We start from the raw sequence: 62,350 nt of genomic DNA, 5'->3' as shown, positions 1-62,350 counted from the left end.
TCTCTGATATATAGCTTGCTGGGTGCCGGTGGGATGGAGGACCTATCAGTAGCGGAACAGATGAGAAGTGTTGGGTTTGCCTCTGGTTGGGAGAACGATCTGACATTTTCCCTGTCTGCTGAGCAATGGAGTCGCTCCCTCTTATTTACTCATAAGTCATCCCTGTCTTGTCGCTTGCAGGAACTGAACTATAAGATTCTCACACGTTGGTATAGGACTCCGGTTAAGTTGCACCAATTTTACCCATCTGTTCCCAACACCTGCTGGCGCTGCCATACAGAGGTTGGTTCCATGCTCCACATTTGGTGGGATTGCCCTGGGGTTGCCCCATTGTGGCAGGATATTTTTGCTCTGTATAATGCTCTTTACCGGTCTTCTATACCTCCGTCCCCTTTGATCGCTTTGCTCTCGATATTCCCAGGCAGGATCCAACATGTCAAAAGAGGTGTGCTTAGAACATTTGTTTTATCAATGAGGCAGATTATTCCACGCCAGTGGAGGTCTTCAGAAAATTTACAGAGAATCACGTGGTTGCGGGCCCTAGATGCCCTGCTCAGAATGGAGGAGATGGAAGCTGAGTCTTGTAATCGTACGCAATCATTTGCGCTGACCTGGGAACCCTGGCGACAGTTCAGAAGTTCAGCCCGCCTCCAAACGTGGTTGGATTCAGGTGATTGCACCTGGCACGCATGATATGTTGCCTAGCTATTCTTTCCTCTCCCTTCCCATCCCCCTCCCCCCTTTCCTTCCTTGTCTTTGTTCGTCGATGTCTTGTCTTTGTCTGTCCCCCTGTTATTGCTTGTTTACGGTTTTGGTTTGCCATGCCATGAGCTGCACCTAGTAGCTCCTTGTTCAACGGGCTAATACTGAAGAATTGGTTATATGTCCTTGTCCTCATCTCTGCCATTGCCCACGGCTTGCTATGCCAAGCTTTATTTCTCCCCAACTACTGAGACATTTGATGGGAACATGCTTTTGGTGTTTGACACCTCTGGACCATATTGCACGTGATCAGGGGGAATGTAATGCTTTATATGTCCATTTATATGCTGGCACGGTATGTTTTTATTGCCCGGAAATAAGTAATGTCTTGGTCTTTCACTGTTATAGCTGTTATGTCTAATTTATTGCTATATTTCTCTATGCAATAAAAAGAGATTCAACACTAAATATGGGGTAAGTCAGTCTAATAGTAACTGATTCTGGAATATCATATTATTAGTAACTACATATATGAAAATTGAAATTAGGGTCTAAGTGTGACAGTTATCCTTTAATGCATCCAACCAGAATTGCCTCCTTTTAAAGGGGGAGTTCAGTCCCTTCACATTGAGAGAGTATGTTAAACACCATGATAAAGTGAGAAAGCAGAGTCTCCTGAGGCATTCCCAAGATTTCTGCTGGTGTTATCTCAAGGTCCCATTTGTAGATCTCCACATGTCTGTGGAGAAACAAAACCAGAACCTTTCCAGGTAAAACAGGTTCCAGAGAGTCCAGAACACTTCGTCAAGGCAAAGTACCAAGCAGGGGTGTGCAACCAAAAAGAACACATTCACATGAGAACAAGTCATGCCGTTACCTCACAGCACCAGGGAGTGGCCAAACCATGTTTGCGAATGCAAATAGGGAGGACATGGTGTCATGAGCCCCCTATTTACATGCGGAATTAACACATTAATTATTATTACTCACCGGATTCAGATGGAACAGGCAGAGGAATTTGATTGGTGGATCATCTTCAAATGTTGGTCTCATGCAGGAACCTATAAAGGAAGAAGAGAGATCGTTATTGCGCACTAACGTAAGTGGCAAGAGAAGAAACCAGTCCTGCACCTGAAAAGAAAATGGAAGAATTATTTAAAAATTTATACAGAAAGCAGAAAGTCATGGAGGAGAAGAATGGCTACTCACCTGTCTTCAAGATAAGCGATCCAGCGACGATCCTGATCTGCCATCAGCTAATCCGGTCTGCGCTGCTGCCTTAAACAGGAGCGCAGAGCCGGACACTGGAAATTACATCATTGCATGTGCGTCTCAGCACTGCAATGCTCCGCGATCTCCTCCTCCTTCAAAGAGGCCCAGAAAGGAGAAGAGGACCTTCTCTTCCCCCTCAAGGATCCTCCAAAAGCAAAATGAGAAATTGTCCTGCGCGAGGAACAACAGTAAGAAGACATCAGCAAGCCACCAACGGTCAGAAATAGCCGTCAATAAAAAATTGACAGGGCTACAAGCAACAGTAAAGAGGGTGAGAGTATATTCAATACACCAAAAACACGCAAGGTTTTCAATTTACAGAACAATGAAACACATTTTAATGAATTTCCTTTTAATTCAGACACCTTTTCAGCTGAAAAAGTCCAATTATTTAAGGAATTCATTTCATTTACGGTATGTCAAACAAAGACACGATCCATAATCCAATTCCTGTCTGCTCTTCACCAGACAATCGGATACGGAGAGTCAAAAAGATAACCATTATTATTTTTCTACCCCATATCCCAATTTGAACATTAATTCCAATAAAGACAGAGGTTTAGTACCTTCATTATAAACTAGCAGCGGTGTAAAAGAAACTTCTGTAAAAGAAATAATGCCCTGCTAAGTTTCGCCATTAGGCTTTCATTTGACCCTTCAGATAAAAGAAAAAATATGGAATAAAGATTTCTTGACATTTTTTCTCTCCTCCCATCGGCTAAAGAAATTCTAAAATCCAATAAAAAAAGATGAAGACGATTTAAAAATAATTCAACAAAAAACTTTCTTAAATTGGCTACAGGGCTTCTGTATATTCAGCAGTATTGAGTGAAAAACATCCAAACCTATGTAGTGGATTATTACATCATCTACTGTAGATAGTATATTGGAAGCTTATAAAAAGTTTGGAGGTACTGCATGGTACAACTACGATGAATCATTCCGTCAGAAACTAGCGGTATATCCAGAACTTAATTGGAGGTCAAAGGATGTCGGCCTCTGGATTAACTTAAAGGGATTCTGTCACCTCCCCTAAGCCAAAAAACGATTTTAAAGCAGCCATGAAGCACAGCTTACCTGGATTAGGCTGTGCTCTTTTATCTTGAAATCCGTCCAGCAGTTACTGCAAAAAACGACTTTGATCGATATGTAAATGTGTCCTGAAGGTGCCCAGAGGGGCGTTTTGTTCCTCTTAGAGAGCCCAGTACCGCCCCTCTTTCAGTGCCCAGCCCGCCTTCCTTGTACTGTCTAACCGCCGCCTCCAGCCTGCCACAGCCTCTCCTCCCTCTCCTCCCCCTCCCTCACGCCGAACGAACTCTCGCACAGGCGCAGTACCCACTGAGGGCTGCGCCTGTGCGATCAGCAGGAGACTGAGGGCAGGAGCTTCATCCTCGTCACTGGGCATGCGCCGAGCCCAGTGACGTCCGATGCTCGCTCTTCCCTCAGTCAGCAGGGAAGAGCGAGCATCGGACGTCACTGGGCTCGGCGCATGCCCAGTGACGAAGATGAAGCTGCTGCCCTCAGTCTCCTGCTGATCGCACAGGCGCAGCCCTCAGTGGGTACTGCGCCTGTGCGAGAGTTCGTTCGGCGTGAGGGAGGGGGAGGAGAGGGAGGAGAGGCTGTGGCAGGCTGGAGGCGGCGGTTAGACAGTACAAGGAAGGCAGGCTGGGCACTGAAAGAGGGGCGGTACTGGGCTCTCTAAGAGGAACAAAACGCCCCTCTAGGCACCTTCAGGACACATTTCCTTATCAATCAAAGTCGTTTTTTGCAGTAACTGCTGGACGGATTGCAAGATAAAAGAGCACAGCCTAATCCAGGTAAGCTGTGCTTCATGGCTGCTTTAAAATCGTTTTTTGGCTTAGGGGAGGTGACAGAATCCCTTTAATGTTACCACAGAGGTCGAGTCTTTTTCTTCAGCAAATTCCAAAAAAAGGTACCGTATCTGTTTCACCTACAATGAGTCAGTTTGCAGGTGGCAAAATAATTGTAAATACAAACACGAGTGCAGTAACTGCACAGGAAGCCACCCAGCAAATAAATGTTATAAAAATAAAGAAATTCTTGAAAATAGAGTAGCGGGTCCTTTTAAAACCTCTGTTTAATTTTTTTTAGATTATCTCCCCTTGGCTTAGTCCCCAAAAAAGAGCCTAATAGTTACAGGCTCATACACCATTTATCATATCCATCTTTAAACAATTTAATTGATAATAAATTCTTCTTCAGTTCAATACGCATCATTTGACCAGCCACTGCAATTGCTAAAAAAGGCCTGCAAAAATGCAATCTTAGCAAAAATAGATATCAAATCGGCATTTAGGTTATTACCAGTCATCCCAGAGGGTTATAACTCACTAGGGTTCCAATTTGAAGGCAATTATTATTACAATAAAGCCCTCCCTATGGGCTTCTCATTATCTTGCTTTTACTTCGAGGCATTCTCAACTTTTTTGCAATGGATGGTGGAAATACATACTAATGGTGGGTATGTGATCCATTACCTGGACGATTTCTTGTTTATAGTTAAATATGGTACTGACGAGTGCGAGAATTTATTAAAAACTTTCAAAAATATTACAGATTACTTCAATATACCACTAGCCGAAGAGAACACTGTTCATCCTACAAAGAAATCTCCTTTTTAGGTATTTCCATAGATACGGAAAAAAAATGGAATTCAAAATAAGTTCTTCTAGTATTTTATAATTTTTTTTTACTATTGACAAAGAAATACACATTAAAACCCATCGGCTTTGGGCTCATTAAGTTTCATAGCCAGAGTCATCCCAATGGGAAGAGTCTTTTCAAAACTCATGTATGCAGTTACAAAAGGAAAAAATAGTCTCCAGCTGACCACATTAGATTGTCTAAACAAATAAAAGACAATATAAAAATATCGCTCAATTTTTTTAGACAATTTTAATGGCAGAACAATTTGACAACAAGAATTTATGGATTCAAAGTCTATGCATTTATTTACAGACGCAGCAGCATCAGTGGGATACGGAGCGTTTTACAAGAACCAATGGTCAGCAGAAAAATGGCCGAAATACTGGCTAGACCAATCATTTACAAAAAACATAGTATTACTAGAACTTTTTTACTGTTCTGGTAGCATTAACTATATGGAAAAAACGAATTAAAAAACAAACGTATTTTATTATTTTCGGACAACAAAGGAGTGGTTTATATCAAACACATCTACAAACCAAATAAAGTACAAAGGTATATTGTATTGCCAATGCTATGCTAATAAATTAGAGATGCTTAGCAAATACATTTTGTACAAAATTATTTGAGCCCGTCTGCCGCACGCCAAGGCGATCTCTATAAGACGGTAACAGCGACCATGAAATTCAGGAAGTGTAGGTCCCACATGCATGCTGGGCCCCTTTTGGTTTGGTGTATGCCATAAACTGTTTAACAGCAAAATCTCAAGTAGTCATAAATGTGTTAAGACAAATTATGCTATTTTGTCTCAATAATAACATGGTTAAAAGCCAAATGCATTGAAGGTAATAATAATATAATAGTGGATTCTTTGTCCCGGCAGAACTTTACTCAATTCAGACAACTAGTACCAGACGTAGAGACAACGGGAATTCCTTGCCCGCAACAGCTTTGGAAGGTAATCTGGACTTAATCAATGAACTAGTCAGTAAATCCTTGGCTCCTAATAAATGGGCTGCTTATGTAGCTGCATGGAACAATTGGAGGACTTTTTGTTCTGCCAACAATATAAAGGCATTAGACAGCAACATAGTACACAACATTCAATTTGTGCTTAATTTATTTAACAAGGGTAGAAAGGCAGTATACATACAAAGAATACTAGCCGGTATTTCATTTAAAAAAAATATATATATACAACTCAATACCAATTACAGCTAGTTTTCTACTCAAATAATTAAAGGGATGAAAAGAAGTAATATTAATAACAATAAAACTAGGCCTATTTCTCTAGAGCGATTAAAGAAATTCCTAGAATATATACCCGCCATATGTTTCTCTCAATATGAAGTTCATCTGTTCAAAGCTGCCTTTTTACTTTCTTCTGAACAGAAATTCAGAAGCTAATTAATGATCTGACAATCCATACTCATTACATCAAACTGTTCATAAAAAAGTCAAAAACTGATCAATACGAAAATGGAAACTGGTTAAGGCTAAATGAGTTTACTTCCTCTACGCTTTGTCCAGTTCATGCTTTAAAAGAATGGCTAAAAGCGAGGTCCAGTAAACCAGCCCCTCTATTCTTACATGCCAATAACTCACCATTAACTAAGTTTCAATTTAATTTTATTCTACGGGAATGTAGCAGCATCCAAGTTGGGTCTAAAAGAAAAAACGATAAAGAAAATTAGGAGATGGACCTCTAAGCCCTCTTTCACACAGGCGTTGCAGGAAAAGGTGCGGGTGCGTTGCGGGAACATGCGCCATTTTTCCGCGCAAGTGCAAAACATTGTAATGCGTTTTGCATGCGCGTGAGAAAAATCGGCAGGTTTGGTACCCAAACCCGAACGTCTTCACAGACGTTTGGGCTTGGGATCGGTGTTCTGTAGATTGTATTTTTTTCCCTTATAACAAGGTTATAAGGGAAAATAATAGCATTCTGAATACAGAATGCATAGTACAATAGCGCTGAAGGGGTTAAACATTTTTTTTAACTCGCCTTAATACACTTGATCCGCCAGCCCGGCTTCTCTTGTGTCTTCTTTTTTGCTGTGTGCAGGAAAAGGACCTGTGGTGACGTCACTCCGGTCATCACATGGTCCGTCACATGATCTTTTACCATGGTAATGGACCATGTGATGACCGGAGTGACGTCACCACAGGTCCTTTTCCTGCACACAGCAAAGAAGAAGACAGAAGAGATGCCGGGCTGCGCGATCAAGTGGATTAAGGTGAGTTAAGTTATTTTTAATTTTTTTTTAACCCCTCCAGCGCTATTGTACTATGCATTCTGTATTCAGAATGCTATTATTTTCCCTTATAACCATGTTATAAGGGAAAATAATAATGATCGGGTCCCCATCCCAATCGTCACCTAGCAACCGTGCGTGAAAATCGCACCGCATCCGCACTTGCTTGCGGATGCTTGCGGTTTTCACGCAACCCCACTCATTTCTATGGGGCCTGCGTTACGTGAAAACGCACAAGGAGGAGCATGCTGCGATTTTCATGCAACGCTCGTGTGCACAGCCCCATAGAAATGAATGGGTCAGTATTCAGTGCGGGTGCAATGCATTCAACTCACCCATTGCACCCGCGCGGAATACTCGCCCGTGTGAAAGGGGCCTAACAGATATAAATTGTACCGGTATGTTAGACCTGAGCTACCAATATAATCTCTTTTTCAGATTCTGAGAGGATCATCTGAATTATAGGAAACTAACTCATTTCGGCAGCTAAAAAACGATCTTCAAAATAATTTTAATCAGAAAATTTAGGCCTCAAAACCAAGATTAACATTTTTTGGAAAACTACATCCAGACTACAAATAAAAAACATTTACGCAGATTTCATATCGGTAGGAAAAAATTGGCCTTGACCTAATATGTTGATTATACATGCTGGGTCTTTTGACATGGGTAGACAAAAAACTCATGAATTGTTAAAAGAGTTAAAATACACAATGGAAAAATTCATTTTCAATTCCCACAAACCAAGACTATTTTTTCAGAAATAATGCCCCGTTGGGCTTGGGGAGTTGAAAAGATAAGAATACGGATTAACAAGAGTATGGAAAAATGTATGGAAACGATAAATGGAAAATCTTCTAGGCATATGGAGCTGGAAGGATTTATCAGTGGGTTATACGATGAATCTAAAGAGAGACTGTCGGATATTGGTTTGGATATTCCTTATGTTGGATTCCAAAATGTGATTGAAGGTGGTTGCGGTGCTTTTTAGCCATTCAGCTTCGCTATATGGGGTAAAGTCACCTAGGGGCGGACTAGTTGTGTTGGTTTATTCATATATAATTTGTTATTGGTTTAATTATTGAGTTATTATATAATACTTCAGGTAACATTAGGCACCGTGGCCATCTATAATCCAGTAATAAAAGCTTATTAATTCTTAAATTGTGTAATTAGTTATTTGTTAATATAATTGTTCTGATTAATTGGGATCTATGACACCATGGCCAAACCATGTTTGGTAATGCCAATAGGGAGGACATGGTGTCATGAACCCCCTATTTACATGGGCAATTAACACCTTAATTATTATTACTCACCGGATTCAGATGGAACAGGCGGAGGAATCTGATTGGTGGATCATCTTCATCAGTTGGTCTCGTTCAGGAACCTATAAAGGAAGAAAAGAGATCGTTATTGCGCACTCACGTAAGTGGCAAGAGAAGGAAGTCCATTTCAGGAGCATCAGGGAGTAAAGTCTGGAGCAGGAGTTCCGGCTCTGCTGTGCCTATGGATTCAGAGACCAACCTCAGACACATTATTGCGTCTGCTGCGGTCTTCTAGATCATGCATTTTTGCCGCCATTCTGCTCACCTCTTCTTCCAGAGCGCCATTAGCATCAATAAGGGCGCTATGTGGGCAGTGAGCTCCACCATTTTCTTTTTTGAGGTGCGCCATCTGTGAAAGCTCACGTTGGATTTCTCTCACCATGCAGCGGGCTGTCGGAATATGTGTCCCCTAAGCTAATTGCGCTTTAGGGGGCCCCTGCATTATCACCTGTCCTGTAGACAGATGATAGAGGGAAAACCCACAAAACATGAGGTACTGTCACTTTGTGCTGACCTGTTCAAAATATGTCTCTCCCCCATATACAGAACAATACGGAGGGGGTATGGCGCCTGTTGGTAAAGCTATGTCATTGTAGGACATGGGATCTATCTGTGCAGCATCTACAGAGGAATGTGTATAAGAAATCACGTGTGCAGCAGCTAAAATCCAGGTGTGGCCTCACCTCAGGGAGCTGTGAATGGACTGGGAGGGACAGACCTGTACGCGTACAGCGCTGGGAGAAAAGTGGGACTTTGCTCTTCTTCAGTGGAATGAACATGACTGCTGTGCGGCTGGCAGCTGCGCTCCTCTGTCTGCTGTATGCCTCCGAGGGTAAGACGTCTATGTTATACTCCTAGCTAAGGAAAAGCTGAGTGTGAACTGGACCAGAGGAAAGGCATTATCTATCTGGCCACAGTATCTCACAAAAGCGAGTACACCCCTCACATTTCTGTAAATATTTTATTACGCTTGATACCATCGGAACCAAATAAGTTTATCTTGGTCTCATCAGACCTCAGGACATGGTTCCAGTAAGCCATGTCCTTAGTCTGCTTGTCTTCAGCAAACTCTCTGCAGGGTTTCTTGTGCACCATCTTTAGAAAAGATTTCCTTCTGGGACAGAGGCAGTGTATAACGTATGGTCTGACCACTGACAGGCTGACCCCCACCCCTCTATCCTCTGCATCAATGCTGGCAGTACTCATACATCTATTTTGAAAAGACAACCTCTGGATATGACACTGAGGACATGCACTCAACTTCTTTGGTCGACCATGGTGGGGGCTGTTCTGGGTGGAACATGTCTTGTTAAACCACTGTATGGTCTTGGCCACCGTGCTACAGCTCAGTTTTTTTAGGGTGCTGGCAATCTTCTTATAGCCCAGGCCATCTTTATGTAGAGCAACAATTCTTTTCTCGAGATCCGCAGAGAGATCTTTGCCATGAGGTGCCACGTTGAACTTCCAGTGACCAGTATGAGAGAGTGTGAGAGCGATAACATTAAATTTAACGCACCTGTTCCCCATTCACACCTGAGATCTTGTAGCACTAACGAGTCACATGACACCGGGGAGGGAAAAAGGCTAATTGGGCACAATTTGGGCACATTTTCACTTAGGGGTGTACTCACTTTTTTTTGCCAGCGGTTCAGACATTAATGTGTTGAGTTATTTTGAGGGCACAGCGAACTTACACTGTTATATGAGCCGTACACTGACTACTTTACATTGTATCAAAGTGTCAGATCTACAGTGTTGTCCCATGAAAAGATAGAATACAATATTTACAGAAATGTGAGGGGTGCACTCAGTTTTGTGAGATATATCTAATTATTAGATAGATTTCACTAGAATATGCAGGTAAAGTTCACACCGTGTCTGTCTGGAACCTCTAGAAATATTTAGATGTTTATTGTAATTTATGGTTAGGTTTCCATGAGGCACATTTATTTTAGAAGCCTGTCCCTGTGGCATGTGTTGGCAGGTTTACGTCTGTAAACTTTTTCTTTTTTACATTTTTGTTGCTATCATTGAGCTGTTCTTTCATCACCTATAGCTACTAGTGTTGACCCTATGGCCCCTTTCACATGAGCGATACGGATTTTGTCAGGATCTGTTCAGGAAAAAACTTGTGGTTTTGCATGCAAATTCAATCACTCTTTTTCTGCGATTGTGTTCTGTGTGTGCGTTTTTTTCTGTCCAGGTTGCATGCGTTTTTTTTCCCACACGTGAAGAAAAACCTACAACCCCTACCAACCATTATATAGACACATTACATCCGGATGTCTTCTGTTTTTCACACAAGTCCCATTCATTTCAATAGGGCAGAGCTGCGTGAAAAATGCACACTATAGAAGATTCTGCATTTTCCTGAAGGCTCAGATGATAAATGACGCTCGTGTGCACAGACCCATTGAGATGAATGGTCAGGATTCAGTCCGGATGCTAAGCGTTCACTACACACATCACATCCGGACGGAAATAGCTGCAGATCTATATATCTATGTATATATGGGTACATTTAATGCCAACCATGGATGGGATGTCACATTTCTGCTGCACAGTGGAAGCAATCATTAGTACAGGAGGAACGGGAAGCGGTGAGTGCAGCGCTCCCCGTGCTGTGTACTCGCCGCATCCTGGTCTTTGGCCGCTCGTTGTGTTGCGACTGCGCACCGTGAGGACGTTGGTGCGCTGTGAGCACACGCTGTGTGCATTGGGTCACAGCACAGTACGAAGCAGGAATAAGAAGAGCGCTGGATATGAGGAGCGGCAGGTCTGATTTGGGGATTTATTAACATTGGGGGTTTGTTCTGAGGTCTGAATAATATTGGGAGTCTGATTGGGGGTCTGATGAAAAATATCTTTTCTTATTTTCCTCTCAAACCTAGTTGCCGTCTTATGGGCAGGTGCATCTAATAAGGTGAAGAATACGGTAGATTTTTTTTTTTTACATTTCTGTTCTTTAGTTTCTCGTGCCATAACTATTTAAAGGGTCTGGTACTGGTGAGCAGAGAGAAGGATGCTGTGCTACTGCCTGCGCAGGTGCCTCTCAAAGAGCTGATTGGCGGGGCTCCCGGATGTCAGACCCCCACGATCAGATACTGATGACCTATCCTCAGGAAAGTTCATCAGTATAAAGGCTCATGCACGCAAATGTATTTTTGCTCTGCATCCAATTCACATTTTTTGCGGGTCGGATGTGGACCTATTCCCTTCAATGAGGCCATGAAAGATACGTGTGCTGTCCGTATCTGTATGTCCGTTCTGCAGCCCCGCAAAAAAAAAAAATAGGGCGTGTCATATTCTCTGTTTTGCAGACAAGGATAGGATAGTTCGATAGAGGCCAGGACGTTCCTTTCCGCAAAATGTGGAAAACACACGGGAGGTATTGCGAACCGCAAAAATGGAAATGGTCGTGTGCATGAGGCCTAAAACTCCTGGAACACCCTTTGAATGCTTCTGTCAGTGTGGCTGAATGGGGGCTTGTCTTTTGCAGGATGAGTTGTAGATATTATTACTACTATTTCAGAATACATTTCATTTATATTCATTTTTACAATTTATACTTTAGGGAATTGTGAATCTTTGATTGCTTCTGTAATTCTATGAAGTATGTGGTATATTATTATTGCCTGTCATGGTACTCAATCTGGAATGCCCTAATAGAAAAGTGTGGCAGATCTCATAGTAAAGCATTGGCCCCCACAATCAGCTACGGGGGGCAATGAGCTGGCAGAGGAAGCCCCTCTCTCCTTCAAATACCTTAGAAATGAAAGTTTGACACAGGAACATAGAGACAAGACGTGATTACCAGCAGACATGACGGCCAGGGCAATCTGACCAGCTTTACAAGCCTTACCTATTTCAGAGAGGAGACACAATGTGCGTACACTAGCCCGGAACAAGACATTAGACCAGGGGTGTCAAACTCAAATTCATCGGGGGCCGCATCAGCAGTTAGGTCACCCTCAAAGGGACGGTTGTATCTGTAGGACTATGTGTCCACTCTTTATTATCATAAATTATTGTCACTGCAGAGGTTAATTTGCATATTATAAGTCTTTATTTTAAGAGAACGGCGGCAGCGGCCGGCAGGGAGTTATAAAACACACTGTTATGTACTGCTGACATTAGCCCATCGCTAACCTCAGTCTGCTACATAACATAACGTTTTTTCTGATGATTGACAGATTCAGAAACCTGTTTTTTTTTGGGCTACTTATAATCCCTATACTGCAATATATCAATACATAATGTTATTAATCATTTTGGTTCAGTAGATAATGCAAAAAATGTACTTTTATCATATGCAAATTACCTGTCTACCAGCGAGTAGGGCGGTTACTTGCTGGTAGCAGCCGCATCCTCCTGTCATATAGACACCCCCTCCTCATGTTGATTGACAGGGCAGCGAACGCGCTTGTTCTCTGGCTCGCCCTGTCTGCATTCAAAATCTGGCGCCTGCGCCGTACCTGTCTTCAGTCGGCGCAGGCGCACTGAGAGGAGGACGCTCGCTCGGCCGCTCCATCCTCAATGCGCCTGCGCCGATGACGTCACATCTACACCCGGCGCCTGCGCCGACTGAAGACAGGTACGGCGCAGGCACCAGATTTTCAATGCAGACAGGGCGAGCCAGAGAACAAGCGCGCTCGCTGCCCTGTCAATCAACATGAGGAGGGGGCGTCTATATGACAGGAGGATGCGGCTGCTACCAGCAAGTAACCGCCCTGCTCGCTGGTAGACAGGTAATTTGCATATGATAAAAGTACGTTTTTAGGAGAATCTACTGAACCAAAATGATATATAACATTATGTATTGATAAATCGCAGTATAGGGATTATAAGTAGCCAAAAAAATAAATAAAAGACTTTAGTGGGGTGACAGAAGCCCTTTAAACACTCTTACATTACACTTCAAATGTTTTATATTTATACCTTTTTAGAAGTGATTATCTGGTGTCAGGACTGTCTTGGTCAGGTTGCAGGCAGGGCACAGTGGGCACTGGGCTGGGCACTACTTTGGCGCTGGAGCTGGACTGGAGAGGAGAAGAAGAATGATTTCAATTCTCCCTCCCTGCCTCTCTCTCTGATGTCACTTCCTGTGTGGACCTGACTTCCTTATCAGAGAGAAGGAGGGAGGGACTAGTCTGGGAGGCAGGGGAGGAGCGAGGAGGAGCAAGGAGGAGCGAGGACTGGAGACCGGAGACTGATTGAACACAGTGAGTGAGCAGCTGCGCTGCCTGGCATCATTCACTGTTACACTGTAGTGATTGTGTAGACTAGAGGAGGGAGGGACTCGGGGAGGCTCGGGAGGAGCGCTGGCTGCGCTCAGCTGATCACCCGGCCCCGGCTGCCGCAGTAAGTGAGAGCAGCTAAGCTTATGCGATCGGAGTCTGTCTCACAGCACTCTCGGTCGGACATCCACACTGTCTGCAGTTTGAATGAATAATCCTGTGCCCGGGTCTAAGAGAGTCTTGTACCCGGGCACAGGATTACAAACCCGGACTGTCCGGGTCAATCCCGGACGGGTGGCAACCCTAGGCTACGCGGGCCACATGACGAGGTCTGGCGGGCCGGATTCGGCCCGCGGGCCTTGTGTTTGACACCCGTGCATTAGACAATCACGTCACATCCCAGTAGGCAAAGAAGGTCTGAACTCCTAACAAGTAGTGAGCTGTTAGTTTTGGGTGGAATTTTCTTTTAAAGGAAGTCATGCGCCTAAGGCCGGGTTCACCATGCTGTTTAGTTTTTCATTCTTCTCAGGGCCGTCTTTAATATTGATTGGACCCTGGGCAAAAATTTACTTGGGCCCCCTGGATCCCGCCTTCCCACACCTTAGCAGGCAATCACGCCCTCCACCACAACACACACACAAAAAGCACCTCACCGTATACAGCACCCCAAACTATACACGATACAGCCCCCCACACTATACAGTACAGCAGTATAGCACTCCACACTATACAGCACCCACAGTATACAGACCCCCACAGTATACAGTACAGCAGTATAGCACTTCACAATATACAGCCCCCCACACTATACAGGCCCCCCACAGTATACAGGCCCCCCCACACTATACAGGCCCCCTCCACACTATACAGGCCCCCACACAGTATACAGCCCCCCACACAGTATACAGCCCCCCACACAGTATATAGGCCCCCCACAGTATACAGGCCCCCCCCCACAGTATACAGGCCCCCCCCCCACAGTATACAGGCCCCACCACAGTATACAGCCCACCACACAGTATACAGCCCCCCACAGTATACAGGCCCCCCACAGTATACAGGCCCCACACAGTATAAAGCCCCCACAGTATACAGGCCCCCACACAGTATACAGCACCCCACTATACAGTAGTTTACAGTATATTAACATAACAGCCCCAGTCACCTTTTTCTGATGTAGTCTTCACACAAAAAAGCTCCACAGTTAACTTCTGCAACACTCCTGGTAGGACCTGTGATGACCTCATAGCCATGTGACCAGTAATATTGCTAGGTTACTGGTCACATGGTGATGATGTCATCTAAGGTCCTAGATCACATTCACAGCTCTAACACAGTACGGTGCCTGGATTGCCGGCAGGCATGGCATGGCAGCACCCCCTGTGTAGCTGACAGCCTGACACCCGGGGCAGTGGCTAGCAGGGCTTAAGAGGCAGCTGCCTTGGGCCCCCCAGGAGCAACTGGGCCCGGGGCAGCTGCCCCTTTTGCCCCTTGGTAAAGACGGCCCTGATTCTTCTGATCTGTCAGAAGAGTAGAAAAAAAAGCAAAAAAAAAGCAAAAAAAAAACGGATCCTGTTATGCTCAGTTATGCACATTTTGCATCTGTTTTAGCTATTTCCATCTGAGATCCGTTATTTTAGACTAAAAAAATAATAATTTGTGTAGAACTTTTTTTTTTCTGTCTAAAATAACAGATCTCAGATGGAAATGGCCAAAACAGATGCAAATTGTGCATAACTGATGCCTAAAAAACAGGATCCGTTTTTTGTTTATTTTTCTACTCTTCTTACAGATTAGAAGAATGAAAAACTAAACTGTGATTTTTAAGCTGCTGCCCTGTCTGAGGCAGTAACTGTCCCAGTTACAGTGGAAAACAGCCCCCCTGGGGGCATAGCACACTACTAGTGCTGATCAGGGTCTGCCAAGACCCTGCTGCTCTGTTGTAGCCCCGAGACGGGTTCTATAGAGAAAGCTGCTCAGCCGCTTCCTGTATTTAGTACATAGCACTCATTGAGGGCTATGCACCCTGCATAGGAGAGGGCAGAAGGTGTAATAAACACCTCTGGGTCCCCGCTGTCACTGACAGATTGCAGGAGCAGGAGTTTTAATCCAAGCACATTACAATGCTAGGATTAAAGACCGGCATGTACATATATACATGCTAACTGCATGGGGCATAGGCAGTCAGCATGTACAGGTCCTTCTAAAAAAATTAGCATATTGTGATAAAGTTCATTATTTTCTGTAATGTACTGATAAACATTAGACTTTCATATATTTTAGATTCATTACACACAACTGAAGTAGTTCAAGCCTTTTATTGTTTTAATATTGATGATTTTGGCATACAGCTCATGAAAACCCCAAATTCCTATCTCAAAAAAATAGCATATTTCATCCGACCAATAAAAGAAAAGTGTTTTTAATACAAAAAAAGTCAACCTTCAAATAATTATGTTCAGTTATGCCCTCAATACTTGGTCGGGAATCCTTTTGACTGCTTCAATGCGGCGTGGCATGGAGGCAATCAGCCTGTGGCACTGCTGAGGTGTTATGGAGGCCCAGGATGCTTCGATAGCGGCCTTAAGCTCATCCAGAGTGTTGGGTCTTGCGTCTCTCAACTTTCTCTTCCCAATATCTCACAGATTCTCTATGGGGTTCAGGTCAGGAGAGTTGGCAGGCCAATTGAGCACAGTAATACCATGGTCAGTAAACCATTTACCAGTGGTTTTGGCACTGTGAGCAGGTGCCAGGTCGTGCTGAAAAATGACATCTTCATCTCCATAAAGCTTTTCAGCAGATGGAGGCATGAAGTGCTCCAAAATCTCCTGATAGCTAGCTGCATTGACCCTTCCCTTGATAAAACACAGTGGACCAACACCAGCAGCTGACATGGCACCCCAGACCATCACTGACTGTGGGTACTTGACACTGGACTTCAGGCATTTTGGCATTTCCCTCTCCCCAGTCTTCCTCCAGACTCTGGCACCTTGATTTCCGAATGACATGCAAAATTTGCTTTCATCCGAAAAAAGTACTTTGGACCACTGAGCAACAGTCCAGTGCTGCTTCTCTGTAGCCCAGGTCAGACGCTTCTGCCGCTGTTTCTGGGGAATGCGGCACCTGTAGCCCATTTCCTGCACACGCCTGTACACGGGGGCTCTGGATGTTTCTACTCCAGACTCAGTCCACTGCTTCCGCAGGTCCCCCAAGGTCTGGAATCGGTCCTTCTCCACAATCTTCCTCAGGGTCCGGTCACCTCTTCTCGTTGTGCAGCGTTTTCTGCCACACTTTTTCCTTCCCACAGACTTCCCACTGAGGTGCCTTGATACAGCGCTCTGGGAACAGCCTATTCCTTCAGAAATTTCTTTCTGTGTCTTACCCTCTTGCTTGAGGGTGTCAATGATGGCCTTCTGGACAGCAGTCAGGGCGGCAGTCTTACCCATGATTGCGGTTTGGAGTAATGAACCAGGCTGGGAGTTTTTAAAAGCCTCAGGAATCTTTTGCAGGTGTTTAGAGTTAATTAGTTGATTCAGATGATTAGGTTAATAGCTCGTTTAGAGAACCTTTTCATGATATGCTAATTTTTTTAGATAGGAATTTTGGGTTTTCATGAGCTGTATGCCAAAATCATCCATATTAAAACAATAAAAGGCTTGAACTACTTCAGTTGTGTGTAATGAATCTAAAATATATGAAAGTCTAATGTTTATCAGTACATTACAGAAAATAATGAACTTTATCACAATATGCTAATTTTTAGAGAAGGACCTGTATATATACAGATGTCGTGAAGGGTTTAAGATACTTTTGCATATGCAATGGTTGAGGTAGACATTTTAGGCACTGACTCTTTTAACTTTATATACAGTATCTCACAAAACTGAGTACACACCTCACATTTTTGTAAATATTTTATTATATATTTTTATGGGACAACACAGAAGATCTGACACTTTGATACAATGTAAAGTAGTCAGTGTACAGCTTGTATAACAGTGTAAATTTGGTGTGCCCTCAAAACAACTCAACACACAGCCATTAATGTCTAAACCGCTGGCAACAAAAGTGAGTACACTCCTAAGCGAAAATGGCCAAATTATGGCCAAAGTGTCAATATGTTGTGTGGCCACCATTATTGTACATCATGGCCTTAACTCTCTTGGGCATGGAGTTCGCTAGAGCTTCACAGGGTGCCACTGGAATCCACTTCCACTCGTCCATGGTGACATCATAAAGCTGATGGATGTTAGAGACCTTGCACTCCTCCAGCTTCTGTTTGAGGATGCCCCAGAGATACTCAATAGTGTTTAGGTCTGGAGACATGCTTGGCCAGTCCAGCACCTTTACCTTCAGTTTCTTTAGCAAGGCAATCACCCTCTAGGAGGTGTGTTTGGGGTCGTTATCACTTTGGAATATGGCCCTGCAGCCCAGTTTCTAAAGGGAGGGGATCATGCTCTGCTTCAGTATCTCACAGTACATGTTGGCATTCATGGTTCCCTCAATGAACTGTAGCTCCGCACAGCTGGCAGCACTCATGCAGCCCCAAACCATGACACTCCCACCACCATGCTTGACTGTAAGCAAGACACTTGTCTTTGTACTCCTCACCTGGTTGCCTCCACACACGCTTGTCACCATCTGAACCAAATAAGTTTATCTTGGTCTCATCAGACCTCAGGATATGGTTCCAGTAAGCCATGTCCTTAGTCTGCTTGTCTTCAGCAAACTCTCTGCAGGGTTTCTTGTGCATTATCTTTAGAAGAGATTTCCTTCTGGGACGACAACCATACAGACCAATTTGATGCAATGTGCGGTATATGGTCTGACCACTGACAGGCTGACCCCCATCCCCTCTAACCTCTGCACCAATGCTGGCAGCACTCATACATCTATATTGAAGAGACGACCTCTGGATATGACACTGAGGACGTTCACTCAACTTCTTTGGTCGACCATGGTGGGGGCTGTTCTGAGTGGAACCTCTCTTGTTAAATCACTTTCAGTTTCAGTTTCTTATAGCATAGGCCATCTTAATGTAGAGCAACAATTGCTTTTTTCAGATCCTCAGAGAGTTCTTTGCCATGAGGTGCCATGTTGAACTTCCAATGACCAGTATGAGAGAGTATGAAAGCGATAACACCAAACTTAACACACCTGCTCCCCATTCACACCTGAGACCTTGTAACACTAACGAGTCACATGACACCGGGGAGGAAAAGCGGCTAATTGGGCACAATTTGGTCATTTTCACTTAGGGGTGTACTCACTTTTGTTGCCAGCGGTTTAAACATTAATGGCTGTGTGTTGAGTTGTTTTGAGGGCACAGCGAACTTACACTGTTATACAAGCCGTACACTGACTGCTTTACATTGTATCAAAGTGTCAGATCTTCAGTGTTGTCCCATGAAAAGATATAATAAAGTATTTCCAAAAATGTGAGGGGTGTACTCAGTTTTGTGACATACCGTATGTGAAGGCCTTACTGTGCTTTTATGCATTTTTATTTTTTATTTTATTTGACTTTTACTGTTTTTACTTCATCAGCATTTTCTTTTTCAAGTACAAGATGTTGCACCCAACTGGGAGAAAACATTTCGAAAACTTTTCTGAAGAAAGTGAAGAGTTATGAAATTCAGAAACGGGACGGTACTTGTCACCTCCAAGCTGTGCTGTAAGTATTGTGTGTAATAACTGAACTATGCGGATACAAAAAGCTTGAATGGGGGAGCAAGTCCCTTGTCCCTATTTGCCCCCAGTCCCGACTAACACTAGAACATTTAAAAGGGGTTGTCTCACTTCAGCAAAAGGCATTTATCATGTAGATAAAGTTAATACAAGGCACCTACTATTGTATTGTGATTGTCCATATTGTCTTCTTCGTTGGCTGGAATAATTTTTCCATCATATTATATACTGCTTGCTTCCAGGGGTTACGACCACCGCTGCAGTGCAGATCCAAGGGGGCTGGGATGGGAGCTGCTGTGCATGCGTGCTTATGTGTGCTCCCATGGTCCTGGCATTTTTTCCTATAATGTGTAAGCGTGACCACCTCTACTTGATTGCAGCTGGTCATAACCAGGGCCAGCGTCAGCACCCGGCATACCCGGGTAAGTTCCGGGGCCCACTGCGCTGCTATGAGCGCTTCCATCAATACAGATGGAAGCGCTCATTGCTGGAGCGCAAGGAACTTAGTCACATGAAAGCCTATTTCAGCAGCATGCAGAATCCGGCTGCCGCTTTCCCCTTTACAAGCTTCCATGCTGTGGATAGGGTGGCCAGACGTCCGGTTTTAGGCCGGACAGTCCGGTTTTCTGGCTCCCTGTCCTCCGTCCGGCGCAGGGCCTGGACGATCTCAGGGATGTCCACCTTTGTAGCTCTTCTTCAGACAGCAGCACTGCGCTGTCTGAGCGTGAGCTGCAGCAACTGACCGAGGCTTCTCTCTCCCCCAGTCAGTCACTAGAGCCGCAGACATGGCTCCCTGTGGCTGACTGAGGGGGAGAGAAGCACCCCGGCTGCCCCCAGCTCACCTTCCCCTCACCTCCCTGCTTCCCTCTACTCCCTCCGTTTTTTTCGTGGCCGGCAATAGGGGGTGTGTGGCTTCCCTGAGGCAGGGGCCTGGCTTCACCGAGGTGGGCATGGTTTGGGACATGGCCGGTTAGGCTTTCTTGGGTGAAGCCAGTGGCCACCCTAGCTGTGGAGATTCAGACACGCCCCCTCTTCACTCCAGCAGAGCAGCACCTTACCTTACAAGCTTCAGACAAGCCCCCACTACACAGGACGTGCTGCCTGCTACTGCCTCATTAAGCAGTTTGCCTCCAGGACACCTGCCCCTGCCCCCCATATCCAGTCACTATATGGCGGTGTTATCCAGTTACTGTATGGCGGTTTTATCTGGTCACTGTATGAAAGTATCCAGTCACTGAATGGTTTTGTTATCCAATAACTGTATGGCCATAACTGTATCCCCCTTCCCTGCCCACGCCACCTTTTTTAGACCTGGGAAAAAGTTGCAGATTGCTGACCACCAGGACCAGGCTGTGCCCTGTCAGTACATGGCGGCCTCCCCTCTCTGCTTCGCTTTGTACTATTGCTTATTCTGGCACTAAGGCCTCATGCACACGACCGTCGTGTGCATCCGTGGCCGTTGTGCCGTTTTCCGTTTTTTTTCGCGGACCCATTGACTTTCAATGGGTCCGTGGAAAAATCGGAAAATGCACCGTTTTGCAGCCGAGGCCGTGATCCGTGTATCCTGTCCGTCAAAAAAATAAGACCTGTCCTATTTTTTTGACGGACAACGGTTCACGGACCCATTCAAGTCAATGGGTCCGTGAAAGAACACGGATGCACACAAGATTGGCATCCGTGTCCGTGATCCGTGGCCGTAGGTTGCTTTCATACAGACGGATCCGAAGATCCGTCTGCATAAAAGCTTTTTCTGATCTAAGTTTTCACTTCGTGAAAACTCATTTCCGACAGTATATTCTAACACAGAAGCGTTCCCATGGTGATGGGGACGCTTCTAGTTAAAATACACTGCAAACTTTGTACAAGACTGCCCCCTGCTGCCTGGCAGCACCCGATCTCTTACAGGGGGATATGATAGCACAATTAACCCCTTCAGGTGCGGCACCTAAAGGGGTTAATTGTACTATCATATTCCCCTGTAAGAGATCAGGGCTGCCAGGCAGCAGGGGGCAGACCCCCCCCCCCCTCCCCAGTTTGAATATCGTTGGTGGCACAGTGTGCGCCCACCATCGCCCCCCCTCCCTCCCTCTATTGTAATAAATCGTTGGTGGCACAGTGTGCCCCCACCATCGCCCCCCCCTCCCTCCCTCTATTGTAATAAATCGTTGGTGGCACAGTGTGCCCCCACCATCGCCCCCCCCTCCCTCCCTCTATTGTAATAAATCGTTGGTGGCACAGTGTGCCAACCACCATCGCCCCCCCTCCCTCTATAGCAGTAACAACATTGGTGGCAGTGTGCGGCCTCCCATTCCCCCCCCCCCCATCATTGGTGGCAGCGGAGTTCCGATCGGAGTCCCAGTTTAATCGCTGGGGCTCCGATCGGTAACCATGGCAACCAGGAAGCTACTGCAGCCCTGGTTGCCATGGTTACTTAGCAATAGTACAACAGTAGAAGATTCATACTTACCTGCTTGCTGCTGCGATGTCTGTGAACGGCCGGGAGCTCCTCCTACTGGTAAGTGACAGTTCTTTAGCAATGCGCCGCACAGACCTTTCACTTACCAGTAGGAGGAGCTCCCGGCCGTTCACAGACATCGCAGCAGCAAGCAGGTAAGTATGAATCTTCTACTGTTGTACTATTGCTAAGTAACCATGGCAACCAGGACTGCAGTAGCGTCCTGGTTGCCATGGTTACCGATCGGAGCCCCAGCGATTAAACTGGGACTCCGATCGGAACTCCGCTGCCACCAATGATGGGGGGGGGGGGGGAGAATGGGAGACCGCACACTGCCACCAATGTTGTTACTGCTATAGAGGGAGGGGGGGGGGCCGATGGTGGTTGGCACACTGTGCCACCAACGATTTAATACAATAGAGGGAGGGAGGGGGGGGCGATGGTGGGCGCACACTGTGCCACCAACGATATTCAAACTGGGGAGGGGGGGGGTCTGCCCCCTGCTGCCTGGCAGCCCTGATCTCTTACAGGGGAATATGATAGTACAATTAACCCCTTTAGGTGCCGCACCTGAAGGGGTTAATTGTGCTATCATATCCCCCTGTAAGAGATCGGGTGCTGCCAGGCAGCAGGGGGCAGTCTTGTACAAAGTTTGTAGTGTATTCTAACCTGAAGCGTCCCCATCACCATGGGAACTCCTCTGTGTTAGAATATACTGTCGGATCTGAGGTTCACGAAGTAGCTCATATCCGACAGTATATTCTAACATAGAGGCGTTCCCATGGTGATGGGGACGCTTCAAGTTAAAATATACCATCGGATTGGAGAAAACTCCAATCCGATGGTATAAAAGAACTCCAGACTTTACATTGAAAGTCAATGGGGTCGGATCCGTTTGAAATGGCACCATATTGTGTCAACATCAAACGGATCCGTCCCCATTGACTTGCATTGTAATTCAGGACGGATCCGTTTGGCTCCGCACGGCCAGGCGGACACCAAAACGACTTTTTTTTCATGTCCGTGGATCCTCCAAAAATCAAGGAAGACCCACGGACGAAAAAACGGTCACGGATCACGGACCCACGGACCCCGTTTTTGCGGACCGTGAAAAAAAACTGTCGTGTGCATGAGGCCTAAGGCACATCACATTTTTGCCATTTAATGTATACCAAAAACATGCAGAAAGTAGGCAGCGCTCACCTGTACCCGGCAGTCAAGAATCACGGACACAGCCTGGACTCGGCTGTACAACTTGCAAAATGAAGGTAGGCGAAAGGTCCAGCTTCAAAAAATAATACTTTATTCCAGCGGTAAAATTTCCATACACAGGACAATGGTACACGATCCAAAAATTATGGTCCTTACTCATGACCATGGTCAACAGATGCCTCAGACTGATGCCATACAGTGGCGGCCGTTCACCATACAGGTCCATAGTAAAATAAACCATATATGTTAACGTATGTATTTTTTTGCTGGACTCTGCAGGATTTGTATACATCAAACGGATAGAAAAACTTGATGAGAACCCACTGGGGGGGTGGGGGAAGGGTTCGTACAAAAATTTGCTGTGAGGGCCAGTCAGTTCTAGCTAGTGAGGGCCCCTTACACATTTTAATGACCCCCATACAGTATAATGACCCCCAGTGCCCCCTTTATACAGTATAAGCCCCAGTGTGGGGGCCACTGGGGGGTCATTATTCTGAATGGAGGGCCACTGTGGGTTCATTATACTGTGTGGGGGGCCCACTGAGATTTATCACCCCAAGGGCCCACATGAACCTGGAGCCGATCCTGGTTATCTATGGAAACGAGCAGTGTGTAATTCTGGTTTGGAGTCCAAGACAAAGTTCAGTGAACCTACTATCTCTTAAGAGCAATTAGAAGTTACAGCAAAGCAAGAATGTGCAGTAAATGAAATACAATTAATTAACAACATACAAAATACCTAGTTGCAGTATTTACCTATAGCCACAGTAGGCCTGTGCCTATAGGCAGACCCTGGGGAAAGGCATCCGCTAAATGGCTGTTCCAAGTGGTCCCATTCAGTACCATAGCCGCCGAGTTAAAGTGGATATGGGTCAAACACCCACTATTTTACTTTCTGACCTATAGGCCCCTTTCACACGAGCGAGTTTTCCCGCGCAGGTGCAATGCGTGATGTGAACGGATAGCACCCGCACTGAATCCTGACCCATTCATTTCGATGGGTCTGTGTACATGAGCATTTTTTTTCACGCATCAGTTCTGCGTTGCGTGAAAATCGCAGCATGTTCTATATTCTGCGTTTTTCACGCAGCCCTGGCTCCATAGAAGTGAATGGGGCTTCAGTGAAAAACGCATTGCATCCGGAAGCAAGTGCGGATTCAATGCGTTTTTCAGTAATGGTTGCTAGGAGATGTTGTTTGTAAAACTTCAGTTTTTTATCACGCGTGTAAAAAAAGGCATCAAAACGCATTGTACCCGCACGAATAAAACTGAACAACCAAACGCAATCAAAACTGACTGAACTTGCTTGCAAAATGGTGCGAGTTTCACTGAATGCACCCTAAACGCATCCGGAGCCTAATCCGTCACGCTCGTGTGAAAGGGGCCATAGTTGCAAGAAAAGGTGAACTCTGAAATTACCTGGAACGACCCTCCTATTCTGAGTAGGTGCAATGTCTGAATGACTTCTTGCAATGTGTTTTTCTATTTTTCAGCCTGCACTTGAAACATAGGACGCTATGCATTAGTCCTAAGAATAAGCGGGTACAGCAGTGGATCGTAACTCAGCATAAGAAAAGTTCTGTCACTCAGGAACCCACCAAGAAGTACACTCAGGAACCCACCAAGAAGTACACTCAGGAACCCACCAAGAAGTACACAGGCAGAAAAAAAAAAAGACGAGGCAATTCAAAGAACAAGAAGAAAAAGATGAAGGACAGAAAGAAAAAACGGATTTAATTGTTATCAATGCTCCATCTGGACTGTGTATAAAAATGCGCATAAAAATTTACATTTTTCTACAAGCTTTATTAGCCAATTTATTCACATTTCAGCTGGAAAATCTGCTCAACGAAATTCTCCATTTACAACAATAGAAAACAATCAGATTTAAATAAAATAGAACATGTTCCGCACCACAGCTCCGGATTGCAGACCCATTCAAGTGAATTGGTCCGCATCCGTGATGCGGGGAGCACACGGCCGATGCACACATATTGCGGACCCGCTGTTTGCGGGCCTCAATACGGCCACGGCCGGGCAACGGCCTAGTTCATGGGGCCTCAGGGTGCTGCAATATGAAGAAGCTTTAAAGGGGTTATCTAGACTAAAAAATGTACCGCGTATGCCCAGGTTCTCACACTGAATATACTTACCTGGGACAGGGACAAGCCTCCAAAATTGTGCCAATAAAAACTACAGCTTGTCCCGAAAAAAATGTAGTTCTCACACAGCTCATTCAACAAAATATAAATAAATTAAAAGGTTATGGCTCTTAAAAACCATTTCAGCAAATTCTACATTAGAAAATCCAGATGCTGCTCCTTCCCTTCTGAGCCCTGGTATGTGCCTAAAAAAGTGCAATGGCCCACAAATGGTTTCTTTACTGTAGTAAGGAGAAAATGGGCATGAAATTGTGGTGAGATATTCTTTTTTTATCCCTTGTGAAAATGAAAGTTTGGGCCTAAAACATCCATTTTCTTGTAAAAAATTTTTTTATTTTTTTCATTTCACAGTGTTTATAAATTCTACGAAACTCTTGTTGGGTCAAAGTGCTCACTACACTTGTTAAAAATTCCTTGGGTGATGTCGTTTCCAAAATGTGGTCACTTTTTGGGGGGGTTTTCACTGTAGGGGTACCTCAGGGTGTCTTCAAATGCTACATGGTGCCCAAAGACCATTTCAGCAAAATCTGCCCTCCAAAAACCTTATAAGTTAAATCCACGGCACTCCAAAAGTTTTTGCAAGATAAATAATCTCATTTAATTCTTAGTAAACAGAATGCTGTTAATATACATCCAGTGCAAATTCATTTACATATAGTAAGTATTAATGCCATATCAGATAGAAAAATCCTGAACGTTTCGGTCTGTGCGACCTTCTTCAGCGGGGTCTGAAGGCAGTAGAAATAGGCGTGCGCTCCAAAAACCTTATGGCGCTCCTTCCCTTCTGAGAGCTGCCATGTGCCCAGCAGTTTACGACCACATATGGGGTATTTCTGTAAACTGCAGAATCAGGGTAAAAATATATAGGATTGTTTTGCTGTTAACCCTTGCTTTGTTAAAGGAAAAATGGATTAAAATGGAAAATCTGCAAAAAATTTCAGCTCCATTTTACTTTAATTTTTGTGTAACACCTAAAGGGTTAACTACATTTCTAAAATCTGTTTTGAATAAATTGGGGGGTGTAGTTTCTATAATGTGGTCATTTATGAGTGGTTTCTTATTATGTAAGCTCCTCAAAATGACTTTAAATCTGAATTGGTCCTTAAAAAGTAGATTTTGGAAATAGATCTATTTGGGGGTCATTTATCAAACTGGTGTACAGTAGAACGGTTTTAGTTTCCCATAGCAACCAATCAGATTCTACGTTTCATTTTCTAAAGGAGCTATGAAAGGTGGAATCTGATTGGTTGCTATGGACAACTAAGCCAGTTCTACTACATGCCAGTTTGATAAATGACCCCAATTGTGAATGCAATGTTGTAGAAAACTGTGGCACTCCAATGATGTAGAAATACTTCACATTTTATTCACACCAAATATTGCGACGTTTCGACCGTGTAGGTCTTTATCAAGCTCCCAATTGTGAATGTTGATTAATAACTATTTTATGAGATATCACTATCTCTCTGCGCTACTTTCACATTAGCGTTTTACTGGATCCGGCAGGGTTCAGCAAAAACGCTTCCGTTACTGATAATACAACCGTCTGCATCCGTTATGAACGGATCTGGTTGTATTATCTTTAACATGGCCAAGACGGATCCGTCATGATCTCCACTGGAAGTCAATGGGTGATGGATCCGTTTTCTATTGTGTCCGTTTTTTTGCTCCACATCCCAGGACGGAAAGAAAACTGCAGCTTGCTGCGGTTTGCTCTCAGGTATGGGAACGCAACCAAACGGAACGGAATGCATGTTGGAGCACTCCATTCTGTTCAGTTACATTTTGTCCCCATTGACAATGAATGGGGACAAAACGGAATTTAGCCCTCCTTTTTTTCTCCCTTTTTGTGTAACAATGCTCCTTGGGGATCTTTTTTTCATTTTGTTTACTATCTGTCTTGATGAAAATTTTCCACTAACTTGAAGTACAATGTGTCACGAAAAAACTATCTCAGAATGGCTTGGATACGTAAAAGCGTTTCAAAGGTATTACCACATAAAGTGACACATGTCAGATTCGCAAAATTCGGCTTGGTCAGGCAGGAAGGGGGATAAATGGGTTGGTCTGGAAGTGGTTAAAGGGGTTGTCCGGGTTCAGAGCTGAACCCGGACATCCCTCCATTTTCACCCAGGCAGCCCCCCTGACTTGAGCATCGGAGCAGTTCATGCTCCGATGCTCTCCTTTGCCCTGCGCTAAATCGCGCAGGGCAAAGGCATTTTCAAGAGTTCCAGTGACGTACCGGGCTCTCCATGGGGCTGACAGGAACCCCGGTGACATCACCGGCACTGATGGGCGGGCTTTAGCGCTGCCCTAGCCATTAAAACGGCTAGGGCAGCGCTAAAGCACGCCCATCTGAGCCGGTGATGTCACCGAACACACCGCCGGGCGGAGGCTTCTGCCCAGTAGTGTGTTATTGTAAATAAAAGAGCCCTTGTCCTGCGTGGTCTAGCGCAGGGCAAGGGAGCGCATCGGAGCATAAGATGCTTCGATGCCAACATCAGGGGGGCTGCCGGGGTGAAAATAAGGGTATGTCCTGGTTCAGCTCTGAACCCGGACAACCCCTTTAAGCACTGTGGGGGAAATTTATTAAACTGGTGTAAAGGGAAACTGGCCTAGTTTCCCATAGTAACCAATCAGGTTCTACCTTTCATTTTTCAATGGTGGAATCTGATCGGTTGCTATGGGCAACTAAGCCAGTTTGATAAATCTCCCCCTGTATTTCTATATAATTATTTAGGGATGCTGATTTTTGGTAAAACAATTGCAGAATTACTTTCCATCTGACCTCTGAAAAATACTTATGCATGTGTAGTTTTTTAATTTTTTTTTATCAGGGTAGTATAACAGCAGCAATTTAAAAAATGACCCTTAAAAATATTTCATATCTTTAATATCTTTTCTCATATTGTATAGTTAATTGTATTTGTAAATATTTGGCATGATTTTCTGATTTTGAGACTGTTGTTCGCTTTTGTTGTAACAGTTAAATCTGTAACATCTATTATGTACAGGAAGCAGGTGATTACCGTTCGCAGAGCGCTGGCGCCCTCTAGTGGACACTGTTTATTACACTCATTCATAATTCATGTCTACTTGCTATGTTAAATGAAAGTGTTTCAAATGTAAAAGATAATCATTTCCTAAACTGACCACTGTATAAAATATTTTTTAAGAAACGGCAGGGGCAGATTTTGTACATACTTCCTTATATGCCCCCCCCCCCCCCCAAACACACACACAGTGCGTAAACATGTGGCTTCAATTTTTATGTTTATGTGTTTTTATACGAGGGTACTTATAATCTGTGCACATCTCAGACAATAAATATTCAACAGAAAATAAATAAATACATAACAATATAAAGCAATGAGGCCCCATTTGGTGGTCGGGACTGCGAGAGTACACACAGGTCAGCGTTTTTTCCTTTAGTGTGCAAACACGGCCACTGGATTACAGGGTGATCGTAACCCCCTGAATATGAGCAGTGTATAATGTAAGGGAAAAATGAATCAAGCCAGCAAAAAAAGCAATATGGGCAATCACAATACATTAGTAAGTGCCTTGTATTAACTTTCACTACATGATAAATGTCATTTACTGAAGTGAGATGACCACTTTAAGAGTGCCATGTATGATGCATACCTCCCAACCATCCCGGATCCGGCTGGACAGTCCCAGATTTCAGTGGCTTTCCCGCGGTCCCGCAACGGGGAGATATGTCCCGCTCTCAGGCAGCTGTTCCTACTTCCATAGGATGCAGAGGCAGCTGCCTGTAATGATGAAGCAGAGCCGTCCACTCTCATATTACTGTGATGGGCATAGTAACTGGGCAAATTACTGTTAAGGGGGCACATATCTGGCATAACTATTGTGAGGGGGCACATACAGCCAGGTTCATAAATATTGGGACATTGACACAATTCTAACATTTTTGGCTCTATACACCACCACAATGGATTTGAAATGAAACTAACAAGATGTGCTTTAACTGCAGATTGTCAGCTTTAATTTAAGGGTATTTACATCCAAATCAGGTGAACAGTGTAGGAATTACAACAGTTTGCATATGTGCCTCCCACTTGGTAAGGGACCAAAAGTAATAGGACAGAATAATAATCATATATCAAACTTTCACTTTTTAATACTTGGTTGTAAATCCTTGTAAATTACAGCCTGAAGTCTGGAACACATAGACATCTCCAGACGCTGGGTTTCATCCCTGGTGATGCTCTGCCAGGCCTCTACTGCAACTGTCTTCAGTTCCTGGTTGTTCTTGGGGCATTTTCCCTTCAGTTTTGTCTTCAGCAAGTGAAATGCATGGTGTATTTTGCGGCCCCATTAACTTCGATGGGGCCGCAAAAAATGCGGACAGCACTCTGTGTGCTGTCCGCATCCGTTGCTCCGTTCCGTGGTCCGCAAAAAAAAATATAACCTGTCCTATTCTTGTCCGTTTTGTGGACAAGAATAGGCAGTTATTTGAATGGCTGTCCGTGCCGTTCCACAAATTGTCGAACACACATAGACACCATCCGTGTTTTGTGGATCCGCAATTTGCGGACCGCAAAACACACAGTGGTTGTGTGCATGTAACCTCAGAGGCATGGCCAAGTGCAGAAAAAATTTCCCGCGACGCAATTCGCACATCGCGTATAGTGTCCCTCTTCCTTTCTTTTCGAAAGTTAGGAGGTATGCTGTTGCACTAGTGTGGGTGGAACGCCCTGTATATTGAGGCCGTGTGTATAGCTGTACACTGATATGTTGACATCACAAGTAGCCTGTGATTTGGAAATAAAGCCCCAGTGAGTGACATCACTTCAGGCAGGATGTCAATGCTGCATAAACAGGAGTTGAACCGCACTGTTTATTAAACCTACTTTTTTCATTTAAAAAGGGCTATTGATATGATTATCTGTATCATATACTGCACCAACAATGCTTGTGTGCTTACAACCTTAAAGGGGTTGTCCGGGTTCAGAGCTGAACCCGGACATACCTCAATTTTTTCACCCTGGCAGCCCCCCCTGACTTGAGCATCAGAGCAGTTCATGCTCTGATGCTCTCCTTTGCCCTGCGCTAAATCGCGCAGGGCAAGGACTCTTTTGGCTCTGATGGGCATGCTTTAGCGCTGCTCTACCCGTTTTACTGGCTAGGGCAGTGCTAAAGCACGCCCATCAGAGCCGGTGATGTCACTGGGCTTCCTGGCAGCCCCATGAAGAGCCCGGTTCGTCTCCGGAACTCCTGAAAATGCCTTTGCCCTGTGCGATTTAGCGCAGGGCAAAGGAGAGCATCAGAGCATGAACTGCTCCAATGGTCAAGTCAGGAGGGCTGCCGGGGTGAAAATGGAGGTATGTCCGGGTTCAGCTCTGAACCCAGACATCCCCTTTAACCTCTTCAGGACACAGGGCGTACCAGTCCTGGTACTTAGTGACACAGGGCGTACGGGTATGTCCTGTGTATTTCCGATCACCGCCGCCCGGCGGGCGGTGATGAGAGCCCGGTGCCTGCTCAAATCATTGAGCAGGCACCTTGGCTAAATACACGGGGGAGTCCAGTGACGCCCCCAATTCAGACCTGCGGTTTGCGGCTTTTCAATGTTGCAGCGGAGGTGATCGGCGGTGCCATCGGGTCCCCATGCGGCTGTAGGGGGGACCCGATGCCTAAGGAAGGCATCGCGCTGCCTTCCATTGACGAGCCTGTGAGATCCAGCCCCCTGGATCTCACAGGCCGGAAGCTGTATGAGTAATACTCACTGTATTACTCATACAGCCAATGGATTCCAATACAGAAGTATTGGAATGCATTGTAAAAGGGATTAGACGGCCAAAAGTTCAAGTCCCAAAGTGGGACAAAAAATAAAGTGAAAAAAAGTTTAAAAATTAAAGTTTCCCCCCAAAAAATTAAAAGTTTCAAGTAAAAATTTGTTAAAAAAAGTATACATATTAGGTATCGCCGCGTCTGTACAAACCGGCTCTATAAACATATCACATGACCTAACCCCTCAGATGAACACTGTAAAAAAATACAAATAAAAACTGTGCTAAATAAACAATTTTTTTTGTCACCTTACATCACAAAAAGTACAACAGCAAGCGATCAAAAAGGCGTTTGCCCTCCAAAATAGTACAAATCTAACCGTCACCTCATCCTTCAAAAAATGAGCCCCTACCTGAGACAATAGCCCAAAAAATAAAAATAGTGCTACATAATCAGATATTGAGTTTTGTTTGGCTGTTAACCCTTGCTTTGTTGCTGGGAAAAATGGATTAAAATGGAAAATGTGCAAAAAAAAAATGAAATTCTGAAATTTCATCTCTATTTGCCAATAACTCTTGTGGAACACCTAAAGGGTTAATGACATTTGTAAAATCTGTTTTGAATACCTTGAGGGGTGTAGTTTCTTAGATGGGGTCACTTTTATGGAGTTTCTACTCTAGGGTTGCATCAGGGGGGCTTCAAATAGGACATGGTGTCAAAAAAACCAGTCCAGCAAAATCTGCCTTCCAAAAACCGTATGGCATTCCTTTCCTTCTGCGCCCTGCCGTGTGCCCGTACAGCGGTTTACGACCACATATGGGGTGTTTCTGTAAACTACAGAATCAGGGCCATAAATATTGAGTTTTGTTTGGCTGTTAACCCTTGCTTTGTAACTGGAAAAAAATTATTAAAATGGAAAATCTGCCAAAAAAGTGAAATTTTTTAATTGTATCTCTATTTTCCATTAATTCTTGTGGAACAGCTAAAGGGTTAACGACGTTTGTAAAATCAGTTTTGAATACCTTGAGGGGTGTAGTTTCTAGAATGGGGTGGTTTCTATTATGTAAGCCTCGCAAAGTGACTTCAGACCTGAACTGGTCCCTAAAAATTTGGTTTTTGAAAATTTCTGTAAAATTTCAAGATTTGCTTCTAAACTTCTAAGCCTTGTAACATCCCCAAAAAATAAGAATATCATTCCCAAAATGATCCAAACGTGAAGTAGACATATGGGGAATGTAAAGTAATAACTATTTTTGGAGGTATTACTATGTATTATAGAAGTAGAGAAATTGAAACTTGGAAATTTGCAATAAAAAAAAATTGGTAAATTTGGTATTTTTTTATAAATAAAAATGTTTTTTTTTTTTTTTTTACTTCATTTTTAGTCATGAAGTACTATATGTGATGAAAAACTATCTCAGAATGGCCTGGATAAGTCAAAGCGTTTTAAAGTTATCATCACTCAAAGTGACACTGGTCAGATTTGCAAAAAATTGCCTGGTCCTTAAGGTGAAATATGGCCGTGGCCTTAAGGGGTTAAACACAATTGCGACAGACAATTGCGAAAAAGGCCATGGGTCCCTTAAAGTAAATGTTTGCCGTGACGCCTGTTGCAGTGAAGCAACAAGGGCACAGGGCCCCTTTTAGTGATATGGTAGTTGGATGGTACCCAGGTGTAGGAATGCCAGAGTGGTGTAGGGCAGCCTATAATGTCCCTTAATAATGGTGCACATGTCACGGTGCTCCTACCTGGATACGCTGGAACCCATGCGTTGTCATCCGAAGCAGAAAAAGGGGTAGTAGTAGTAGGGGATGAAGAAATAAATGGAGTCCAGACCTTGTGAAGTTGATAACAGCTTTACTTGAATAAACCTTTCTCCAAACGATTTACAGACTTTGTCTTAGTTTCCAGCAGGCTTTGGCATTAACTGTGGCAGGCAAATTCCTCTCTGCTACGTCTGTTGCTCACTGGCTCTGCTGTGCTAACAGGCTGGCTATGGAACTCAGCTTTCTCTTTATGCTGTACTTCACTTTGTAGTCTGGTCTGTCTCTAGCTTTGTCCAGGGAAAAAACTTTACTCCTGGCTTCAGAGGCTTCAGGCTTCTGCCTCCATGTCCAGCTGAGCTGAAGGTGCTCCAGCTGGTTCAGACAGGGCTCGTCCAACAGGGATGTGCTCCTGCTGCCTTCCCCAAGTAGGGGGTAGGCTAAACTAACTCTAAACTAGAACTCCACCCTCCCTGCAGAAAGTGGGACACGCAGTGGTGTAGCGTGGGTTGCCAGTACCCGGGGCAAGCCAAGTATTGCGCCCCCCCAACCTATGGCCACGCCCCTTTTACAGATAATGTAGTAGGTGTCACCTGCAGTCCTATGTACCAGCACAGATAACACGGTGATAACTCTCTGTGTACAGATAATGTAGTAGATGGGTGTGAGACCCCAGAATTCAGAACACACCCAGTGTGACCTGAAGTCTGGGGCCAGGATGCGGCAGGGTGGGCCAAATTCTATATCCACCCTCCTATCACTACAGAACATCCAGGGTAATACAGCACCACATACTTCTTACATCCAGTGATGTCTCTTTGATGTAGATGTTCTCTTTCCTCATCTTCTCCTTTCAGACCTTCAGACCAGACCACCATTTTTCAGCCACATTTTCTCATCTCTGCAGTTTGACCCAAAAAATCTTAGTTTACTACTTTTCCATCATCCTCCCATCTTCTGGACAAATCATCCTACCATCCCCAATACTCTGCCTGCCGTGCCCCCAATATTATACTCCAGAAACATAAACCACCCTGATAATGGTAGTACCATGCAGATAGTGCCCTTTAATAATTATTGGCACACATGCCCTAAAATAACTGCGCCCAGCAAATAGTGCCCCTGACACCAATAGTGTAAACATAATGTCCCCCAGAAATAATTGTGGTAAGCTGATACTGTGCCAAGGTGCCCCCACAGTAATAGTGCTCCCAAAAGTCCCACCAATAGTAATAATTCTCTGCTAGAGCACATATGTTAGTAATAGTGCTCCTACAGTGCCCCCAACATGTCCTGTCCCCACTGTGCCCCAGAACTAATAATGCTCCCATAGTACCCATACTAGTAATCATGTTCCCCCTAGACCCACAGTAGTAATAAAGCCGACCATAATGCCCCCCAGTAGTAATAATTCTCCTTATAATGTGACTGAAAAAATACCCTCTTTTAATCCCCCCAGTTGAGCTAATGTCCCCATAGTGCCCCCATAATGTGCCAGTATAAAATGCCCCGATAGTGCTCCTCTCCCCCTTCCTCCTAGTGTCCCCCATAATGTACCAGTATAAAATGCCCCACATATAGTGCCCCAGTAGATGCCCTCAGTTTCCCCCCCATAATTTGCAAGTATAAAATACTCCTTCTTAATGCCCCCGTAGATGACCCCATATTACTCATCTCTCCCCTTCCCCATAGTACCCACCATAATGTGCCCCAGTATAAAATGCCCCGATACAGAGCCCCCTATATAAAATACTCCTTATTTTTGGCCTCAGTAGATGCCCCCAATAATGTGCCAGTAAAAAGTGCCCCCAATAATGTGCCAGTAAGAAGTGCCACCCATTGATGCCCCCACAGTGCCCCCCAATAATGTGCCAGTAAGATGTGCCCCCATAGATGTCCCCACAGTGCCCCCAATAATGTGCCAGTAAGATGTGCCCCCATAGATGACCCCCCAATCATGTGCCAGTAACAAGTGCCCCCCAATCGTGTGCCAGTAACAAGTGTCCCCCAAAGATGTGCCAGTAGCCAGTATTGTACCATATAAAAAAATAAACACATGCTTACCTCCATGGCAGCTATGCGATGCAGGCCTCTTTCGGCCTGTGTCCCGTGCTGTACCGCTCAGGCGGCCTGCAGCCTATCAGAGGAACGGGGAAGGGAGACGCCTCTCCCTCCCCTGCCCCGCTGCACATCCATCTGTATCGCTGTCCTGAGGACGGCGATATAGATGACTATGGGGATGAGCGCTTCCACAATGGAAGCGCTCATCTCCGTGTGACCTGCTGCCACCCCCCACAGGGGCCGCGCCACCTGGAGCGATCGCCTCACTTTGCCTAGTTGGCGATGCGGCCCTACTGGCGCCCCCTAAAATTTTGCGCCCAGGGCAACGGCCTCCACGCTACGCCACTGGGGACACGCCCACCACACCAGAGAGGGGGTGTTAGAATGGAAGAAAAAGCTCCATTCTCTGATAGATAGCTCTGCTATTTATGCTGCCACCTGCTGGTGAACGAGGCATATTACTTGTTAACAGTTATAAAATAAGAAATATGACCTTTTTGCAAGACCTGGAAATAAATACATAGATGACATGACACTAGCCCATTAGAGACAGTAGCAAGGTGCAAAGGTGGTAATGCACCTCTGGGGCGTTACACAATGCACATAACATTACATCGGCACCCCTCAATCTCATTCATGGGGTGCCGATGGGAGGCAGAGGGAGCATCCTCCCTCTAAGCCACTTAGATGCCTGGTCTATTGACCACGGCATCTAAGGGGTTAAACAGCTCCAACTGGTGCTTCTGCCACTGTGGGTCGTTAGAGCAGGAGCCCGGCTCACATATGAAGCCGAGCCCCCGCTCTCAGCTGCACGGGAGAACCATGCAGTCCTTAGACTAGGCCACCGCAAAGAGCCTGCAGGTGACTAACGCGTTTAAAATGTGTCTAGTGCAGTTTTTGGCTTTAACAATACAGCTCAAAGGAATTGTCCCATCTTGGACATTGGGGACATATCGCTAGGCTATGCCCCCAATATCTGATAGGTGTATCCTTAAAACGGAGCCCACAAATTGCAGGAGAGAGCACCGCGCATACGCGGCCACCCTCCATTGATTTCTACGGGACTGCTGAAAATAACCGGCTCGGCTTATTCGTTATTTTCTATTATTTTGAACTTTTAACAGAACAAAACGGAAAAATGAAACGGTGATGAATGCGCCCTAACAGATATAGTAATAATTAAAGGGGTTGTGCAGTGACGTAATATTGATGACCTATCCTCAGGATGGGTCATCGATATCAGATTGGTGAGGGTCTGACTCCTGGCACCCTGCCCACCAGCTGTTTGAAGAGGTTGTGGCACTCATGCGAGTGCTGCTTCCCCTTCAGTGTTTACCTGCATGTCATTTCCTATGTAGCGGAGGCGCAGAGTAATTACAATTGTCCCATTCAAGTGTAACTACACCGCACCACTGCATCAATCTAGACGGCTTGTAGATGGCATTGTGAGCCCTTCACACAGCTGATCCGTGGGGGGGTATCGGGAGTTGGACCCCCACCAATCTGGTATTAATTCCCTATCCTGAGGAGAGGTCGTCAATATTACCATATTATTATGACACTATGTATACTATAATATACTATGCTTTAAATATACAAACACACCTCAATACTCTTATATATGGAACTTTAGTATGCTATCATCATTATATATTTATTACCATTACTACCAACATAATTGCACATTGCATAATACATTCTATTACTTTTAATAACGTCTATAGAACCGGTTTCTTATTATTTACATATATACTTTATATTAGAAATCCCTTCCTGCTTTTCCTGTTTAGCTCCATTGCATTTTAGCATATACTGAATATATAAACCCCTCAAGATTAAAATTGCAACACCAAGAAAGACAAGTGAAGAGCGAGCCCCAGAGGAGCTGGTGCAGAGGATGGGAGTTGTAGAGGTTCTGATGAAGTGTTGCGTCATGGTGTATTCTCTCAGGTTGTTGCTCCCTGGGGATCGGTGCAGTGGAGATATAGTACTGAAGAATGAGGCCAGAATTAAACGTAGAACAGTCTTTTTTACTAAGTGCAACATAGAACTTCAAATCTATTCAATAGCAGCCGATTTTGAGTGCAATCATCTGGTACCAACAAGCAATATGAAGGCACGTTGGATGGTAACAATATAGTACTTAGGTGGTATTGGCCTGGTAATGTCCTGGGTGATGGGTGTCTGAGCCATGATCCCTCACCTTACAGCAATGCCTTTGATGCTGGATATAGCTGTTCACTCTGCTGTCTGTATCCACAAGGTTTCATGTGGGTACTTGATCTCTGGAGAGCCTCTCTAGGTGCAGGAGCTCTGCAGTGTGCATCCTTTCTTCTCCTTCTCTGGACAGGAAATTCCAATCCTGGTAAAAAATAGGACCAGCCCACTTCTTCCAAGAGGGGAGGAACAGGGTGGTTAGCCCTGTTCCTGGTTCACCCTCGCCATCCATGTCCTTACTGGTAGATATTGCCATAAACATACAAAAGTCAAAACAATACAATATACCATAAAACACAATACAATACATAACATACTAAATACAATGGCAGTAATCCCAGGTCTGAGGGACAACACAAGCCATGATCACATTTTTAAGCACCTAGCTCCAATCTATGGCATTTTGGAGAATCATAAAAGCCAGTTTGAAATTAAAGTTTTTTTTAGCATCATGAAACTTCAAAAATCAGACCAGGTCGTGTGGGGTGACTGTGTGATGGTTCTTGTTTGTTGACATGCCAGTTATCACGACTTGTTGCAAACTGAGAGGTACAGAATCCCTGAAATGAAAGACCTAGGTTCATTAGTCTGGCAGTTAGCTGCATGGCTAGACTGAGATGTCAGCGCTGTTTAATGGTGTGTGTCCTAGAGGTTGGTACAACAATTACCAAATGAAATGACATTGTGTGCACAGAACTTCTGCACGGATGGTTCATCCGATTAGATTGGCGCTTTGTGATACATTGTGTACATCTGAAGCCTAGGGCATCAAACAGCATCTGTACAAACCATCAAATGGCGTTTGCACAACATTGGGCTATGAGCCAGACACCCAGCTACAGGTGCTCCATTGATTTCACGACACCGCTGTCAAAGGCTATCATGGTGCACTGCAAGACAGCAATGGAGGTTGGAACAGAAGTCTATCCTCTTCAGAGATTGGTCTGGAGACCACATGGGCAACACCTTGTGGAGGCTTTCACAAGGGAACATCACACCGGTCCGGTCCTACTTCCTGGATTATGGTGCAGGTGCCATAATGTACTGTACGCGGACCCGTCTAGTCTTCATTTCAGGTACATTAACAGCTCGGCCCTACAATGATTTGATCGTGGAACCAGTGACACAGCATTTCTTAAAAGTGTCCTAAGAGCCAGTTTTCAACAGGTCAACACCATGTTGCTACAGTGAGCAGCCTGCATGGCCTAAACATGATACTGTGGCCTGCAGCTTCTCCACACTTGTCTTCCATCGAGCAAGTCTGGGATGTCAGTGGTCAGCAGTGGCAAAGGTAGCTGCCGGCAGGGGATCTTAGTGATTTGCGTGTGTAGCAGAACATTCCTAAGACAACCATTAAAGGGGTTGTCCGGGTTCAGAGCTGAACCCCGGACATATCACCTTCTTCCCCCACTCAGCCCCTATGACATGAGAATTGGAGCATTTTATGGCAGGACAAGGGAGAGCATCAGAGCATGAAATGTTAGAGAGGTGAGTGGGGGAAGAAGGGGATATGTCTGGGTTCAGAGCTGAACCTCTTTAATAATCTCACTGACAGCATGCCAAGGGGTGTAAGAGGGTGTATTTCTGTGTGTGGCACTCATACTCGATACTGAATAAATCAAGATCTTTTGAATATTTTATTTTAATTTTTTTTATCATTTGCATATCATTATCATGTCTATTGATTGGGTGATTTCCATCATTTCACAACTTTTCCTTTTTTGGTGTTGCAATTTCAATGTTGAGTAGTGTACAGTGTATATACTGAGTTTCCTGAGCTAACATATTGTGATACAGTGGTAAAGCTTTAAGCTACATGCACACGGCAATGAAAAAAAATGGCCGTTAAAAACTTTTTTCATTGCCATTTTTCAACCATTTGTGTATCCATTTTCTGTCTGTCTGTCCTTTTTTAATGGCCTTTGGCATCTGTTTTTCATGGCGAATAAAAATGGCTGTTAAAAATGAATGGATTTCATTGGCATTTTTAATAAGATTTCACCCCTGCAGTATACATATTGTCCCCCAGCATAATAATGTCCCCCATAGTGACCCATAATATCCCCCATAATGGACCCCAGCTATAATAATGTCCCGCATAGTGGCCCCCAACGGTAATAATGTACCCCATAGTGGCCCATAATGTCCCCCATAGGGGTCCTCAGCTGTAATAATGTTCCCATAGTGGCCCTTAATGTCCCCCATAGGGGTCCTCAGCTGTAATGTTTGTTTTTAGCAGAAGAAAAAATACTCACCTTGTCCACTTGTATGCACAGAAGTAGTCTCTCCTCTTTTGATTCTGAAGGACCTGCCAAAGGACCTGTGATGAGGTCTCCACAGGCCTCCAGTGCAGGTCTTTAACTGATTTTTCATCTTTTTAACTCCTGTCTAAGCGGGCATTAAAATCAGTCCCGTTGTTTTCATTATGGTCTGTCTGGCCTATTTTTTGACAGCCGCTCTTCACTGGTCGTTAAAAAACAGCCATGTGAATAGCCCCATAGACTGCAATGGTTCTGAAAATTGCCATGTGACGCCATCAAAAAAACGGCTGTGTGCATGTAGTCTCAGGGGCTCACAGTAGCACCGCTGCCTTCTCACAGCTTCTCCTAGGCCAGTGACAATACGGTCATCGATCACATGGCCTAGGAACAGCTCATCCCCATAGAAGTGAATGGGGCTGAGCTGCAATACCAAGAACAGCTGCTATACGTGCTATAAGCAGGGAGAAGGCCGCAGCACTCACAGGAATGGTGCAGCACACACATCTGTAGGCTACACACTCTTCTGAGCAGAAATCTGCAGCCTCTCTGCTTCACTCCCCTGAGTGGCCTGACTCACGCTGACCCCCAGCAGGACTGTAAGTGCACTCCATGCTGCACGGCCCTCTCTACTCTCCAAGATGGTGCCTGTCCATCCTGTAATGTGGCTAGTGGGGGGATAGCACTCTCCTTCATATTCATACCAGCACATTAACGGTTACTTAACCAAATTTCTTTTTATTAAAAGAGTAAAGTACACCTTTCATTTACACACCATCACAATCATGGTAAAAAGGCAATATGACAAACATTCCATGGATGTGACAATTTTTGCATAGTAGTACAATATATGGTGTCTGGGTTTAAACCATTAATGGAACTAACAATAAAAGTAGGGAACAACGGGGAGGGAAAGGGGGTTGAGAATCTTTCTACTCTGTCAGTTAAACGTTCTATAATTTTTCCATGGTGACCAGATTTTGAGAAAGTGAGGACGCGTGAAAGTTTCCCAGTGGGCCAGTTCCTCAAATCTATAGATCTGATCGACCTTGTCTCTCCACATCGGCACAGTTGGAGGTTCAACATCTTTATAAATGTAACGGGGTGCCGAAGGTGCACTCGGTCTCTCATCAGCCGCAGACCTGATGCTTAGCTCCGGGAGCGAGGATCTGTGTTTGACCTCGTTCCCAGGGCAGCTTTGCTAGCTGGGAGGCTCCCTGCTCCTAGGTCTGCCTTGAGCGCCGAGCTGATCACTCGGTGCTCGACTCATCGGTCTGTCGGTCATGTGATGCTGGCCACGTCCCATGACCCTCACTCCCCACTATAAATACAGGCAGCCTGCTGGCCACAGGTTGCCTGTTAATTTAGGTTCCTGGCAATTGTTGGATACCTGTGTACTTACCTGATCCTGTTCCCTGACGATCCTTTGCCTGCTCCTCCTGTACTGCACATCCTTCCTGGTATATTGACCTCGGCTTCCACCTGACTATTCTTTGCAGACTCCTTTGGTACTTCTCGACTCTCCTGGTATTTATGACCCCGGCTTCTCCTGACCTTTCTTTGCTTATCCCTCTGTACTGCGTTGTCCTCTTGGTTTTGACCCGGTCCGTTAACTATCTGTTATTTGTCTTGTCTGTCCTTCCTGCATGTATCCTAAGTTAGGGACTGCCGTCCAGTTGTCCCCTGTCATCAGGACTCGTGAGGAAAGTAGGCAGGGGTGAGGGTGGAGCGCAGTGGTCACTATCCTCCCCCCTGTGTGTGTGTACGTGACCGTTACACCAAAGCAGCGGAACAAGCAGTCTCGCCGCCGTGATAAGCATAGTGGGAAGATCAGATCTAGAGGGAGAAAGCGAGTCATTGGGACACCAGAGGAGGATCAGTTTGGGATCCAGTTTAACTTGAGTAGCACAGACCACGTTAATCAAGACTTCTATGTTTGACCAGAACACCTTGATCTTCTCACAGTGCCACCAAATGTGTGAAAGGGAGCCTATGTCCCTTCCACATCTCCAGCACATACTTGGGATGTCCGAGTTAAGCCTATTCAGAAATTCCGGGGATTTGTACCATCTTGTAAGTAGCTTATATGAATTCTCCTGTACTCTAATACAATGGCTGAAGCCATGGGAGTGGGAGAGGATAAAAGCTTTTTCTGGGTCTGAGAGGCGAATGGAAAGTTCAATTTCCCAAGAATTGAGGAAATGCAGTTCAGGAGGGGAGGCTGAGAGCAACTCCTTGTATATAGTGGAAAGCGGTTTAGGGAGCTTACGGGTGTCTGATATCCACTTTTCCAACCAGGAGGGGGGAGCTAGCGGTAGATGGGGGCAGGAGTTTAAGCAATTTAATATCTTTTTGTAAGGCAAATACCTGAAGAAAAGGGGCGTTTTTGACTCTGGAGTCATTTAAGACCAAGCTCCAATCCAGGTTTCCATCTGGAGTCCGGATCTCACTCAAGGGAATCTCAGCCAGGAGGGGCCAGATTCCCGAAGGCACCTTTGCTTCCGGGTGTATGTAAAACTGCAAGGAGGAGAGTGGGGTGCGTGGGTTTGGGAATGTAAGCACCTTGGCTTTGTATTGTCTGGCCCATTCTACCAACAAGCTCTTCCATAGGGGTGAGAAGGAGGAGCCACCTGGCGAACAAGGGAATAGACCCCAAAGGATCCGTCTCCCTCTAGTAGTAAGTAGAGAGCGCTCTAGGCGCACATATGGTGCAGCATAGTTGTTATTGAGAAGAGACAGACCACGGAATAATTGAAAAGCCGCATAATAGGAGCGCATGTCAGGTAGACCAAATCCACCAAATCTCTTCTCTCTGGTCAGTACAGAGTATGCAATTCTGGAGGGTCTATTTCCCCACAAGAAGAGTGAAAAAACTTGACGGATGTCGATAAAAAAGGAGTGCGGCAACCATATAGGCAAAACTTGCAATAGATACAGGAATTTAGGGGCTATAAAGGTCTTAAGATAACTCCTCTTTCCACACCAGGAGAGAAACGGGAGCTTGAGGGATTGTAGGTGTTTCCTGACCGATGAAAGTAAGGGGGCATAGTTAAGAGTAAACAGGTCCTTTGCCTGAGCAGGTACATGTACTCCAGAAATACTATGTCTCTTGAAGCCCATTGAAAGGGGGTTGATCTCTGAAGGGCGGTTTTCACTGAATCTGACATGGATTTACTATAATTGATTTTGAAGTTTGAGACAAAGCCGAATTCCTCAAAAAGGGTCATGAGACTAGGGAAGGATGTCTCAGGGTTGGACGTCATTATTAGCAAATCATCAGTGAATGCGGCTGTCAAGTGGGTCTGAGAGTGGACGGTAAGGCCCTTAACAGCAGGGTCCTGCCGGATCTTACACAGCAAGGTCTCCATAACTATGACGAAGAGAGATAGTGAAAGGGGGCATCCTTGCCTCGTTCCATTGGAGATGGCGAAGGAGGGGGAGAGCGTTCCATTTATTTTGAGTCTGGCAGACGCGGCTGAGTACAGAGTAAAGATCGCGGATATGAACGAGTCTAGGAAACCAAACCTCGACAGGGTCCGAGACATATAGTGCCAACCGACCCTGTCGAAGGCCTTCTCCACGTCCGTGCTCAGCAAGGCCAAAGGCGTGGATGAGCTTCCAGCCCAGTCCATAAGGTGAAGCAGGTGTATCGTATTCTCAGAGCCCTGTCTGCCACGTACAAATCCCACTTGTTCACTATCAATAAGATCCGGCAGGATCAGCTGGATACGTTGTGCTAATATTTTGGCCCACCACTTGGCATCTGCATTTAACAGGGAAATAGGGCGATAACTACCACATTGGAGGGGATCTTTATTTTCTTTGTGGATTATGGTCATGTGAGCTTCTAATGTCTGAGGGGGCAGGGAGCCACCAGATAGGAGAAAGTTACAGAGTGTCCAGAAATGAGGGGTCAAAATTTCTCTGAAGGTTTTATAATATGATATGGGGAGGCCGTCTGGACCTGGGCTTTTACCTGATGGAATGGAGGATAGGACTTTATCAATCTCCTCGTTTGACACTGGGGCGACTAGTTGAGAAGCATGAAGGGGGCTGATGGAGGGTAGTTGAAGAGAAGAGAGGAACTCATCTGTGGCCTGCTCAATAGAATTGGAACCAGGACGGTCGGGAGTGGGTAGAATATAAAGATCAGCATAAAATGCACAAAAAGCTTTTGCTATATCATGGGTCGAACCCAGGACTATCAGTTCACCTCTGACCACTGCTTTATGGGTTTCCCACAGGACAGAGGGAGAGGGGGGGGTCTCTCGCAGTATTAAGGGAAAATAATTCTGACATAACCTGGGAGATTCTAGAAGCATTGGCAGAGTCAGAGATCAGGGTGTTATTAAGGCATCACATCCGTTCCCTTTTGGGGACGGGAGTCATAGATACATGGAGAAAGACAGGGGCGTGGTCAGACAGCGTGATGTTACCAATCCTCGTGTCTACTACCTGAGAAACATGAGGAGAGGACAGAAATATGTAGTCCAGTCTGTGAAAAAAGGTTTTGGCATTGGAATAAAACGTGTAGTCTCGGCCGGAGGAATGCATAGTGCGCCAGACATCTATAACTTGTAATTTTTTCAACGCAGTTTTCAGACGGCGTAAAAGCTTATGGGATAGTTCGGATCTCTGGGAGGACGAGACAAGGACTGGCTCCAGAGTCACATTAAAGTCACCGCCCAATATGAGCGTTCCCTCGCTAAAAGCAGACAATTGTGCTAGGATCTGAACAATCCAAGGGATCTGTCCCCTGTTAGGGGCATATATGTTAGCCAGGGTGACAAGTGTGTCAGCGATGTGCCCCTTCACGAACAAGAAGCGACCTTCCATATCCGCAAGTACTGCGGAGTGTTTAAAGGGCAGATGCTTGTGAATGGCCACGCTGACACCCCTGCTAGCCGAGGTATATGAGCTATGATACCATTGTGGGAATACGTTTGGGGACAGTTTCGGGAGTTTTCCCGTCTTGAAATGCGTTTCCTGGAGAAATGCAATAGAAACGTCATCTTTCTGTAATAGTGAGAGCACCTGAGACCGCTTTCATGGCTCGTTCAGACCCCTTGCATTCAATGAGGCAATTACAACAGAAGCCATGATAAAGGTGAGTGAGGCCTTATGGCCCTCAGCGTAAGGACAGCAAATCTAGAGAGCAGTGGACAGAGTAGAGAGGTAGAGGTGGGGGAGGGGGTTAGAGGGAAAGGTAAAAGAAAACCAAATGACATGGCAAATGAAACATAGGCAATAGATAAATAACAAAGCATATCTCCCCATGTACGGGGAGCGTGTGGTCCCACCCAGCATCTGATATGATGGAGATCCTTTTTCATAACGGCTACCAGCCGGGATCTATCGGGGGGGGGGGGGCTCCTGTGGGACCACTAGGGGTCTGAGGTGGGGTGTGAGGGGGAGGGAGTGCTCAGTAACATTACCAACATAAAGGCAAACATGTAACCCCAGCTAAATAGTCAATGCGAACATTGCATCAAATCCTAACCTGAATCTTGTGCTAAAAGGTAGCAGCATGGGACGAAACCCAAAGCCCATGGTAGTGGGCCAGTGAGCCAAGACCCGGTTTAAGGCCATAAACAGGCAACAAGCAGGCAATAAACAGCTTGCACAGAGCAAACAGAGTCTTTCCAGCCTGAAACTCAATGATGTCCCAGGACAGTGAACTCAATAGTGAGCAAACATAAGAGGGTTCAGCCTCTCCTCGAGCAAAGTCACGTTATAGCAACATGAGAACGGCCTTTCCCTTGCTTCCTCCGGTTTGGTCGGTGAGACCCGGTGCCATGTATCCACGCTTGGGGGAGAAGGCAGGGGATCCCCCTGGTCCGCCGGCATCCACTGAGGGTACATCAACGGGTGCAATCCCAAGAGGGCCCCATATAGCTTTAAGATCCCCCGGGGTCCGTACCGTATACTGCTTGCCGTTTTTCAAAATGGCCAAGCCGAAGGGATATAGCCACCGGAATGGCATGGCTGAGGCCTTAAGAGCCTCCAATAGTAGCCGTATAATGCGTCTCTTGGCTAGAGTGGAAGGGGCCAGATCTTGAAAGAACAAAATGGGTGTCTCACCATACATGATACGATCTGCCTCTCTTCCCGCTTTAAGAAGCGCAGCAGTGTCCACGTAGCTGAGGATGCCACACACTACATCCCGTGGTGGTTCGCCAGGCTTAGGTTTAGGCCGCAGGGCCCGATGGATGCGCTCAATCGAGATCGGTGCTGCTCGTTCCATGCCCAGCAAGGAGGAAAAGATCTCACGTCCAGCCGAGTGGAGTGCTTCCACCACAATTGATTCTGGTAGGCCGCTGATGCGAATGTTTCTTCGTCGGCCCCGATTCTCCTGGTCCTCAATGCGAAGCAGAGCGTCATTTAATAAGTCCCTGTGCGCCTGTAGGGCCGCGCTTGTCTGACCCTCGTGCACCATGATGGCTTCCTGTGCGAGCTCCAGAGACTCCACCCGATGCCCAATATGGCGGAGGTCTCCTTTTATTTCCTCCAGGTCCTTCTTCAAAGGCGCCAGTGTGGACTCCAATATATCTCTGAGGACCGCTTTAGAGAATGGAGGGTTTTTTCACGTCGGTCTGCGATCCGAAACATCCTGCCTCCGAACCCTCTTCTGCATCTGAGAGCTGCCGTGCCATCTTGGACACCTCCGCGGCGGGAGTTCTGGATTGTTTTTTTAAGAAACCGATCCATCTCAGGCTGTCTGGAGCGGGCCACAGTCGGCTCCGGTGTTTCAGAGTGACGATCCTTGCTTGTTTTCACCATTTGCGCAGAGGTAGTGGCTGATAATAGGGGTTACATTAGCTGCCAGGGAGAGGAGCTTAGGAACAAGCAGCCATGCAGCTCCAAGGTCAGGATCCGCCCATTAACGGTTACTTATCCCTTATTGACGATGCAGTAGCGCCACCTAGCGGCCTGACTGCACCACTGTGGTCAAAGTGAAACCCATTGGCCCAGATATAGTAATTGTAAAGATGGCGTAAGCTCAGACCGGCTGTCTAGACCAGCACCAGATTTATCACTGTGGTTCAGGCTGGATGATAGACACCTCTCACTAATTCTATACCAAATATTGGTTAGTTTCAGATATCCCGGCATTTTGACACAAAATGATGCATTTAAGGCCCCAACCCTTATCACAAAGTTAACCTACTTTCCAACAAGCGCCACTCCCATGTCAAACATGTAAAGAAAAAGTGTAGTAAACATACGCCAATTTAGACAGATTTTTGGTGCAAAGACATTATTAAATCTGGGACATTGTCTTAGGTGTCTGCCGCTCCTTCTCAAATTGGCGCACCAGCACCTCTTAGGTTAAGTATTTGCTCTCCTCAGGGTATGTGAAGACAACAGCTACAGTAGGTGATTGCTGCAAGTTTAGCTTTTACTACCAGAGCCCATGGGCTGCAGCGAAATCTCTGGTCTTACCTCCAAATACAAAAAAGACGTGGAAAATATGATCATATAAATTCACCCCTCACCCCAAACATCCCTCACAGTATTTCCACAGTCAGAGATCAGTGTGTGACTGGTTTTGCAAACCACGTGACACATTCCCAAACTGCATGTCACCAGTAGCACCATGTGAGTTGCTTGGAGCACATTGCACTTACTATCAGTTTACTTACAGTCACAAGTGAGGAACATAAATACAGGGTGACCCACAGAAAAGCAGCCCGCCTCCAGCAATTGTATGACACGATGAGCAAGTGGATTGTTTTTTTTAATTAGACTGAGAAAACATATACATATAAATATTGGTAACTTTGCCGTCTTAGATCAAAATTATTTCACTGCCACAAGACGGTTAAAACAAAAAAACAAAACACTTTATTCGATTTTTAGGTAAAAAATTAATCCACCCTGGTACTGGTACATAAACACGCAGATGGGACCTCTGACTCTGAGGACCCCATTGTGATACATATACTGTGTATGGTGCAGTGGATGACAGTCATTTCTACTGCTCTGGAACACACTGCAGGGCTGAAGTTCTTCTTTAACCTGGGGATTTCGTCTGTGTTTTCTAGACCTTCATACAACTTTGGTCTAGTTTTAGGGTGAACATGCAAATATCCATAGCGTGCTCCCTTTCTAGTCTTTTACAGACCCCTATGCCAAAGGCCTCATGCACACAACCGTTGTTTTGGTCCGCATCCGAGACGCAGTTTTTGCGGCTTGGATGCGGACCCATTCACTTCAAAGATGCGGACAGCACTCCAAGAGAGAGAAAGGGGGTTGGGGGGGGGGGGGACAGAAGGAGTCAATTCCACACGAAATATATATATATGAGGTGCCTGTGCCCCCATGCATCCCCCAAGCTAAACGCTCTGGGGGACTATTCATGGAGGCACATCTCACCTTCCTCAAACAACATCTAAAACTTAATATCTAATAAATAAGACACCACAATCTGGATTGGATAAATAATGGCTGCAATGCTTTATTACCGGTATGTGTTACCTTAAATAAATTAACACCAGAATCAATTATCATAACTAATTAAATAATTATAAATAATTCCACATTAAATAAATAATTCAATAACCCGTAAGCATAATCGATCAATGAGAACTACATCCACCCCATAAGTCCCGCATTGACGAGGCGGGGCCCCCCCACCAGCATCGCAGCCATTGCTCAGATGCAGATTGCAGGCCCAAATTATAAATACCCAGTCCAATCTCCGAAAGATGGACATTGTCAAACCTAAAGAGACCAGGTAATGATCCCTCTAGGTCTAAGTGCCTGTATGAAAAACCACCTAAAAAAGGAAGAAACTTTGCCATTGCCCTATTGATCCTTTTCAGAATTTTTTCGAGAAAAAAATGGTCCCTGGTTTACCAAACCAGGCGAGGTACTATTTCAGAAAAAATAAGATTAACCCCTGGCAACATACCTTTTATCAATGCCAAATCTCTCTTCATTTCCCAAAGTAATTCACTAACCTAAATCATTACTACCCAAATGAATAATTAAAACATTAGCAGAAGGCCACCTTGAACAAAGTTTACGAATTTCAATGAGCAGATTCTTCCAACACTGGCCTCTAACCCCTAACCAAAAAATATTAAATACTGAAGAATCAAAAGATACATTTTCTGAATAGCCTCTCTTTTCTGCTCTTTTCTGAGCCCAAAAAACATAACAATGGCCCACAAAGGAAAATGAAGGAGAAGGACCTCAGTTAGGAAAGAAGACTAATGAATCTTTTGATGCATGTGTCTTTACAGAGGAAGAGGTTCTAAGTCAACTGTCTAAAATTAATACAAATAAGTCACAGGGGCCTGATGGGATACACCCAAAGCTATTAAAAGAGCTCAGCGGTGAACTAGCAAAACCATTAACAGATTTATTTAACCAATCACTGGCAACAGGAGTCGTCCCAGAAGATTGGAAATTAGCAAATGTTGTGCCCATTCACAAGAAAGGTAGTAGGGAGAAATCGGGCAACTATAGGCCAGTAAGCCTGACATCAATAGTGGGGAAATTAATGGAAACCATACTTAAGGAGAGGATTGTGGAACATCTAAAATCCCATGGATTGAAAGATGAAAAACAGCATGGGTTTACTTCAGGGAGATCATGTCAAACTAATCTTATTGATTTTTTTGATTGGGTGACTAAAATAATAGATGGAGGAGGTGCAGTGGACATCGCTTATCTAGACTTTTATAAGGCTTTTGATACTGTCCCACATAGAAGGCTTATCAATAAAGTGCAGTCATTGGGCTTGGACTCCCATATTGTTGAATGGATTAGGCAGTGGCTGAAGGACAGACAACAGAGGGTTGTAGTCAATGGAGTATATTCAGACCATGGTCTTGTTACCAGTGGGGTACCTCAGGGATCTGTTCTGGGACCCATATTGTTTAATATCTTTATCAGCGAAATTGCAGAAGGCCTCGATGGTAAGGTGTGTCTTTTTGCTGATGACACAAAGATTTGTAACAGGGTTGATGTTCCTGGGGGGGATACACCAAATGGAAAAGGACTTAGGAAAACTAGAGGAATGGTCAAAAATCTGGCAACTAAAATTTAATGTTGATAAGTGCAAGATAATGCACCTGGGGCGTAAAAACCCAAGAGCAGAATATAAAATCAGTGATACAGTCCTAACCTCAGTATCTGAGGAAAGGGATTTAGGGATCATTATTTCAGAAGACTTAAAGGTAGGCAGACAATGTCATAGAACAGCAGGAGATGCTAGCAGAATGCTGGGGTGTATAGGGAGAGGAATTACCAGTAGAAAGAGGGAGGTGCTCATGCCGCTCTACAGAGCACTAGTGAGACCTCATTTGGAGTATTGTGTTCGGTACTGGAGACCATATCTCCAGAAGGATATTGATACTTTGGAGAGAGTTCAGAGAAGAGCTACTAAACTGGTACATGGATTGCAGGATAAAACTTACCAGGAAAGATTAAAGGACCTTAACATGTATCGCTTGGAAGAAAGACGAGACAGAGGGGATATGATAGAAACTTTTAAATACATAAAGGGAATCAACAAGGTCAAAGAGGAGAGAATATTTAAAAGAAGAAAAACTGCTACAAGAGGACATAGTTTTAAATTAGAGGGGCAAAGGTTTAAAAGTAATACCAGGAAGTATTACTTTACTGAGAGAGTAGTGGATGCATGGAATAGCCTATCTGCAGAAGTGGTAGCTGCAAATTCAGTGGAGGAGTTTAAGCATGCATGGGATAGGCATAAGGCCATCCTTCATATAAGATAGGGCAAGGGGCTATCCATAGTATTTAGTATATTGGGCAGACTAGATGGGCCAAATGGTTCTTATCTGCCGACACATTCTATGTTTCTATGTATATAATCACTTGATTTCCTGAAAAAAAGAAGATTAATTATAGGGGATCTGTTGATGACACTGTTATGGAGGGGGAATCTGTGGATGGCACTGTTATGGATGGGGAATCTGTGGATGGCACTGTTATGGAGGGGGGATCTGTGGATGGCACTGTTATGGAGGGGGGATCTGTGGATGGAACTGTTATGGGGTGGATCTGTGGATGACACTATTATGGAGGGGGATCTGTGGATGGCACAGTTATGGGGGATCTGTGGATGGTACTGTTATGGGGGATCTGTGGATGGCACTGTTATAGGGAGGGGGATCTTTGGATGACACTGTTATAGGGAGGGGGATCTGTGAATGACCATGCTATGGGGGGATCTGTGGATGACACTATATAGCATCTGATGCTATATGTGTCATCCACAGATCGCCCCCATTACAGTGTCCCCCAATACACCGGGCCCCGCCGCTCACAGCACTATACATATCTAAACAGTATACATATCTAAACAGGAAAATAAGAAAAAAAAATATTTTGAACCTAAAGGTGTGCTTTGGGTGGGTTTTGAACTAATGGTGGTCTGTGGATGACACTTATGGGGGATCTGTGGATGACGCACTGTTATGGAGGGGATCTGTGGATGACGCACTGTTATGGAGGGGATCTGTGGATGACGCACTGTTATGGGGGCTCTGTAGATGGCACTGTTATAGGGGATCTGTGGGTGGCACTGTTATGGGGGGATCTGTGGATGACACTATTATGGAGGGGGATCTGTGGATGGCACAGTTATGCGGGATCTGTGGATGGCACTGTTATAGGGAGGGGGATCTTTGGATGACACTGTTATAGGGAGGGGGATCTGTGAATGACCATGTTGTGGGGGGAATCTGTGGATGACACTATATAGCATCTGATGCTATATGTGTCATCCACAGATCGCCCCCAGTACAGTGTCCCCCAATACACCGGGCCCCGCCCCTCACAGCAGTATACATATCTAAACACTAATCCTTAACCTCCAGTAACTTTAAAGCAGCGCTATCCCGTTTGTTTACTACTTACAATCAAGCTCTGGTAACAGGCAGAGCGGGCGGCGGCGTAACATCACTCACGTCACGCGCCTGCTCCACCTGCTTCATTCATAAAGTGGGAGGAGCAGGCGCGTGAAATGAGTGAGTGACGTTACGCCGCCGCCTGCTCTGCCTGTTACCGGAGCTTGATTGTAAGTAGTAAACAAACAGGATAGCACTGCTTTAATGTTACTGGAGGTTAAGGATTAGTGTTTAGATATGTATACTGCTGTGAGCAGTGGGGCCCGGTGTAAGAGTACAGTGACTGCACCGGGCCTTGCCGCAAGTTGCCGGCCTCCAGTCCCTCCTCCCTCCCCGCTGATACATCGCGGCACTGTGCGATGTATCAGCTTTAGCGATGCAAAAATGCCTCATAAGACGCACTGCCACCCCCCCCCCCCCACACTTTTGGGGCGAAAAATACGGTAATCTAAAATTGCTAGAATCCCAACAACAATTTTTTTTTTAACTACGGACTCATCTAAACCCCATCTAGCCGCCTCTGTAGCTGCCCCAATTCTAAAGAATGAGAGGATATATTAAAGGAACTAAGCCCCAGAGCTCCCAAGCACTTTTTAAGGACAGAACAGAATTGAAACTTAGGCCTCTTTCACACTTGCGTTGTCTGGATCCGGCGTGTACTCCACTTGCCGGAATTACACGCCGGATCCGGAAAAACGCAAGTGTACTGAAAGCATTTGAAGAAGGGATCCGTCTTCAAAATGCGTTCAGTGTTACTATGGCATCCAGGAAGCTATTAAAGTCCTGGTTGCCATAGTAGGAGTGGGGAGCGGGGGAGCGGTATACTTACAGTCCGAGCGGCTCCCGGGGCGCTCCAGAGTGATGTCAGAGCGCCCCATGTGCATGGATGACGTGCCATGCGATCACGTCATCCAGGCGCCCTGACGTCACTCTGGAGCGCCCCGGGAGCCGCACGGACGGTAAGTATACTGCTCCCCCGCTCCCCACTACACTTTACCATGGCTGCCAGGACTTTAGCGTCCCGGCAGCCATGGTAACCATTCAGAAAAAGCTAAACGTCGGATCTGGCAATGCGCCGAAACGACGTTTAGCTTAAGGCCGGATCCGGATCAATGCCTTTCAATGGGCATTAATTCCGGATCCGGCCTTGCGGCAAGTCTTCAGGATTTTTGGCCGGAGCAAAAAGCGCAGCATGCTGCGGTATTTTCTCCGGCCCAAAAACGTTCCGTTCCGGAACTGAAGACAACCTGATGCATCCTGAACGGATTTCACTCCATTCAGAATGCATTAGGATAAAACTGATCAGGATTCTTCCGGCATAGAGCCCCGACGACGGAACTCTATGCCGGAAGACAAGAACGCAAGTGTGAAAGAGCCCTTAGTCAGAGGTGAACCATCTTTATCGATCAAAAAGGGGGACAGGCCCAGCTGGCCGAACCTCAAACCATAATCGAATCGTATCGGCCGAGCATAATTTAGACCCAACCCAAGAATTTAAATGAATTACTGGTTAGTTTTGAAAATGACTCAAGAAGATCTCAACTATTTTACCCCTTAAAGATATGTCAGAAAATCCCAACCCATTACAAGACGTTCGACTATGAGCAACCAACTCACTAATACGCAACGCAGCAAAGAATGCTTAAATTACCCTTAAAATATAACTTTTATTAAATACGATAATAAAATATATATTCCCTTAAAACAAATGATGCATATATATGTGCAGATATAAAGAAAAATCGGCCTAGATAGGCGTGATTTAGTAATCAATCCAAAGGTATCTCTAACAATAATAGCTGGATACATAGAGACACATTTGGATAAATAGGGGGAGACAGAGCACTAATAACGAAGTGACCAGATACCTAATGTTAGGAATTAATAACCTATAGTAACAGACGGCTAAAAATACATAACAGAATTGATATAACTGTTTGGTAGCCATGTGCTAGTTACTCACGGTACCCAGGTATAAATTAGTGGTGATCACAGGTGGAAGGATGTCAGTAGTCGATGATAAGAAAATCCTTTTCACCTTGATGCCGGTAACAACTAAATAATGCGGAGGTGGTATAGTTGAAGCCAGCCGAGTGAAGGTCTAGGAAGGTATATCCCTCAATATCCCTAGGGGTCTCCCTACCTAACTGTAGAGCACTCGCCCCGAAAGGGGCGACCCCACTCAATCGACGGCTCGCCCTAATGTGCCCTGTATGTCCCTGAAAAAGACCACATAAATATTAGCAAATAACGTCCCGACGCGTTTCCCCAACAGGTAGCGAAGGTTCCTCAGGGGACAAATAATAATACTGGCCGGCTAGATGATAAAAGGTGCAAAGAATGTCCAAACTAACCATACCTTTATACAAACGCCACTCTCCAGGTGCCGCCGCTCAAAAATAAAAAAACAGAAGTGATGATACATCACTTCCGGTATTTGGAACGCAAGATGCGTTCCACCGCTGACATACTTCTGGTATATGGAACGCAAACAGCGCTCCACAGGCACAACACATCGGCACAGAGGAATTAATACTCAAAATCAGGGCGCAACATTGCACAAAGTATACACCGTGCTGAGAGGCATATTATGGAGTCAATATCGTTATTAATGTGGGGGGTTCAGTCAGCACAACCCTGTATGCAGGTGCACATTGCTATGGCAAAATACAGATACAAACGCAAAAACACAAATGCACTCGCACTCTGCAACCAGCACTCTGCCCTGCCTCTATGCTGGATGTTGGATGAGGCATTAGTGTACATTTTGGCCAAAGTGTAATAAGCCACTCACCACGTCAAGGTCGCCTTCATGAGTGGTCCCTAACACTAGTTCCTACCTGTTATGGGCCATGACAGCCACACAAAGTCCAGGGAGTGCAGGCACAGCATGCACGCCAGGCACACTCTGCTTTTAACCCCGTCTGGTGCCATTACAGCTTTCATCGGATCCAGGGATGCAAGTACCAACATGCATGCTGAGCCCACTATACACTTCTCCTGGAGCCAAATGGCTACTGGTAGGTGCTATGAAAGCACTCAGTTTTATACTGACTTTAAAACTAGCCTCCAGGGCTGACAAACTGGTCAGGTGTGCATGACTGCATGGAGATCGCCACGCCTCCAATATATACTACAAAGAAAAAAATGTGGGGGGTTCAGTCAGCACAACCCTGTATGCAGGTGCACATTGCTATGGCGAAATACAGATACAAACGCAAAAACACAAATGCAATCACACTCCCTGGACTTTGTGTGGCTGTCATGGCCCATAACAGGTAGGAACTAGTGTTAGGGACCATTTGGCTCCAGGAGAAGTATATAGTGGGCTCAGCATGCATGTTGGTACTTGCATCCCTGGATCCGATGAAAGCTGTAATGGCACCGGACGGGGTTAAAAGCAGAGTGTGCCTGGCGTGCATGCTGTACCTGCACTACCTGGACTTTGTGTGGCTGTCATGGCCCATAACAGGTAGGAACTAATGTTGAGCGATAGGCTTATCCCGTTTATGATTGATGTCACTCAAATTGTCGCCCACCCTCCGTCGAAGTTCCCTTTCGGGGCAAGTGCTCCACAGTTAGGTAGGGAGACCCTGAGGGATATTGAGGGATATTGAGGGATATACCTTCCCAGACCTTCACTCAGCTGGCTTCAACTATACCACCTCCGCATTATTTCGTTGTTACCGGCATCAAGGTGAAAAGGAATTTCTTATCATCGACTACTGACATCCTTCCACCTGTGATCACCACTAATTCATACCCGGGTACTGTGAGTAACTAGCACATGGCTGCCAACAGTTATATCTATTCTGTTATGTATTTTTAGCCGTCTGTTACTATAGGTTATTAATTCCTAACATTAGGTATCTGGTCACTTCACTGTTGGTGCCCTGTCTCCCCCTATTTATCCAAATGTGTCTCTATGTATCCAGCTATTATTGTTAGAGATACCTTTGGATTGATTACTAAATCACGCCTATCTAGGCGGATTTTTCTTTATATCTGCATCATTTGTTTTGAGGGAATATCCATTTTATTATCGTATTTAATAAAAGTTATATTTTAAGGGTAATTTACTTCTGTGACCTTCTGAAAGCCCAAAGAGTTAAAGTCTGAAGGAATTACTGGGCGTAACCGAAAGGCTGACTTAATGTCAGCCTTCGCAATCAAAGCTCCTTTAAACCAAAATGCCTCAGTAAAGATAATGCGTTATCAAAGGAAGAATATTCCACTGAAGCATTAGACTTATCCACCACGTCATTTATTGAACTTTTCTCAGGGAATGACAAATGGTGAATAAGTCTAAATTCTCCCGTTTTCTTCTTTAAAAACAATCCCCAATGGTGACAGTCTAAAATTCAAAAAAGGTGGGTTAGAAAAAGCGCCGGCAATTCTATCCAGTTCCAAATTCTTCTGCAATTTAACTCTAACTACATCCTTAAAACGATCTATAAATTTTAAATTATCCACCCAGCAACAACCTTTTCCCAGGAATTCAGGAACTTCAAATCCAATATTAAAATCATCACATATTAATTTAGCTTTCGCCTGATCTGGGTACAGGCTTAGCCAAGGAAGCATTTCTGAAAGTCTCACTGGTGTCCAAGCTTTTAGAAACCTGACCCTGGTACTTGGCTGTTGCTGGTTGACTTGAGAGTTCCTTTTAAAACAACTCATCATTAGATGCGTACCACCACGGAAAGAACATTCATGCTTATATCTACAATTAGATAACCATTTACATGAAGACTCATTAAATGCAAAACATACACCTTTTCTGAAATTAGATTGCGGGTTAACCGATGATTTCACTGGCAGCGATTTTTGCGGTAACATCAGATTAAGGCTACTTTCACACTAGTGGCAGGACGGATCCGACAGGCTGTTCACCCTGTCGGATCCGTCCTGCCGCTATTTCGCTGCGCCGCCGGACTGCCGCTCCGTCAGTGTTCGGTGAGAGGCCGCCGGACTAAAAGTACTGCATGTCCGAGTACCCTAACCCACAATCCAATATCTTTTACTCCCCATTTAATTGACAGATGTATCGCCAATTTTTGGCGAAACATTTCGCCATATTGGAACCAAGCCATCCCGCCAAAATTGCGGTAGGCCTCCAAAATAATATCTAACTGTTGAAACAGACCATTACAATATTCTGGGTGTTTTTCACCAAGCACTGCGGCATAAATGCTAAATGCTTGAATCCAATTATTAAAATGACCTAGGAGAAAAACGTCTTCTATCATCTTCACTTTTTTAATATTTCTTCTCCAACCATACTACATGCTCCTTAGCAGAAGGTAGCAATGACATTACTTCAATAAATTCCAAACGCCAATTTTTTTCTTTAATACTATTACTTAAATGAAAACCCAGTGGCAATATTTCACATACCATCGCCTCCTTAACGCATAACTCATTAGCGCCAATACCATTTTCCAATACAGGCACGGTTTTCACCACCACTGCACTATTAGTATTAATTTTCTAACCATAAAAAATCCAGACATCAGATGCTAGATGAACCACTCGCCTACTAGCCACCTCAGCCAGCAGCTTAACCAAACCTGACAGTAACAGAGATTCAGACACAGACGACACATGAATGTTCTCACCATCAATTTTTTGGACCGACCCAGAGGATATGTCTTGCCTAGCTCTTCTATGGGGACCAGGAGGTGGCTCAACCATAACTTGTGGGAACCCCTCAACCGGCTGCCCCATCGGATCTTCTGCTGCTCCTCTTCTTATGCTGCATTCCTGTCTGTTATCTTCCTCCACCACTCGGGTACGATGGCGCTGTTCATTTAAAAAGACAGCACTCTCCTTGCTGACAGGCCGGCCGCTCTGTGTCCCCGCCTCGTTGCTCCTGGGGGACCTGCCTCTCCGCTTTTGTAACACCCCAGAGTTGTGTTACGAAACTCTTTTACCCCGCTACAATCTGTTAAGGGCCTTGACATTGTCATCTTGTGTAATTTTATATGATATTCTTACATATGTGCATTCACATCCTTGTTAAATGTATATTGCTGTAATTTTCATGTTCACCAGCAGGTGGCAGCAATGTGTTCAGCAAGGACTTAGACAGTTTAGTGTTTCTGAACTGGAATAGTACATTCCAGTTCAGCTCCCCCTTCTGTGAGCAGAAATGGGCTGCGCCCATATTCTGCCTCATAGGTAGGGAAGGAAGTTAAGTTAGTGTGCCAGCCACCCCGGCTAGGGGAAGGCTGTGCGTGTAGGAGCTCCCAGATAAAGGGATCCAAAGCCAGGATCTTGTCTCGGCTGAGACAATTGATCATCCTCAGCCTGAGCCTTGCAGCCACAGCTGGAAGAAAGCAAGCAGCCACCTCCAGTTACAGGAAGAAGCATACCCTGAGATAATAACTGTGAGTACCGTCCAGAGACCAGGAGAAGCCATATTCCTCCTCAGCTAGTGAGTCCCCAAGACAGCAGAAGATAGTCAGCGCAGAAGCCAAATTCCTGCCACACATTGCCAATACCTGCTGGGACCAAAGACTAGTAAAGACAAGTTTGAACTTTACCAAAGGTCTGGATCTAAATTACTGCTACCAAATCGCTCAATTACTCCTACTAGCACAACACTCATTTTATTGCAAGTGAGCCAGGATCCAGGAGTCCAGCCGTACCCAGGTAGGAGACACCGTTGACACTATTGCCATTACCACACAGAGACATTACACCACTCTGGCATTTCTAACCTGGTACGTGAGTTACAACACCTTAAAGGGCCCTGCGACAGTACCCTGCGCACGCTGCAATTGGCGTCATGAACAAACAATAGACTATTTTATACATTTCCTGACCCACTGTATAATATGGCGTCTGTGTAACCGCACCACGGTCCTGCTCAATGCACTTTCCTGCTGTAGATGGCGCTGCTTCCTGTCCCGATCTGCCGGCTCTGTTCTGCCGACTCCCTGCCTCAGGAGGAGGAGTATAAGCGCTCCTAGCTCTTTTGTCTCTTTTGCAATGGAGCGCGACAAACTCCTCCTCCTTCCGCTGACAGGCAGCCGGCTCTTCACTGCCTGCCTCCGGCGCAGTGCTGGTTCCTTCTTCCGGCTAAAACCCTGATGTCGGTGGCTGTTCCAGACATCTCCTCAGCCACTCTTCTCCGCTTTCTCGATCAGCTGGCGCAGGACGTCCATGGCACAGATCCAGCGATGCTCTTCTTCTTCTTTAAACTGGCCCCGAACCACTGAAACACCTGAAATATAAAGGGTAAAAGCTTCCCGCCGTATGCATAACGACAAATCAGAACGCTGGATTTCTCGCCCGCCTGCAACCAATCAGCATTCAGGATTCTTCAGCCAGCAAAAACATTAGAACCTGAATAAACCAGCTACCTCAGCACCAACTTACAGGTACCTTTGAAATTAAAAGAGCGGGAAAAAGAGAAAGGGGGGGGGGGGAGAAGGAGGCAATTCCACACAAAATATATATGAGGTGCCTGTGCCCCCATGCGTCCCCCAAGCTAACGTTCTGGGGGACTATTCATTTGAGAGTGAAAAGGCCAACCATGGCCATCTTGATTGAAGATCCTATGCAAAATCTTGTGCACAGTGATGTATGACATCACCATGTCAGCCAGCGTGATGACGCTATCCCGCACCACGCCACATTTCACGCAGGATCTTAAATCAAGATGGCCGTGGCGGCTTCTTCGGTATTAAATAGATAAGGTAAGTATTATTTTTTTAACCCCTGAAAGGTCTACATTTTTACATCAGATGCCACGATCAGCGATGAACGCAGCACCTGAGGTGTTCAATGACGGGGGGGCAGCGCAATCATCGTTCCTCGTCATTGTGCCTGCTACAAAGAAATGCGCTTTGTGATAAAGTAATTCGTCATAAAGCAAATTTCTTTGTGAAATTTGGCGAAGCAGCTGAATTTAAGTTTTCAAAACTTCACTCAACACTACTTGTGGTTAATTAAAAAAGAAAAACAATCCACTTGCACGTCCATCTTGCCGTGCTATCACTGGAGGCGGGCTATTTTTTTGTGGGCCACAAAAAAACACTTTGTCAGGGAACTGCATTTTGAGCAACAGCATGCTTCACTTCTCTTCTTCTTTTCTGTTAAAGGGAATGGGTCATCAGAAAATTACCCATTGTTAAAATCACGGTTTTATGTTTGTTTTTTATTTTTTATTTTTCCATGTCACTATATTAAAAAAATTTATATAATCCTGCAGTTACACGAGCCACAGACACAATGGGTAGGAGGGGAACTCATAGACTTCTAGGGGAGAGTTTTCCAGGCACGCTCAGTGACCTGTGCTGAGGTCAGGAGGGAGCTGAAAAGCCTAAGGTGGATCCTGTGTTATCTAATCTAACTAGGAAATGTTGACCTATTATTAAGGGCTCATGCACATGAACGTATTTTCATTCCGTGTCCGACCCTTTTTTTTGCGGACCGTATGCAAGAACCATTTATTTTCAATGGGTTCTCCAAAAAAAACTGAAGTTACTCCGTGTGCATTCCGTTTCCGTATGTCCGTTCAGCAAAAAAATATGTCCTATTATTGTCTGCGTTACGGACAAAGTTAGTACTGTTCCATTAGGGGCTAGCTGTTCCGTTCCGCAAAATACGGAATGCACACAGACGTCATCCGTATTTTTTGCGGATCCGTTTTTTGAGGACCGCAAAATACATACGGTCGTGTGCATGAGCCCTAAGGCTGTATTAGACAGCCCTATTCTACAGGCAATTGTCAGGAAACAATCGTGAATCGAATACAGCGGCTCACCCCTATTACGTATGGGTAGGTGCTCACCCTCGGGTCCTACCCTCAGGACCCCAAAAGATTCAAAAGGTAATAGGTGAAATGAGGGGGCACACACACCAGGGAAACAATTGATGGATGAATAATTAATATTTATTACTCTAAAAACACTCCCCTAAAAAGATATATATAAAACATACATAAAGGGTATTGATAACAACCTATAATTCATGTGCATCTAAATCCACTGGTATAGATGATAATGTCCACTGTTCAACTGCAGTGCTCTGGATACTGTTGTGGGTGCAATAAAATAAAGTTCATCCAAATAATTTCCCAGTTCGTACGGTGCTAATAAGATGTATAGTAGCACAAAATGGTACGGAGTATCCAGAAGATGGCACCAATGGGTGTATTCAATTCAAATGCAATGGAACAATACTGCTAATTGAATGGCAATGTCCAGTATAACATATGTGAATATATGCACAGATCCACAGATTACTCACAGTGTCCAGCCGCTTGCAGTCTCCCAGTCTCACCCGGTCTCACCCCTCCTTGTTGCACGGCTGTAGCGCTGATTTTCCAGGTAGCCGAACACGGCCGTCTGTGGCGTCCCACGTGACCTAATGCTCTGGGGTTCCGGGCGGACGCTTAGATGACGTCACTGCTATGCGGCGGTAATTTCAAATCTGATAGCGGATCTCATGTGCTGGCAACTTGATATTCTGTTTCTTTATTCTTTATTCTTTTGCTTTCCTTGAATCCACGCTCACTCCACAATGCCAGACGCGTTTCGGGGTCTTACGCCCGCTTCTGAGTGATGTACCAAAAATAACGTACACGAGGGCAAACAATTTGGCAGGCAAAATAGCCCCAACTGTAAAAAGTAGGAAAGACAGTCAACAGCAACAAAAAAAGACCTGGCTGACAACTAATGGATTTTTTAAATGTGGTAGATGCACAAATTGTAAGATCACTAGTTTCCCCAAAAAAACAACAAGGGTGAAGTCCACAACAAATTCATTTAGCGTGGAAATACAGGAGTGCCTAACCTGTGATTCCACCGATGTGATATACTTATTGGAATGTGGATGTAGGAAACAATACATAGGCAGAACTAAAAGGACACTTAAAAAGAGGGTAGCTGAACATGTGGCGAATATCAAAAAAGGGTTAGAAACGCATTCCCTATCAAGACACTTATAAATTCAACATAACTGCGACCCAACTGGCTTAAAATTCATTGCCATAGAAAGAGTTAAAAAAATGTGGAGAGGAGGGAACCACATTGCCCACATGTCACGACAGGAGTCCCGCAGAATTTTTGAGTATGACACCATCATTCCGAAGGGTCTCAATGCTGAGATGGAGGTGTTCGGGTTCCTGTGAGTGCTGGGGGGGTTGTCCGGTGGAGATGAGAGATCGCAGGAGGGTCAGTAATTGACACTGTGATTCTCCTCCCCACCGGATGACTCCTCCTATATACGACTATCAACTACCCTAGTAACATGAAATGCAATTAGTAAATGTTCAAGCCATGTATAGGATTTAGATTATAGTGACTGAATCTGGGTCCAATTTGCCTGACTTTATATAACATAGGAATGTAGAAACCGCAGGGAGAGCGCAATTTACATTGTTGCGTTTTCAATGAGTTTTTTTCTAAAAAACGCAGCTTTGACCTTGCAGTCCTACACCAAGAATATTTCTTAAATTTTTTTTATATTTTTTTATATTTTTATATAAAAATCTCTTATATATATATGTTTATAATTATATTCTCATATTTCATATATATGTTTATAAATATGTTTTATAATAAATTAATGAATGGGGAGTATATATGCATTTTTTAACCATGTTTTAAATGTGAATTCAACATTGAAAAGCAGCAGTAATTAAATCCATCCCACATATTGAAACAAGCTGAAGAAAGTGCCATTGTGGGAGGGTATACACCATATATAAGGAGTGAGAATCCACTCACTCGGTGGCCACTGAGGAAGGGGCGTAAGACCCCGAAACGCGTCTGGCATTGTGGAGTGAGCGTGGATTCAAGGAAAGCAAAAGAATAAAGAATAAAGAAACAGAATATCAAGTTGCCAGCACATGAGATCCGCTATCAGATTTGAAATTACCGCCGCATAGCAGTGACGTCATCTAAGCGTCCGCCCGGAACCCCAGAGCATTAGGTCACGTGGGACGCCACAGACGGCCGTGCTCGGCTACCTGGAAAATCAGCGCTACAGCCGTGCAACAAGGAGGGGTGAGACCGGGTGAGACTGGGAGACTGCAAGCGGCTGGACACTGTGAGTAATCTGTGGATCTGTGCATATATTCACATATGTTATACTGGACATTGCCATTCAATTAGCAGTATTGTTCCATTGCATTTGAATTGAATACACCCATTGGTGCCATCTTCTGGATACTCCGTACCATTTTGTGCTACTATACATCTTATTAGCACCGTACGAACTGGGAAATTATTTGGATGAACTTTATTTTATTGCACCCACAACAGTATCCAGAGCACTGCAGTTGAACAGTGGACATTATCATCTATACCAGTGGATTTAGATGCACATGAATTATAGGTTGTTATCAATATCCTTTATGTATGTTTTATATATATCTTTTTAGGGGAGTGTTTTTAGAGTAATAAATATTAATTATTCATCCAT

General features: G+C 44.9%; 1 protein-coding gene and 1 long non-coding RNA gene across 3 annotated transcripts; one reads left to right on the top strand and one right to left on the bottom strand.

Moving 5' to 3' along the window:
- Positions 1 to 1,711: 1,711 nt before the first annotated feature.
- Positions 1,712 to 8,826, bottom strand: LOC122924778. Its single transcript, XR_006387435.1, has 4 exons — positions 8,487 to 8,826; positions 8,213 to 8,283; positions 6,247 to 6,306; positions 1,712 to 1,763 (listed from the first exon to the last, which is right to left on the bottom strand). It is a non-coding gene; the product is annotated as an uncharacterized LOC122924778 (long non-coding RNA).
- Positions 8,827 to 8,919: 93 nt separating this feature from the next.
- CCL28 (C-C motif chemokine ligand 28) lies at positions 8,920 to 25,723 on the top strand. Of its 2 annotated transcripts, none has more exons than XM_044276210.1 (3): positions 8,920 to 9,053; positions 19,022 to 19,132; positions 24,307 to 25,723. In XM_044276210.1, exons 1-3 carry the CDS (start codon positions 8,920 to 8,922, stop codon positions 24,548 to 24,550), a joined length of 489 nt encoding a protein of 162 aa, XP_044132145.1. In that variant the 3' UTR covers positions 24,551 to 25,723. The 2 variants fall into 2 exon arrangements, with proteins under 2 accessions (XP_044132145.1, XP_044132144.1); XM_044276209.1 differs by having other exon boundaries at positions 8,928 to 9,053; positions 19,006 to 19,132.
- The last annotated feature ends 36,627 nt before the right edge of the window (positions 25,724 to 62,350 follow it).

The sequence above is a fragment of the Bufo gargarizans genome, chromosome 1, assembly GCF_014858855.1.
Source record: "Bufo gargarizans isolate SCDJY-AF-19 chromosome 1, ASM1485885v1, whole genome shotgun sequence".
Taxonomy (NCBI): domain Eukaryota; kingdom Metazoa; phylum Chordata; class Amphibia; order Anura; family Bufonidae; genus Bufo; species Bufo gargarizans.
Note: the sequence above shows the minus strand (reverse complement) of the source record. Positions and strands in the feature narration are given on the sequence as shown.

Coding starts and splice junctions, on each gene's coding strand:
- CCL28 (XM_044276210.1), top strand. CDS start 8,920: ATGGACTGGGAGGGACAGACCTGTACGCGTACAGCGCTGGGAGAAAAG. Junction 9,054..19,021: donor TCTGCTGTATGCCTCCGAGG/GTAAGACGTCTA, acceptor TTCTTTTTCAAG/TACAAGATGTTGCACCCAAC. Junction 19,133..24,306: donor TGTCACCTCCAAGCTGTGCT/GTAAGTATTGTG, acceptor TCTATTTTTCAG/CCTGCACTTGAAACATAGGA.